Raw genomic sequence first — 67,752 nt, forward strand, 5'->3', positions numbered from 1 at the left:
CCTCTAGTCATTTCCACCCACCACACTGCAGTCAACTCTGTCACTCCTGTGTTCAGAACCCTTCCATGGCTCCTTATCACCCTAAGGTAAGAGCTCAGATTCTTACTGGCCTCCTTGACCTCTCTCTGTCCTCCCCAGTTGTATGGGCCCAACTGTTACACAAAGCACTATGTTCCTAGAATGTACCAGGCCTTTGTCCTGCTGTTTCCTCTGGCCAAAACACCTGCACTATCCTTCACCAAATCTTGGCTTACGCCTACTTATTGAGTCAGATTCTACTGAGGCGACGTTCCTGACTTTCTAGGCCTCCTCTGGCTCCCATGTACTGACCCTCCATCATATCTCCTTGGGTGTTTCCTGTCTTTATGTCTATTGACCCTCTTGGCAACAGGGACCTAGTCTGACTTTCCTCTGGATCCCCAGGAATCAGCCCAGTGCCTGGCATGCAGTAGGCACTCAACAAATGCATTTAAAATGTTAGGGTGGGGCCTGGGAGTATAACTCAGTGGTGGAGCATTTGCCTAGCATGCAGGAAGCCCTGGGTTCAATTCCCAACATTGCAAAATAATTTTTAAAAATTTATTCTGATTTGTTATATATGATGGCAGCATGCAATTTGCTTCATATTACACAAATAGAGCACAGTTTTTCATGTCTCTGGTTGTACACAAAATAGAGTCACACCATTTGTGTTTTCATACTTGTACTTAGGGTAATGATGCTCATCTCATTCCACCATCTTTCTTACCCCCATTCTCCCTCCCTTCCTCTCCCTCTCCCTTGCCCTATCTAAAGTTTATCTATTCCTCTCATGCTCTCCCCCATCCCCATTATGAATCAGCCCCCTTATATCAGTGAAAACATTCGGCATTTGGTTTTTTGGGATTGGCTTACTTCACTTAGTATGATATTCTCCAACTCCATCCGTTCACCTGCAAATGCCATGATTTTATTCTCTTTTAATGCTGAGTAATATCCATTGTGAATATATACCACATTTTCTTTATCCATTCATCTACTGAAGGGTATCTATGTTGGTTTCACAATTTAGCTATTGTGAATTGTGCTGCTATAAACATTGATGTGGCTGTTTTTAAGTCCTTTGGGTATAAATCAAGGAGTGGAATAGCTGGATCATGGTGGTTCCATTCCCAGTTTTCCAAGGAATCTTCATACTGCTTTGCAGATTGGTTGTACCAATTTACAGTCCCACCAGCAATATAAGAGTGTCTCCTTTTCCCCACCCACATCCTCACCAACTCTTATTGTTGTTTGTATTCTTAATAGCTGGCATTCTGACTGGAGTGAGATGAAATCTTAGAGTAGTTTTGATTTGCATTTCTCTAATTGCTAAAGATATTTAATATTTTTTTTCATATATTTGTTGATCGATTGTATATTATCTTCTAAGAAGCGTCTGTTCAGTTCCTTGGCCCACTTATTGATTGGGTTATTTGTTTTTTTGGTTGCATAAGAATTTTTAAAAAAATGTTAGGGAAGGAAGAGTGAGAAAAGAAAAAGGTCTTGATTTTCCCCCACAAATTGGAGTTTCCTCTTCCAACAGTTGGGCCAGCCTTTTAGTCATTCCTGGGGTGGAGTTTGGAATCCTCTTCCTTTTGTTTCTTCAGTTATGGGTTTAAGGATATCTCAGATTCTTTGACATTTCTTCCATCAAGCAGTGGGGTCGAATTCCCCTCCCCTTTAATCCGGGCTGACCTTAGCCACTTGCTTACAACCAAGAGAATATAGTAAAAATGACACTGGGGGTTGGTAAACTTAAAGTGTGGCATAGTCTTGATAATTGGTGACTCTGATACATGATTTAAGTAGCTTTATTATACTATGCACTCTATTTTTGATGTTGGAAGTTTATTTATTGTTTTGATGTTGGGGATCAACCCAGGGTCTTTCTCATGCTAATCATATCTCTATTACTGAGTTACATTCCCTAGAGCTCCTAGAAATTTTTTTATTAGGAAAAAAAAAAAAAAACTTCAGTGACATCCTCCCAACTCTGGCCCTTTCACCCTCTCTGGCTTCCAAAGAGTCCAAAATACCTCAGTCCCTTTCTTATACATCATGCAAGGTCAAGTGTGATCTGGCCCTGCCCACCTCACTTCCTATCTCTTCAGTTCTGTTCTTGGCCACTCTGATCTCCTTTCGGCCAGGGAGGAGCCATGTCAGGGACTTGGTTTATGATAATTTAAGATTATAAACTAGGCCACATTGAGTGAGCACATACTCTGGCCAAGTGCTGTGCCCAGGACTTTATGTGTATTATCTTATTTAATCCTCACACAATCATATAAGTATTACTAACCCACTTTACAAATGAAGAAACTGAGCCCAGAGAGGTAAAATGCTGTGCCTTAGGCTACAAAACCAGTAAATGCAGAGCTGAGTTTCAAATCTTGGTGTCTGACTCCAAAGCCGCGTCTTAGCACTCATGTAATTCTTTTGAATATTTATTCATTTGATTAAAAGAAAAGTTCCACTTGCTCCCCACTGGCTTGGCAGCAACTAGGAAGGAGTAAGCTATCAATCCATAGGAATGTTCTAGCAAAAACTGGAGGAGTAAGTGCCTGTCAAGATGTGAAGGGGATGGAATTGGGGGGGGGGTCCCTCTTGAGACTGGTACCAGTCTGTGTCGGGGGTGGGGACTGTGTGGACACAGCCTCCAGCTTAGGCTAGAGGAGACCATGTGTATGCCTTTTTCCCTGTGTTCCCTGTCAGCCTGATCTTTGTGGCTGGGAGGGCAACAGTTAGCAGAAGTTGGGGAATGTGAGTCTGGAACAAGCAGGAGGGAGGTCTGCTGGTCCCGCCCTACTCTGGGCCTGGCAGTTTGGGAAAGGGCCCACAACTCCTCAGGCCCACAATGAAGCCTACTCTCCCACCCAACACCTGTGAGTATTCATTGGAGGTTGAGGGTGTCAGGTGGGGATTTGAACAAAAATGGTCATGGCACTGGTGTTTGTAAGAAAGAGAAACTGTACACCATTGACACGTTCTCCTCCAAGATTGGACACATAGATTCTGTTACATCCATCCTGGCACACTTTAAAAAGTGACATGTGAAAAGAAAACATGGCGGAAGACCTTTATTGTTTATTTGACAGAAAACTGCTATTTGTAAATATTATAAATGGGAGGTGGGGGTGGGAAATCAACAGAATATACAGTGTGACCCCAAGTTGAAACACTTCCCCCCTAGCCTGCAGACACACTCCTTTACCGGCTCCCCCCTCGTGACTTACCCCATTGGCCAGGGCAGGCGGGTGGGGGAGGGGAGTGGAACTATCTTGGGAAGGGGATGAGATCACCAGAAGGCTGGCTGATTTAGAACAGGGTAACTTTTTCCACCCATATGGCTCTCAGAGACTTCTGCACTGGCTCATAAACCTTGGCGCCAGTCTCAGGAAGGAGTGGAGCCATGTGTCCCCTCCCCAGCATGAAGATGGTGGCCTATTGCAAGGGGGCCAGCACCTCCCCAGCGTAATTTTTCCTGCACAGGAGGGGATAAGCCACCTGAGAAAATAAAGTCTGAAATAGTAAAGAAATAAAAGACAAAGTCAGAATTATAATTTTAAGGGAGGACCTGATAGATTCTTCCAGTCCTGTAGGAGCTAGAACAGTACAATTAGAAAATGGCTCTGGTGGTTTTATTTAAGGGGGTACATCAAAGTCAGGGATAAGGTTTCAGGGGTGGAGTTTTGCTTCATGATATCTTGCAGTCAACTAACTGATTGGCATCTTGGTAGGTCACACCCATCTCTGAGAGGCTGTGTGGCTACAGCAGGTCACCCCATCTCTGGTGCTATGTGGGACCTGGCAGAGCTGAACAGGACTCACATGTACCTAAGCGATCTTACCAGCAAGATTGCCACTGGAAGTTCCCAAATACCAGATTTTCCTATTCAATGGGCTCCATGCTGATTTGGTCCACACGTAGTCCATGGATGGCTCTCGACAGTGGCTAAAACTTTGTTGGCCACCAGACAGGGCTGAAGTTCAGAGTGGCAAAGTGGGGGGGGGGGCATTTCCAGGTCTCAATTGGGTTTCAGTATGAACTTTGTTCCCAAAGGATCTGGGTGTCGTGTCACTCCCCAGAGACCAAGATGGACAGAAAGTGCATTTTTTGGGTATAAGACTATCCCAGACGTCAGCCACCTTGTGAAGTGCAGAGCTGGTGGCCTGGTACTTAACACCTGCCTCTAACACCTGGGGGGGTCTTGGGATTCCAATCAGCCAGTCTGGCCTTCCCTGGAGACCTGCCCAACCCAGCCGCCAATTTCTGGCCAAAACCCTGCTGCGGGTAGTTGTGAGGGAAAGAGAGTTGGAAAAGGAATCGGGATCTAATTTCTGACTGGTAGATGAAATTCAGTTCAATCTCCCCGGACCCTGTGTCTGCAGCTTCAGTGTCGATTAGCCTACCCTAAACCTGAGCTCCAGCCTCAAGGAAACTGCAGCGTGTCCCAATCCTTGAGCCTAGTCACATCTCTGAACCTTTGCCCAGGCACTTGTCCAAGCCCAGCTACCCTTCCCCTCTCCAGCTGCCTTTACCAAAACTCCCTACCCTGAGCTGAGTCAGATGCCATCTGTCCCCAAGTCAGTGTTCATCCTGCCAGCTTGTCCATGTTCATCTGAGGTCAGGGATTGGATCCAGGGAAAATTCCTGGACCTGTTAGATGAGGGAAAAGGCAGGCCCCTAGAAGGGATAGGGGGTCAGGAGAGGACCATCTGTGCGCTCAGCACTGCTCTGTGACAGGACCACAAGGGGTAGCTAGGAAACCCAAGCGCTTCAGACACCCTAGAACTCAGCCAGAAAACATGGTGTGGGCACCTTGGCTTAGGCTTAGTAGGCCAACGGCAGGAGCTGGACAGAACTGGAATAAGCCAGTGTCTCTTTCTTAGCCTAAGCTCTGGGCAGCAGGGCTAGGAATAGAAATCAGATAGAGTTGTTCTTGGAAAATCCCCACAAACCCTGCCAGAAGTGTGCTCTAGTGTCAGACTCTGGCTCCTTCAGAATTGGAGGGGAAAGGATTTTTCTTCTTCTGGGTGATAAGGTTCTTGCCCTCTCTGGACATGTAGGCCTGGCTCTGAGACAGCTAAAGTGGGGATTCACCCATCTATTAAGCCATCTCTCAAATTCTCCAAATTCTTAGCCTCATTGAACAGTAGGGACCCAGGTTCCAGCATTTGTGTAGGCTCGTCTGAGGTCACATGGCTGAGTCAGGATTGGACTATCGAGGGTCAGCTGGTATGCAGTTTCAGTCCCCCACCCCCATTCAGCATCCCCAAGAGGGCAGGGTGTCCACCCACAGGCCAAGGATGCCACTTCCAGCTGTCCCACCTGACCTGGCCCTGTGCCTGTCACTCTCAGAATAACCCTGGTAGTTCTGGGCATGGATTGCAAATCATCACCTGGGACCTATTTTTGTTCTTTGGGTAACAAGGAAGTCTCACCTTGTCCAGTAACCATTTGGGGGAAGGGTAAAACATGTGACCCCCTAACCCCAACTGACATTGCTGCCCTGCTGGGAAATGACCCTGACTGAGAAGGGGAAGGCCTGGCTCAGCCACACTCCTGTTCTCTTCCTAGCCACTTCCTAGAATCTTGTTCCCACATATGGTCCTCTCTGGCAGCCCACACCTCTATACACATGCACTCTCTGACCAGGAATCCCAGAGCATCTGCTTTTGTCCTTACGATCCATCATCGAATCTTATGCACCTGAACAACCAGACAATTCCTTCTCATGTCAGCTGTTGAATGAGCCCATTTCTTTGGGTTCTAATTGGAGCGTTCATTCTAGAATCCAGGTGCAGGGGCCATTTGGGGCTACAACATCTAGAAATTGACTTTCAGAATCTGTGGCTTTGGAATCCTGTGTGCATAGGAACGTTTGAGAAGATGACAGAAATTATGGGTACAACCACAGGTACTCTAAAGGTCAAGTACAATCTCAGGAATTATGGACCCTAAGTTTATAGAGTGGGTGATCCTTGAGGGCAGCCCGCAGATCTGTGGAGGGACACTCCAGCAGGTTTGGGTTCCTCCCTGCTGAAAACGGTTGTGTATGTGTATATGGGAGTGTGGGAGAAGGTCATGTCCTGAGCCCAGCAGCATGAGACAAATGCTCGGAAAAAAAGACTGGAAGGAAATCTAATTTTTTAAAAAAAGTTGCTAAAACAACAAACCAAGACTGACTGTGACAATAAGAGTCATGACAATAAGAGTTGTAGCTCTTGTTTTTCTTCTTCTTTCTTTGGTACTAGAAATGGAACTCAGGCCTCATACATGCTAGGCAAGTGCTCTGCCATTGAGCTACACCTGAGCCTCCTTTTCCATTTTTTAGAGATTTTTTTTAATATTTATTTTTTAGTTTTTCAGTGGACACAACATCTTTATTTTTATTTGTATGTGGTGCTGAGGATTGAACCCAGCGCCGGATGCATGCCAGGCAAGCGCTACCGCTTGAGCCACATCCCCAGTCCGCCCCTTTTCCGTTTTTTGAAGGCCAATTATGTGTTAGCCCCTGTGTTAAGTCAGGGCTTTGTTTGTATTATCTCAGTTAATCTCCACAGCCTGCTCTTCTCTGGGTGAGAGGGTGGAGAGTGGCCCATGGTTGGTTTTGCCAGGTTTGCTGCTTCCCTGGAGGTGGATGGTTGAGCCTCAGGGATGCTGTGCTCTCCCTGCCAGCCCCTGCCAGCCATGCTAGGAGAGAGAGGGCAGGGCTGACCCCCTTGGGGATGCCTTCAGGGAGCCAGCCAGACCCACTGAGTTAACCCCCCATTTGGCCCTACTCCTCTAGGCGTTGGGGCTTGAAATAGCAGTGGCTCAAGAGCTGACAATCAAAGGGCAGCTAAATAAAGGCCCCTCAGTCTGGGCTCTGTCGCGCACGGCTGGTAGGGCCTATTTTGAGGGAGAGAGTGCCGACGTGCCAATGGAAAATCCATGGGGTGGGAGTCTCCGAGGTGGGGGACCCGTGTGCCTCCCTCTTCCCATTCTGGCCCCTCACCCCTGAGTATGCATGTGTGTGCGCACATGCACACACACAAGTGAGTACACACACATAGATACAAGTTCCATCCCTTAGCCCACCTTTCTGAATGTTGGACCCTGGGATCCCTTCAATAGCCTGGGAAAGGGATGAGGAAACAAGCTCAGAGAAAAAAGGTGACTTGCCCAAGGTCACATGGCTAAGAAATGGGGAGGACCATGGCCAATCTGGGCTTCTGTGGCCCCTAGTCCAGTGCTGTTCACTGTCGCCAGGCAATGCATTGTCCTCTGGAGTGTCAGAGGCTCAGAGTGGGAACAATGGTGGTCTATTCTGGTTGGACTGGGTAGCACTGAGAAGGCTGCGTGGGAAGGAATCCCATTAGAATCCCCAGACCAGTTCCGACCAGACCTCGCCTGGCTGTAGCAGAGACAGCTGGAGCAGGGCTTCAACTGCAGTGAGCCCAGCCCCACCTGTGGCCACCTCACCCCCACCCTGCCCAGGCCCCCAGAGGCTGGCAGCCCCTGCCAAGTTTCCAGGGAATGTGTCAGATAAGGAGCTGGTGCTCATGACTCGTTCCCACCCTGCCACTATCTCTGACCCTACTGCCACCACCAAGTGAGTAAGAATAGCAACAGCTCGGGGGGTGGGGGGGGCACACACAGGGACACCACAATTTGGGACAACACAACAATGTCTTCAGGAGGGCAGTTTTGGCCCTCAGATGGAGGACAGGTCTCTGGGTCTCCCTGCCCAGTCCTGCCGAGCTCCCATTGTCCTCCTGGGCTGGAAGTGCCCCCACACTGTATGGTAAAGGGCAAGCCTTAGCCCTGCAGGGCAGCAGGGGATCTGGGGTAGACAACGCTGTAGCCTTCTGGATCTTGGCCAGGGGACTGCACCGTGACCTCCACTGAGGAGCTGTGTGACCTGGAGCTCCGTGCAGTCCCCCTCTGAGCCCCTAAGCAGGGGAAGCAGCTCACTGAAGCAAGGGAAACAGTCAGCTAAGGCCTCTCCAGGAGATGGGGCCCTCACTCTTCTGGCAACAGCACCTTTGCCTGGCTTCTTCATGGCCCTGAGAAGGTTGGTCAGTGGGCATGTGGATAGGGTGAGGGTCCCCATGTCCCATGCGTAGGGGTCTCCATGATATGACCACAGTGGAAAGGGTCATATCATGGCTGATTTCCCTGCACCAGTCTCTTTGTGACACAGCTGTGACTGTGAGAGGGTTGCCACGTCACTCAGGGAAGAGGTTGTTGTCATGGAACCCCCGGTGAGCATCACTCTGACACCGGAAGTGGGGAGATCCAGGGAGCCTTCTCTCCATGTTCCTGAGTCACTGCAACACCTGGGCATGATTCAGGGAGTCAAGTTCCCTGGTACCCACATCAGTGGCCCCTGCAGTTCTCACAGACTGACTCACATCATGAACAGGGACCCAGGCCCCCTCCCTGCCCTCGCCCCAGCCCCCTTGCCCTCCCCATCTGCCCCGATCTCAGGTGACTCTTTCCCTTGACCCTCACTGCTCTCTCTTTTCTCTCTAACTACAGGGCCCTGGGTAGGAGGTCAGGGTTGCTAGGGAAAGAGGTGGAGGGATGCAAACTCATGTTCCAACAGCGAAACTGTTGCTCACACTTACACACTCACGGGAACACACGTGTGTACACTCATGCCTGACATAGTGAAAGGCTGCCGAGGGAGTCTCCCAAATTGAGTCCCCCAACTAGCTTTCCAGGTGGGCTCCCACCATGCCTGCACCCTTGAAGCCTTCCACACCTTTGAGGTCTTCTCAGTAGGAAACATGTTATCCTACAGCAGTAGGACATCTGGAGGTGAGATCTCAGCAAGAATTTCTGCCCTGAGGCCCAAACTAGAATCCTTTGGTGGATATAGGTGTGGGTGGGGGGGTCTTTGGGGTCCCAAGACTGTTTCATTCTTTGGAGGTGAGGGCTGGACTGACCTCCAGGCCTCTTGCTTCAAGAGCTCTATCACTGGGGCTGGAAAAAGTTTAAAAATATCCTCATGTTTACATTCTTTCCCAGTACGCCTCCTGGCCCTCAGTGCTGAGTCTCTTTGATCTGGCCTTGTGCTTCTGGAAGGGGCCTGGGAGAAGGAGAGCATGAGCCCCACTCTGGGGCTGATCCCTCCACCCCTCCAGCTCCAGCCCAGTCAGAGATGCATGAGACCCCTTAGCAACAGAGCCAGAGAAAGCCTAGGGTCTGGAAAGGAGCCCAGGCAGGAAGCAGTGTCTTGGGTCGCCCAGCAAGGCCAGCTGGGGCTGGAGCAGGGACCCTTCTCCATATTCCCTCCCCAAAGCCTGGACCTCATGGGGCCTCTAGGGAGTGTGGGGATGCAGGCATTTTGGGGACTAGAGAAAGCCACATTTATTAAGCTCCTGCAGTGTTCCTGGACTCTGCTAAATGCATTTTGCAAGAATTTTTCTCATGCAATTCTCAAAACAGCCCCATGAATTGAGGCCCATTTACCAACAGGTAAACTGAGACTTGGAGAACTAAAGTGATTTACCTAGCAAGGATGAAATGGGGCACAGATTGCACGATGTTCTACCCAGAGGGTGCCTCTTGGTACTCCACCTTGCTCTGTTAGGATTTAAGTCTGCCTACAGCATGAGGCCTGCCTCACTAGTGTGAATGCCTACAAACACGCACTGCTCTATTGCTAAAGTGTTTCTCTCTCTTGGTGACCCTCACCTTCCTCTTTAGAATGAGGCTGAGAAATGTATGCCCACAGGTGCTCAGGGAAATTGAGCCTTGGCCCTTAGCACTGATGCAAACAGGGAGTGGCCTAGGGTCTGCAGGCTAAAGGAAGAAACCCTCAAACTGGGGCAGACGCTTCAATTTGCCCTGGCATCCTGTTATCTACCCTTTCCTTTGTTGGTTCCCATCCACCTCCTCATCAACCCCCCCCCCCACTAACCTATCCACCCACCCAGCTACCTACCCATGCAACTATTACTCACCCACCCACCTGACTCACTCATCCAGCCACCTACCCATGCATCCAGAACAAAGACCCAGAGAGCAGGGAGGTTCTAGCTCAGGTGCCAAATCTCACTGGTTGGATGAAACTGGGGTGATCCTTCCATCTCTTCGTGATCCAAATTTCTTTACCTGAAGAAGCTGCCAGGGTGTTCTATAAGGGTCTTCTAGGGGATCTGTGGAAGCAGAGACCAGCTGAAGGCTGTGGATACTTCTAGAGAGGTAATATGGACCTTGGCCACACAGTTTTGCACTGTGATCTGTTCCAAGACTCTGACTACAGCCCTTAACCTCCTTGACCTTCAAGATCCTCCACTGCAAATGGGAACAATAATCTACCCTAGCAAGTTGATGAGAAGATTAGATAAGCTACAACCTCCAAGGAACTTTGTCCCCTGAAGACTTCTGAGCCAAACAGACAATCCTCTGAGAGCAGCAGGAAAGCCTTGCTTGGGCTGGGGTGGGCAGTGTAACCTCCAATGGTGGGGTGGCATGGTCCCTGAGTACAGGGTGGTCTCTCTCTCTCTTTTTTTTTTTTTTTAGAGAGAGAGAATTTTAATATTTATTTTTTAGTTCTCTGCGGACACAACATCTTTGTTTGTATGTGGTGCTGAGGATCGAACCTGGGACGCACGCATGCCAGGCGAGCGCGCTACCGCTTGAGCCACATCCCCAGCCCCAAGGGGTGGTCTCTTAATACATCTTCAGGCTCCTGCAGGCCAGCCAGAATGCTGCTCTATTTCTCTTGGCTAGCCTTGGCCCCCATCCCACAGAATCTGCCAGCCATGGAGAGATTATCTCCTAAAAATAGGGCTGGGCCCCACCGAGGTTGTTTTTCTTCCTTCCCCGTGATTTACCATCATCAGCTCAGGGTGCCTGGGATGGCAAGTCCCACCCTGGCTCCCCAGAGACTATCAGGAAGGGGACATGTGGGATCAGCTTGTGTCTGGGTAGGTCAAGGGGCAGGGATTAGAGGGCACTCTGCAGGTGTGGGTTTAGCAGAGCACCAGGGCCATGGCTTAACTTGGGCCAGAGGCAGGGTTCACCTGGGGCAGTAGCAACTCCAGGATGATCCACAGGGATTCCTGTCCAATGCAATGGCATCCATCTGAGTGACTCCCCTTCCCTGAGTTTCTGCAGAGGCCCCGTGTGCTCATCAGCCTGCTTAGAAAAAACCTGAAGTGCCTTGGAGCCTGCACTGGGGCAGAAGGGCACCCATCACCTCATCTCTTTGGTTCCTGCTTACCGGGCCCTCAAGATTCCTGAACAGGAGCTGTAGCTGTGGCTCAGTGGCAGAGCACTCATCTAGCACATGTGAGGCACTGGGTTCGATCCTTAGCACCATATAAAAATAAAATAAAATAAAGCTATAGTGCCCATCTAAGAGAGAGAGAGAGAGAGAGAGAGAGAGAGAGAGAGAGAGAGAGAGAGAGAGAGAAAGAGACATTGGAGATTGAGAGATTCCTTAATAAGCTCCTTCTGAGACTGAGAGACCTCTGCCCACCTCTGGGTGCAGGTGACTCATGCACAGGGATAGAAGTGTTCTCGAATACGAGCATAGGACATAGACTCACAAGGTCATGTCCTGCCATAGCCAAAATGATGTCCTGAAAATACAAGAATGACACACTCCAGCACTGTCCTCTTCATCATCACCTGCACAGTTAACCCATCTGGGGTTAGTGACCCTTCTTGCTTTGGCCGCATTTTCACCAATAGCCCATATGATGCCCCATGTTCTTCCTTACAAGGGACCCCGGTCTTGTCCCTCAAGCCCCTAGACCCATTCTGTGCAGCAGGAGATGGGGAAGGCATGAAGGGATAGATGTGTTCACACTCACATATGCATGCACACATGCCTGTGGACACTCAGACATGGCATGGCCATCCTTTAGAGCTCAGCCCTGCTTGCTGAGGCTTTATTATTGGACAACAAGCTGCCATTTGGAGTACTCCCATGGATAACCCATTAAAGTCAGTGTCCGGGCTCTGGGGACTTGTCAGGTAACAGTGCCTCTGCCCAGGAGGGTGTAAGGGCTTTTACTCTGTCCTCATCTCCACTGGACCTTGGGTACTGGAACCTTTCCCAGTGGGTTCAGATGGAGTCAGAGGCCAAAACTTCCAGCTGGAGCTTCCTGGGTCCCTCAGACGGCTGGCTTCAGGGGCACACTGTCTGCTGGCTGATCCAGGTCCTTCTTCCTCGCCAGGGCCAGGTGGGTGAAGATGAGGATGAGGAAAAAGCCTGAGGGGCCCAAGAGGGATGGATCAACCCTCAGGAGAGGCTGTGGGACTTTTCCATTATTAGGGACCCATTGCTATTGGCATTGGTTTTAATAGAGAGGAAGTTTCCTAGACAGTGTCCCAGAAGATGGACTGGTATGACCTGAGTGCCTGACAGTTCAAATCACTTGGTCTCCTTGTACCTCACCAGGCCCTCACTGCACTGAGGCAGCCCTGGAACACTCAAGCCACCAAAGTCCCCTTCTCTGGGGGACAGTTTGGTTGGAGTTCATCTGAGAGACAGTAAGTTGCTCCTGTGTTCCTCCAGGAGAAAGGCACATCATAGCATTCTGCTAGAACCAGCAAAGAAAGCCAGCAAGGAAAAAATTTTAAGGAGCTAAATAAATACAGGGAATGGAGAGGATGGTTTGAACTGCAGGAACTAGGCTGGGAAGACCTGGGCTCTACCGTGTAATTTCAGGCAAGTTATTCACCTCTCTGATCTACAGGGACCTCATGTGCAAAATAGGAAGATACCAGTATCTACCTCGCAGAGTAAAGAGAGGATTCCATGTGACAATCCATGTAAAGTGTTTATCATAGGGCCTGACACAGTGCACAAATCGCATAATAGAAAATGCTGTTATAAGTAATGCCAGGGGCACGAGTATAATGAGCAGGGGTGTTGGTGGTTCCTTTTTCCAGACCTGGTGTCATTATAGGGACAAGGGGCACTGTTTATATGAAAGTTGTGGCCCCAACCAACCATCACTCTCCCCCATGCAGGAACCCATCCTCCATTACCTATTGCTGCTAGGGTGCCCACAAGGATGCCAACTGCCGACAGCTTCGTGGGCATGCCCTTCATGCGGCCCACCTTGCGCATGCACTGCCCCTCCACATTGCAGCGACACACAATCACTGGGGGACAGAGTGAGAAGGTGAGAGCGATGCAGGAGGGCTCTCTTGGCTGCTTAGAGACTCCTGCCTGGTCAGCTGGCTGACTTGTGTTTCTGTCACACACACATATGCATGGGTATGTGAATGTGTGTGCCTGGGTGCATGTAGGTATGTGGGCTCAATCACAAATATGTATGCTGTCCTTGTGAACCCACATGATGGGTACCAGCCCTTCCCCCCTGCATCCTGATGCTCCCTCAGTCTCCCTAACTTAAGCCCCAGCCTTACCTCGAACCAGGAGCTGCCACATCCGGGCATTGTGGCTGACAACCACAGGGACTATGTGTTCTCGTGGCTCTACCCAATGCAGGGCCAGGGTGAGGTAGGCATGGGAACCTGTCAGGTTGCAGGAAGTGACCAGGGTCATTAGCTTGACAGGTTCACTGGGGGCTACTTCCCCTAGGTGTGATGCCACCCCCATCTCACTTCCAGGTGACCCTCCCTGTCTTCCCCCATCACATACCATTGAGAGTCTGGAGGCGCCAATCTCGCTGCACTGTGGGATTGGGACCAAGGGCAAAGCTGTAGGGACCATGCCCACTGGCCAGGTCAGGGTCCTCACTGGTGATGAGCACACCATAATCCTGGCGTGGTGTGCAGAGGTGCCGAGCAGGTACAAGGGCCAGAGCCGGGGTGGGGGCAGGAGGGGCCTTTAGGAAGTGGACCACGAGGGTGGCAGAGGTACTCAGTCCTGGCTCATCTGCATTGTTGGGGGTAGGATTGAGCTCCAGAGTCCCTGGGCTGCTCTCTCCCCACATAACCCATCAGTTTCATCCTGCTGCTTCCCTGCCACTCTGCCTCCACTCCATCCACTCCTTCTCTCCATCCCACCATCATCCCCATGGCAGTCTCTTCCTCACAATGAGCTTCACTCCTTCACTATCTGAGCAGCTATTTGTCCACCTGTGCCTTTCTGAATGCCAAACCTGCCCCCATTGCCACCCCTGCTACTGATGCCAGCACCCAGCCACATGGCAGCACCCTCACCATAGAAAAGCCCACCCCTGTTGGTCTTCCCTGAGCCTTATGACTTACCCTCCCCAGGGCCAGCTGTTCATCCTGTAAAAGCTCCATTCACAGTCCTCCACACCTGGCCTCAGCAGGGTCCCATTTGGCTCATCTCCCAACACTCCTGCCCTAAAGGCAGCCCCATGGACCTCCTTCTACCTCTGTCCTGAGCTTGTTCCTGAAGCCAATACCCTAAGAGGCCATCCAGAAGTTAAGGGACTGGGTTGGGGGATTTCAAGTGGGAAGCTAGAGGGTAGTGGAAGAGGGGAGGCAGAGACCAGGTCTACCTGGCTCCCTCTTACTACCTGGGGGTAGACCCATTCTCAGAAAGAGACACTGGACTTAGCTCCTTGTCCCTCTCTCCTGCCTGGGGCTTGGTGGCTGTCCATAAATGTCCCAAGGAGGAAGCTCAGTCCTGCCTGTCTGTCCATCTGTCTGAGGTTTGCATATGGAGCTAGTAAGATTTGCATATGGAGCTACTTCAATATGTAGTCCCAGTGCCTACCTCACAGAGGCCCCCATATTGCCTGGCCATACCTGCAACCTGGGCTTCCACAAGCACTGTGTATGAGTCTCCAGGCCGGGCGCCATGCAGGGACTTGGCCGTGTGCACTTCCCCAGAGAATTCCTTGATGGATAGCCAGCCCTCTGAGTCATTGACCAGGGAGAACCTGAGGCCCAGAGAAGAGGGTAGAGGTAAGGAGGCACTGGGACTATGTATGAGGTCTTGCCCAGAAATCCCCAGGACAGTGTGACGTGCTCAAGGTCCACATTCTCTCTGTGATTCAAGGGAGACAGTAGGCTCTCTCCCCAGCTCAGGACCTGCTGGTGCTGGGGGAATTGAACAATGGATACTGTGGGTAGGGGAAGTCTACCACAGTAACGGGGGACCTAATTCACCTAGGTCCAGGGCACACTGCAAAGGGGTCTGGATGGGATCAGAGCCTGGGGAAAGCTTTGTCTGTGCTTCTACCTGGATGCAATGTGGAGGAACCCCCTCCAGGTGAGCTTCTATGGGGTCTGAACACTGCCTCCATACCCTGCCCAATCCATCCAGACTTGATTCCCCCAGGAATCACAATCACTATTCTAGGCCATAGATAATGTGAATCTCGTCTGAGGCCCTGGAGTCATCCTGGGGAGCAAGATAGATCCAGCCCAGGTAAGGGCTGGGCTTTTGGCTCACCTGAGGGCTCTGCTCCTAGGGTCTGAGGGCTGGATGGTCAGCAGTAGCGAGCCAGCTGGGGTGCTGACTGGGATCCTGGCCTCGTAGCTTTCCTGGTCCAACTTGGGGGGTGGTATCACTCTCTCCACCAGCACGGTCACTGTGGCTGTGGATCCAGGGCCTGGGCCTGGGCCCACCAGTTCTTCCACGTTCTGCACTACCACCACTACCTTGTGATGGGGAGCTGCCTCATAGCTGAGGTTCTGGAACCAGTGAGGCCCAGGTCACTGTGAGGGCTGGGGCGTGGCACACCTGTGCGTGTGTGCATGTGCCTGTGTGTATGTGCACATGCGCCCCTTTTACATCTACTCAGACCCTTACCTTGCGGAGTCTGAGTTGCACATGACCAGAGTCTGGCTCCCAATCCAGGCCGAATATCCCTTCCACGTTTCCTGCTTCAATGGCAAAGTCCATGAGGCGGAAGGCAGGCTCAAGGTCAGCATCAGTGGCCATGAGAGTGGCTACCAAAGTCTCAGGCTCGACATCCTCAGGGAGGCTTATAGGCCCAATCTGGAGAGAGGGCGAGGGGTGGTGAGCCCTACCAGCACCCTTCCCAAGGTCTCCTTCCTGCTTTTACTTACCTGGGAGGCGGTAAACTCAGGGGCGTGGTCATTGATGTCTGTGATTGTAACTGCAATCTCACACGTGCTGCTGAGGCCTGAGGCAGGAACGAGCTTCGTGTTGGTGAGACTCCAGTAGGAACAGAGTGGGTAGGAGACCCAGGTCACCATCAGGGCACTTACCACCCTCTGCTCCTGCTAGGTCAGTGGCTAGCACCTGAAGCAGAATGTTCTGGCCGGCTTGGAGTGGAGCAGTTCCCAGAGTCACAGAGCCTGAGGTAGGATCCAGCTCAAAGAGTCTCCCCTCAGCCCCCTCCACAGGTTCAGGACTGAGCAGCTGATACACAACGTAGGAATTGGGAGAGCCAGGGGCATCTGTGTCCTCTGCCGACAACCTAGTCACTTCAGTGCCTACAAGACAGGCCACACCTGGGTGGGACCATGGCCCAGACTGGAGGCCCTAAGCCTCCCACTCCATGCTTCTTTTTTGTGCTGAACTTAACTTGAGCTTGTGCGTGGAGGAGTGTTGGAGAGGGACATTAATATAGGGGCCTGAAGCTAGAGTCCCTTACCCCAGAGAAGCACAAGGGGATGGTTCTCAGAGACTGCACCTTTCCCTCACCCCTGACCAGACCCACAGCACACCTGGGGGGCTGAGTTCCGGGATGCTGACTGAGGGCCCATGTGGGAGGCAGACGGGCCCGTTGTCGTTCTCATCCATCACCACCACGTGTAACTCGAGAGGCGCCATGTAGTCCTCACCACGGGAATTCTGAGCCCGCACCTGGAGCACAAACTGCAGTGGGCAGTGGGAGGCTTCAGGTCAGGGCCAAGGGTGGTTCCAGTCCCTTCTGGTGGCCAGCTTCAGCTCTTCTGGGCTCTCTTCCACTGCCTCAGTGTTCTGTGGGGGATGTGACATCCCCAAAAGCCAACCAGTGACTAAGCACCCTCCCGCCTACCTCCCTGGCTTCCCTCTCACCTCACCTCAGCCTGGGCCTCTCGGTCCAGCTCCCTGGTCACGTAGAGTTTCCCCTCTGTGTCCACTTTGAAGGGCCCAGGGGGCTGGCTCTCCAGGTGATAGCGCACATCCCCTCCACTCCAATGTGCCTGAGAGGAGGGTACAGAGTGAAGACACCCATGCCAAGCGCAGGAATGTTCAGTGTCAGCACTTGTGTCCCAAAGAGATACCCAAGCAAGGGGCCGGACCCAATTACCATGTGACTTTAGGCAAATTGCTCTCCTCCCTAAGTCTTGAGGCCAGGTAGATTCCCCTGTAGGGGGCACTTGTCATTGTGACTTTGCCTTGATTCAAGCCTGGCCCTGTCCCACAGTGCCCTAATAACCAGGTTACTCTCTTTTCTGTCTTTTCAAGCTGGGCCTGACCCAAGGACATTCCTAGAGAAGGCCTGAGACATTCCTGTCCTGGGTGACAATCCCCATGGCAGCAAGAGGTAGCAGCTGTTCTCCCCAAGAAAGCCTTGGGCAAGCTGGAGAGGTCAGAACACAGAGCTACACCGGCCAGAGGATGGCAGGTTAGGAACTATGGGCTTGGTCCCAAAGCCTTATATACCCTCCTCTACAGTGAGAAGTAATGGGAAGAGTGGAAGGAGGAGTGGGGGTCAAGTTGGTTCCCAGACATACCTTCCAACAGTCCATGAGCCTCAGGTTCAACTGCACCATCTGGGATTGCTTTGGCCACTGAAAACCACTTACTTACCTGGGCAATGTAGTGTGGGTACAGGACTTCAAGATTCTCTGCCAGGTGTATAGGTTCTAGGGGCACCCAGGTGTTCTCTACTATGGAGATCTCTATGGTGGCTGTGGCCTGGTGGCCTGAGGCTTGGTCACCCATGTCCTTGACCTGTACCAACAGCTGGTAGGGCCCCTCCAGGGCATGGTCTAGACTGGTGCTCCCTAGAAGGGATAGGATGGTTATCCAAGCATGAGGCCAGGGAACAAGAACCATAGTAACCTTCTCAGCAGATACCAAACACAAAGCCAATCCAGTGGCAGAGGTTCAGAACACTCTCTTGCCCAAAGGATAAGAGGAGCGTTTAACACCATCATGAGATTCCAACTAGGATTTGATAGTTTGCAATGTCATTTCCATATCTACTCACACAGTGATGTGAGGGGTAGATGGATAGCCAGGTTGGAGATGTGGTAGACGTGGGCAGGGTGGGAGATGATCATTGGATGAATGAATAATTTATTGGGTTGATGGATAGGGATTTGGGTGAGTGCATGGAAGAGTATGTGGATATGTGAGTGTTGGACAGATGGGCTCTATGGGTGGTGTCAGGGTAAATGTGTGAAGCGGTGACTGGCTGGGTTGAGGTATAATTCACTTTTTTTTTTTTATCCTCAAGCAGTGCTTCTAGTCTGAACTCCCTGTCGAGGTCTCTTCTGCCTTCAGCTCTGAGGTTCCTGGACCACAGCCCCTTTGAGCCATTTCTACCTGGTTCCCTGGGTGTGGGCAGAGGCACACCACCCTGTTTCCTAGCTCTCCACGCACAGCCAGGCATGACCTCTGCCTTGCTCTCCATCCTTTTCTCCCCCTTCATCTCCAGCTCCAACTCATTTGCAGCTCAGAGCCCCTCTTCTTCAGTTTCCCTGACTCTCCTCAGGCTCACCCTCAGGACTGAGAGCCAGAGCCCCCAGTTGAGGCTCCAACTGGAACATGTTTGGCGAAGGCTGGGCTGGAGCCTGGTTCAGGATCCGGAATCGAAGATCTGAGTTCGCTGTTCCTGGTGCATCCCCATCTGAAGCTTCAAGGAAGAGGAAGGGGACACCTGGTGGGTGGGGAGAAGATACACTGTAAGAGATGGTGGGGGTGGGGAGTCTCCTGTGCCTCCCCTCTCTCTCCCTGGTTCTTCCTTCTATATCCATCCTTCTATCAATCAGGATTGTGGGGGTGAGACATGGCTTTTCATCCCACTTCACAGATGAGAAAACTGAAGCCAAGAATAGACATGACCCACAGCAAGGTGGGAAGGGCGCAGGATGGGACAGAGATGGGGGAGAAGCTTAGACTCTGGCTGCCCTGGTCCCTATACTGATTGTCTTTTTACTCTTGGCTGTTCCGTAAGTGTTCACCTGACTGCTGCAACTTGTCTTCCCTCATCACTCACCAGGCCTGGTACCCTGACTCAGTTGAGCTCTGTAGACGGTCTGAGAGAATCGGGGCACCTGGTCATTCTCATCCTTCACATGCACAATCACATGCTGTGGACCCCACAAGACATGTCCATCCTCAGTCTCCAGGGTGACCTGGCAAAGAAGAGTTGTGAGTACCTGGCCTTGCCCTGCCTACTCTCCCCTATACCTTGCCAACCATACCTGAAGCTGATATTCTGCCTGTTCTTCTCTGTCCAGGGCCCTGGTCACTGTCAGGAAGCCAGAATCTGGGTCCACAGCAAAGGGGTCCTCAGCTTCCATGTCTGAGTCCCCTGACAGTACAACCCGACCTTCAGCCTTCTCACGGGGCAGTGGCAGCTGGTAAGAATGGAACCAAAGGAAGTGGAGGCCAGGCCCCTGAAGAGTACCCCTTCACTTACTTTACATGTGGGGACACTGAGCTGGCACTTACCAGCTCTCAAGCTCACCTTGATAAGGTACAAAGGGAAATTTCCACCATAGTTTTCAGGGACTTCCACATGCAGATCTGCAGGCTGGGCCTCAGGGAAAACCTGTGAGTGAATGCTCACCTTGACCCATGGTCTATCTTCCTACAAAGGTGCTGGGATGTGATGGGAAGAGAAATTTCTGCCCCTTCTCTGGACCTGGCTTTACCTCAGTCCATCCATCTTCTGGCTTTTGACCTCCGGACCCCACATCAGCCCCACACCCCCAGCTCTGAGCCCCCACTTCCATACTCTTCCTATGGTGAGTAAATTGGTCCAGATGGAGTTGAGGGAAAAGGGTGCCAACCCCCAAGACCAGGGCCTGAAGGAGCGGGCAGGACCCAACTCACCTGGGTGACGCAGAGGCAAAGGAGCCACAGCCAGGCAGGGACCATGGTCAGGATGGGCCTGAGGGACATGGCAGTGAGAATCTGGCCCAGATGAGTGGGAAGGGACGTTCTATCCCATTCACACGAGTAGAGGAACCTCACTATGGACTAGCCTCCTCTTCCTTCCCTGTGGCTCACTGTTGCCTGCAGGGAGGTGTCTAGCTCCCCAGCAAGACCCAGCAAGACCCCAGACCCTCTTGGCTCTTGTTCCCACAAGGATCCCTCCAGACCTTTGTCTCTCTCAAGCCCTCACTTCCCCAGCTTGTAGATCCCAATGTAGTGATTTTCCGGCATCCCCGCATTCCCGGACACACAACAAATCACAAAAGTTTTAGATGGAAAGACTGTGTGAGGTCACTTCCTGTAGTTGCCTCATGTTGCAGGCAAGGTCTGAAGGTCAGGGCCTGGCCAAGGTCATAGAGGACTTGACCACAAGAACATTCTTCCTGGAACAAGGATTCATGGCTTGGGGTCTCAGGCACTGTCCTGCTTCCCACTGCCACACTCCAGACATGGAGTACCCCCAGGGTAAGAGCTCTGCCCTCATCTGGGCATTTTCCAGCACTTGGCCTATATCTAAGCACATAGAGCATCCACAACCACTCCAAGATGGATCCCTGGAAATTCTTCCCCAAAGGACAACAGAAAGAGAGGGTGGTGCCCCCAGACCCCACTTTCACACTCCCTCCCACTCCCATTCCCTTACCCTTGGTCCAGCTGCCAGGTAAGAGGGCTCCTTCTGCAGGGAGCTCTGGGCAGGCTGGGCTGGGTCCAGTAGGGCAAGGCGGGCACTTGAACAGGTAGGCGGGCCAGCCTTGCTTGCTCAGGAGTGGAAAATGCCACCAGGCCCATAGCAGCTGGCTTGGCCTGGCCTAGCCCCCCAAGTTACTCATTGACATTGGAAAGCTGGTTGCTGCTCAGCATCCGTGACTGCCAGCCCCAGGAGGTGGGCAAACCATGGCCTGGCCCTCCCCTTCTCCGACACAGCTCAGTAGACACTCCTTGGCCTTCTGGGCTTGGACACTACTTTTTCCGTGGCTTCAGACTGGGTCCCACTTCTCCCCTGTGTGCCGGCACCTGCAGCTGCACCTTTGCACACTCTGTGTTCCTTTTCCTTGGAATGCCCTTCCCACCGCTTCATCTATGTGGTAAGTACCATGCTTTAGTTCTCAGGGAAAACGGTCCCTTTACCAGGAAAGCCCCCAGTGCTCAGAGGCTGGTTCAGGAGCCTCCTCTGGGAATGACCCCACCCCACACCATAAACTTTCTCTATCAATGTGTAGAGGACACCAGCTTGTCGTCCATTCATTAGACTCGGAGCCCCTCCAAAGCAGGATTCAAATTTCCCGTCACAACCTGACCCTCGCCATGCCTGGCAGCTCCCAACTGGTTTATGAAACTAAGACAAGGACTGGACCTGAGGGCCGATGAGCAATGCATGACCTGAAGTGGGCATTAAGGGTTCTAGGTGGTTCACCAGTGCGACTAATGGGTGGGACAACAGCTGTGAGCTCCCTTGAGTGTCCCCATATCCTTGCATTGGCCCCTGATTGCTGATAGAGTTGGGACAATGAACTGTCTTATGCCTCTGAGAAGGAAAGAGAAGACTGAGCCAACTCAGGTGACCTTGAGAAACTACAAGGCTGACCAGAGCCCTTCCCCCAATAAGTGCTGCCAAGCAGATCCAGGAGAAGCTTCTGGGGCCTGGGAGTCTGAGATGAGGGGGAAGAGGGAGGGGGGGATATCCTGGTCTCCTGTCTCTCCCTGTCCTTGGAGTTTCCCATGGTCTCCCCTGAGGCCTTCCCACTGCATATCTGGTTAGACTCTCTCTCTCTCTCTTTTTTTTTTTTTTTGCAATTTATTTATTTATTTATTCGTTTTTTAAAAATTTTTATTGTTGGTTGTTCAAAACATTACATAGTTCTTGATATATCATATTTCACACTTTGATTCAAGTGGGTTATGAACTCCCATTTTTACCCCGTATACAGATTGCAGAATCACATCAGTTACACATCCATTGATTTACATATTGCCATACTAGTGTCTGTTGTATTCTGCAAGGTTAGACTCTCTTAAGCTGGCAGCTAGGCTAGCGCCTGTCAGCTGCCCCCAGTCTTGTCACAAGCTGAGTGCCTGCCTCTCAGTCACTTGGGCACCCAGTCTGGGTCAGTGATGTGTGGGGATGTTGAAAGGGTCTCACAGATGTTGAGCTCCCACTATGCCCAGCACCTCTCTGAGCACACACTGTTCTACCCACTCCATTCTGAAGGGGGCACTGTCTTCAAACCACACACTGGGGCACAGAGAAGCAAAGTGGTTCTTAGTACTCTGGATCATACAGCCAATAAATAGCAGAGCCAGGATTCCTCTTCAGGGCTGGGGACCCTCATCTGCTCTGAGAAAACCATGCCCTTCCCATGCCTCAAAGTATATTGGCAGCAGGCACAGGCAGCAGCAGCAGTTTTGAATAGTGAATATTGTCCTGGGGGGCATGTGGGTGAGACTCAGTGGAGACACACACACACACACACATACACACACACGAACACACCACACACACACACTGGACCAGCTTCAAACCTCCTTTTGCCATGGAACAAGTTGTAATTGGGGTTCTAACCAGGTCTTGGGAGCTTCCAGGGGTCAGTGAAATGAATAAATGGAACTAATGTAGAAATGGGAAATACATGGATCATATCCCAGACCCTTCTCAGAAGGTGTCCTTCACCTTGTCCTAGACTGCCTTCAGGCTTTGGAGATGAGGAGATTTGTATACCAGTCCCCATTTAGTCACTTTTCTATCCATTACCAAATGCAAATGCTCATTCCTGAAACCATGCACAGTAGCCTTCTGTCCATGGGGGATATATTCCAAGACCCCCCAGTGGATGCCTGAGACAGAGGACAGTATCCTTCCCCCACACACATTCTCCTCCCATATATGTGAATATATATGATGTAAACATATACATATATATGGATATATGTGTGTGTGTGTATATATGTATATATTTAGTCACGAACACTACATTTTTGCCTATATAAACCTATAATAAACTTTCTCCTTTTCTTAAAGGAAGCACTTTACAGCCTTTCTTTGGCATTTCTGAATTGCCGGTATCACTACTCTTGTGTTTTAGGGGCCATAAATAAGTAAACTAAAGATTACTTTATGACTAGCACTGTAATATACCAAGATAATTGATATGATAACTGAGATGCCCTAAGAGACTAACAGGTGGGTAGCACACACAGTGTGTAGCCTCTGGACAAAGAATGATTCATATCCTGAGTTGTACAGAACTGCATGGCTTAAGATTTCATCATGCTATTTAGAATATCATGCAATTTAAAACGTAGGAGCTGTTAATTTCTGGAATTTTCCATTTAATATTTTCAGACTGTAGTCAATGAAGGGTGACTAAAACTACAGAAAGTGAAACTATAGATAATGGGGGATGATTATAGTCAAACTCCTGCACAAGCACCTGTGTTGAGGATGAGGGAGTCACAGTCTCACATTCTTCCAAGAATGTATGATCTGGGGATGTAGCTCAGTGGGAGAGCACTTACTTTCCCAGCATGTACAAGAACCTGTGTTCAATCCCCAGTACTGTGGGTGGGCAGGGAGCATGCTCTTGCATTCCAGGTAGCCAGGGCTCCAGGGAGCTGTTTTTACCAAAATCAAATTAGCCAATGCCCAGCCAGAAAGAATTTTAAGAAAGAATTGTGTGGGCCCCCTCAGTAACCCAACCTCAGCATAGGAGATGAAGGAGCCACCTGGAGCCAAGAATGCTCAGGTACACCTTCCTCATTCCCACTCTTACAAACCATCCACCCTTCTGCCACCCAAGTCACTGAAGTTTCCCTCCCTCCATCTGCAGCTCAGTTGATTCCTGGCACCTCAGGAGGGAACAGGGTAGAAATACCTGGTGTAGAGCCAGACCCAGGGTTCTTGTCAGGCAGTGAAACCCAGGGGAAGGCGTGTTCTCTCAGGCAATGTTTCCTTTTATATATAGTGGGGTGATAAGACCCACAATCATCCAGGCAATGCCAGGCCCCAGTGCAGAGATAGATCTGGACAACAGAGGCTGGGAGGGGTTTATGTCTCCTCCTGCTCCCTGGACACTCCCAACCTTGCCTTGCCTGGACCTGCTTCCTCAGTCCATCTGGCTATATGCAGGCCCAAACATGAGAACCATCAAGGCCGCACACCAGAGTAGGGCAAGAAGTTCCTATCTCTCAACTTCAGATACCTTCCTGCTCCTGAAGCCCCCAGATAGGAGGAAACACAGTTCACAGCCCTGACATGTCAGGAAATAAGTCTTTATTACAAAAATCTCCATGTAAACAATAGCAACTGCACTGAACAGTCTCCTTCCAAGGCACGCACAAAGAAGAAAGGCAGGGTCCTGTCCCCTCACACGGGTCTGGCTGGGCTCAGGTTGCTGCTTGGTATATATGTGGGCCTGCACATGCACATCTGTGGGCCCAGCCCTCACCAGCCACTGGGAACTGCCTCCCGGGGCAGCACGGTCCTTCTGTCCATGACCCATGGTGGATGCCCAGCTGGCAGCTCCACAGGGTGTCGAAAGTGAGCTAGCCCTGAGGTACCAGTGGTGGTTGGCTGGGCCAGCCCACCAACCTATCCATCTGCCCACCTCAGTGAGAGCCTGCAGGGTCTCAGAGAACTGAGAGGTCATGGCAGGACTTGGACTTGGCACGAAAGGCCATCTTGCGGCTGTTGCGTGCTACAATGCGGCCCAGGAAGCGTTTTGCCTTCTTGCCAAGGCTCTCCCGCCGCCGGGTTCCAGCTTGCCGTCGTGCATTGGCCTCTTTGCTGTCCCTGCGCAGGCGTATCTGGCGAACAACACCCTCAAACAGTGCCTGGACATTGTGGTGTAGTGCTGCTGATGTCTCGATGAACTTACAGTCAAAGACCACAGCGCAGGCCCGGCCCTCTAGGTGGTGGGGATAAGAATGTACTAGTAAACAAAGGGTAGGGAACAGCATTCAAACCCTGATCACCCCTGGCAGCTACCATACAAGAATTCCCAGGTAAGGGAAAGGGGAGGCCTGGGTCTTCCTTAGAACTCCTGTTCTGAGGGTCCAGGACACTGCAGGGTTACCCCGCAGGCAGGATGTGCCTACATTTAAGGAGCCCCCAAAATGGTAGCCCACAAAAGAAATTCATTCATTCATTTATTTGAAGTCTGATATTTAAAGGGAAGTACTGCAGTAGTCAACCAAGAAAATAAGAACTATTTTGGACAGCTTTGCTGTCATATTATGATGAATGACCCAGTAGACTTGGGTGGTAGACTTGAAGAGTGGTGCAAGTCACTGCTGGGTTCCCCTGTGGGACTCAATGATGGAGGCCACAGAGGAGGATGCTGAGATTGCAAAGAAAGGGCCAAGCTTACTCTGAGATTGATCTCAGCCTGCAACCAGACTCTTACCTTCTGGTCTGGTTCCCTGAACTCTCTTCTACCTGTCAGGTCAGGGTCAGTGGGGCAGGAGAGTAGGGACCCATGGTGCCTTACTTTCCCTAGCAGATGTGATTCTTTTCCCAGGCCTCTTGAGCCATTGGGAGCCCTGTGGAGGACAGTGGGGGCAACAACTCTCTCTCCCTTCCTTTCCTCTAAGTTGTCTTCCTGAATATTTTTAGCCACTGGTGACCCCCAGGGATTCAAGCTGAGCCAAGACTAACTGGACCACAGCCCAGCCAGGATCTCCCTCCCTTTCCTGACCCTCTGCCTGCTTACCATCCACGGAAACCTCACGAGAGCGCACCAGGTCACTCTTGTTGCCCACAAGGATGATGGGCACATCGTCTGTCTGCCGTGCCCGTCGCAGCTGGACCCGAAGTTCTGAGGCCTTCTCAAAGCTGCCCTTATCAGTTATTGAGTACACGATGACATATGCATCCCCCATGGCCATGCAGTGGCCAGGCAGCCAGCAGCCACCATCCTAAAGAACACACACACACACACACATCAACCCAACAGTCTTCATGCCCCTGACATGAACCTGTCACTTCCAGCAGGACCCTACCCCAGCTCAACTTCCCACTCCTGCCACGGGTTCCAGTCTAAATCTTACCTGCTCCCAAATGTCATAGACCATGAGTGATGCCTCTTCTCCGTCTACCATGATGGAGCGATCATAAGTGTGTCCTAGGCAGGAGACCAGTAGCCAGGTTACTTGTTGGCTGTCAAAAGCCCCCATTTCCTTGTTTCCTGTAGTGGCCACATCCTCCCCTCTCTTCCCCAGAACCCTCCAACCCTCCTCTCCACTATGAGCAACAAAAATAAGAGCTAGGAGCTGGGGGATGGATAGCATGGTGTGCCTGACCTCCATCTACATCCCTCTAGGCTAGTAAAGTCTTGAGTGCTCCCTGCCCCACTGCTATCTGGTCCCATGGTGGCTCTGATCACAGTGCCTATAGAATAGTGACTGTCATACCCCTGGGGGCCAGCCTTGGCCATCCAGAGCTCCTCTCCTAGAACTCCCTCTGCTTGTGTTCCTGCCAGCCTTGGCAGGGAGGGATGTCCTGCTCCACACAGTAGTCACATCCAAGCCCTGGGTCTTCTATTTTGGGCATTTCTTTCCTACCAAGGTCTGACATGTGGGGTGGGGATGGGGGTGGAGTCCTTTCTTCCTTAAGTCTCTGCATCTTGAAATAGGAAAGTAGACTCTGAAATAGGTAGGGCTGTTTTTGAAACTGCCTTTAGAAGTCCATGGTATTTACTGTTTCTAATCCAGGTCTCCAGCCCCACAGCCCCCCAACCCCATCCCATTCCCACACCAGGGTGAATCTCCCCTCCCCTGAACAGTAGCATCACCTCACCTGCAGACTCTGCTTCAGGCCCGTCCTCTACACCACCGAAGATACGCGCCAGAGCACTCTTGCCCACGCCTGGAGCCCCTAGCAGCAGCACCTTGTAAACACTGTCGTCTGAACTGCTGCCCCCTGAGCTGAGCGAGTCGGAAGAGCCCTCTGGCCAGTCCAGCCTCCGATCCTGGGGCCCGGTTCCAGTCGCAGCAGCTACCAGGGCGCCAGGAGACAGCGCCGCCTGCAGGTCTCGCTCGTCCACTGGCATGCTACGGCGGTGAAGCGGAGGCGCCGGGCCCCAGGGGGTGCTGCCCCGACGGCGCTCGCGCTCCCGGACCCCACCGTGGCTCCCGCCAGCTCCGTTGCCACCGCCGTTCAGAGTCATCGCGTCCAACGCCGTCTGGGTCTGGGAGACCGGGAACCGGGATATCAGTGTAAGCCGCAGGGAAGGCGGGATGCGGAGTCAGGCAAGATGCTCGGATCTGCTGCCACCTACTCCCAGGCACTAGAGTCCTTGAGTCCTAACCTGTGATCCCGCCGGGCCTGGCCTATCCATCCCCAACCCAGACGGTGCGGCCCACCCCGCTCTGCCAGGGCACTCACCCACTCACACACAGACAGGGTCAGGACCAGGATCTGGGCTCCAATACAGATACAGCCCGCTGAGTCTAAGATTCAATCCACTCGCAGACCAGGGTTCAGTCACTCGGACCCTTGCTGATGCCGCAGACTCTGCCGCCTCTGCTGTCTCTTCAGCTCCTGCTGGTCTGGGCTCCGGAGCCGCCTATTTAAGCCCCCGCCCGCCCCCTCCGCCCCCTCCGCCCCCGTCCACGCTGCTGCGGGGGCTGACGTGTTCCGCCCGGGAATCCCCCACCCTCCCCCTGGGACCTCACCCCCACCCCAACACACACACACTCCCACTCATCAGGGGTGGGGCAGGTTGTGTGAGAGGTGGGAGGAGGAAGGAGAGGAAGCGATTGGGGGGTGTGAGAGGGAGGCAGGCAGCGGTAAACTGGACCAGTCAAGCAGTAGCTCCCCTCTGGGGAAGAATTAGGTCTGGCCCTTTAAGAGTGAATTCTCCCTTCCCTCTCCTAGTCCTGGCCTGTTGCCCAAGCAAGTAGACTAGTTGTGGACTGGACAGAGATTCACCCTTCTCCACCTATGACACCCACTCCCCACAGGCCCAGATACCAAACTAAATCCCTGCTTCTAGCCTCAACACCAAGTCCTATTCTCTTCTCTGTTCTGAAATATTGGAGATTCGCCCTAAGAAGTCTGCCCTTCAGGGTGAGGGTTGTTATCACTCATAAACCCCTGGAGGCCCTTAGAGGGCTTCTGGGGGAGAGACCAGGGGGACCCTCTGGCAGCACCAAGCAGATGCAGATGCTCTAATCCTGAGGAGGAAACACAGGCCCAGAGAAGGGAAAAGTTGAACTCAGTCCCCACTCCACCTCCTGGCACCTGCCAAACAGCTGCCAGCAACTCTGCTAAAAATATCAGTCCTCCTCCTGGCCCTCCCTGGTCGTTCTGCTCCTGGCCTGAAAGTTGCCAGAGCTGAGGAAATTCAGGCAGAGGCCAGCCACTTTAGAGTCTTCAAGCTTTACCAGTTTCATAGCCTCAGTCTGAGCCTGCTGTTTAGCACCCCCCCCCCCCCAGGAGGGGCATAGATGCAGAATAGGGGCAAGAGATGGGGAATGTCTTAACCACCCATTGGTGCCATCATTGTCCAGAGCTCACACCTTTCCTCAGATCTAGGGTGGTGGCTGGGGCACAGAGGGAAGGAGAGGCAATGGGGGACAGAGTGTCTAGTCCTGGCTCTGCCTCCAGCCTACTGACTCTTGCCCTTCTCCTAGTCTTAGGGTGCCCAGCTATATAAATCGGGCATCATGACCTATTCCCCCACCTTGCTCATCTCTGGGGTGCATGAGGGTTGGGGGTAGACAGGCTGTGACAGGAGCTTGCTATCAGACTCTGACGTTGGATTGTGACGTTTGAGTGTGGTGGGGGTGGAGAGTACCCATCTGTGACTCAGGTGACATCATGGATGAAACCTAGTGGGCTCTTGCAGGTTGTCATGGAGACCTGGGCCAGGCTCTCTGGCTGCTGTGTCAGTTTCCTTGGCAACATTTAAGAAGGCATTGAATTGAGGAGGGCCTGGCTAAGTAAGGTTAGCAGGTTCATGCAGGGCCCTCTTATTCCTGAGTTCCCAAAAGTAGGTAAGAGCTGGGCTAAGGGGAGGCCTGTCCATAGGAAGGAATTTCAGAGGCCTGGGTGGCCCCATGCTGGCTTTGGCTTCCTGGACAATGTCCAGTGCGAAGAGGGAGCCATGAGTCCAGCCTCTCATCAGAGGATAGAAGTCTCAAGAGCTACACACCACTTCCCATCAGGAATCCTGGATAGCTGCTTGTGATGCCTCCCCCCACCCCTGCCACCTGTAACACATACACAGTGTGGCTGGAAAGAGCCCATAGGTGCCTGGAAGATTCTGGCAGAAGTGGATGGGTGAGGGGGATGGGCGGGGGAGGGGGAGAGGAGGAGGTGGTAGCTACAGCCCTTCCCAGCAGGGGCCATGCAGGGAAACACTGCTGGCTTTCCCTTCTGGTAATCTGAGCTCTTGACCTCAGCTGTGTGTCTTCATTGCCAAGGGAACCACATCCACACAGGGCTACTCAGACCCCAGGCATTCTGGCAGCTGCCCCAACAGGCCAGAGACACTCATCACGAGCCTAGGTATGGCCAGGGGCCCTAGGACATGACCTTGAGACACCCCTGCCTGTTCAGAATTGAGGTTGGAGTCAGGCCTAGGGTCCTCTGTCCTTTGTTGTTTACCTCTGTCCATTTATCATGGCTGAGACTCAGTTTCCTCCTGTATAGACCAAGGATAATGTGTTCTTGGGGATTTTTCTCAGATAAATAACATGAACTGCAGAGGTAAGGTAGCTGGCTCATGTCTGGCACAGGGTAATATCTCAGAAAGAACACTTCTATTTTTATTACTCTTGGTTGGATGGGGCAGGTTGAGTTAATCTGTTGGCACTCTCTTGCTGCTGTACCATTCTCTCTAGGATGGTGATCTGCCCAGGAAAGGGGCAGAGATCTCAGGAATAATGCAAATACCACTCCCCTTTATAGGGTCTCATGCTCTCTCCTTTCTTCAGGTAACAAAATGATGCAAAGGGAACTTAGTTACAGTGTCCCCACCCTTTCTCACTCCTCAACCCAGTGCTCCAGGGCCTCTGCTGTGTTTTAAGACTCCATCCATTCATTCATTCCATTAACTTACAATAAGTATCTACTGTGTGCCAGGCGGTTATCCAGGGAGGCAGGATTATGAATGGAAATATAGCTACATATGTTCATGTGTGTCATCTAACCCCTGGGACAATCTCATTTAGCTATGATTGATTATTCCCATTTAAAAAATATGGTAACCAAGGCCTGAGGGGTCGTGGCCAGAAACACAGACCCAGATACACCTGGCAGAGGGTATCAAAAGACCTTAAACTCCACCACCTTCCACCACACCCCAGGTCCTCACACACCAGTTGGTGTTCCAGAAAGTTCCTTTGGCATTGGCTTAGTGTGCACAGATGGTGCCCTGCAGGCAGCCAGGGGCCAGGCACAGATGAGTCAAGACTGTCCAGGGGACTATATGAAATGCCAGATATGGCATGGGCAGCTTGGTATCCCTCACCCACCAAGGCCTGGCTGTCAAGAAGGCCAGCAGAATGACTCAGCAACACCTGCCTTCCCTGTGAGTCCCACTTTCAGCTGCACATAGACACCATGGCCACCTCAGACAATTGGGGGTATCAGGGCAGAGGTTTGCATGTGGTAAGGCCTACAGCTTGGGAAAACTGCTAGAATCTGATCACCTGGTATATCACCCTGCCTCTCGAGAGCACTCAGCTTCTTCATCTGTGAAATAGGGGATCTGACGTCTGGAAGGTCATCTGAGATAGGCCCAGAGCCACTTTAAATTTCCACAGAGCAGTCCTAAGTACTGCCATGACTGTCCCTACATCACAGGTAAAAACCAAACAACTGAGCAATGGCTGAGGACTTCACTTCTCTGATCTTAGGCAGCCACATTCAGAGCCTCTCCTTGGTCACTGGGTGACAATAGTACTCCTAAAAACTGATTGTGATGACAATAGGAGTTGGGGGTTTCAGGTAGGCCTAAGCCCTTCTCTAGAGGCAACAGTGTCCCCTGTCATCTAAGCAGCACCTATCAGGCTGCTCAGGTTCTCCTTTATTTCCTAGTTGGAAGTCTTAGAAGGAATTTTTTATTAAGCCCATTTCCTTATCTGCAAATTGGGGATAAGAAAAGCACAGGGTTAGATGGAGAACTATCCAACTAGACTGTAAGTGTAAAGCCCCTGGTCCAATGCCCACTCTTAGGACAGGCTTAAGGTTGTCGGTGGTGCTCAAGAACAGATTTACCAAGTGCCCAGGTTTCCTGTTGAGGCTTCTTTAGGTCTCAGCCCATAATCACTTCTGAGCCCCAGCGGGTATGGTGCGTTCCCATTTATCCTCAGAGAAAGAAACTGCGCCAGAGAATCCCAAGGCAGGGAGCCCTGGGAAAGAACTTCTAACTGGCAGAGCTAGTATCTAAGCCTGAGGTCTCTCCAAGTAACCAACTGCACTTAGGACCCAGAGCCAGGGGGAGGTGGAGGCGGAGGTCCCAGAACTGAAACATCACTTCATGGGATTGAGCTCCCCTTCTTACTCAACACCTGGGCTATCATTCATCTCTGGGAAGACTGATTGAAAGGGTTCCTCAGGATTCTTTCAGCAGAGAAAGCTGATGTCACTGCCTTGATGAGGAAACAAGACTGAGCATCACCATCAGCTGGACAAGCTATTATCACAAACTTATAAGAGGACAGGTTTATCTTGGCTCATAGTTTTGGAGATTTCGGTCCCTTGTTTGTTGGCTGTTGCTCTGGACCCATGGTGAGGCAGAACACTATGTTTGTGTGACAGAGCAAAGCCTCTCACCTCATGGCCAGGAAGCAAAAGAGAGTAAGAGGGGGTGTCCACTATCCTTCCTGGAGGGTACACCCTCAACAACATGAAGACCTCCCCCTCTGCCTTAGCATATGGACACAATATTTTATTTATTTTTTATGTTGTGCTGAGGATTGAACCCAGTGCCACATGTGTGTTAGGCAAGGGCTCCACCACTGAGCTACAACCCCAGCACCAACTGCTCAGTTCTTGACCAAACAAAAGTACTATAACTGCTGGGCATGGTTGTGCACACCTGTAACCTCAGCAACTCAGGAAGCTGAGGTAGGAGAATTGCAAGTTTGAGGCCATCCTCAACAGCTTAGTGAGGACCTAAGCAACTTAGCAAGGCCATAAGCAACTTAGTGAGACTCTGTTTCAAAAGGGCTGGGGATGTAGCTCTGGTAAAGTGCCCCTGGGTTCAATTCCCAGTACTGCAAAGAAAAAAAAAGTGCTGTGACTACACAGGTTTATCTTATATAGATGTCAAAATGAAAAGTCATGTCTCTGTAAATAACTCTCAAATATACTTACATTTATATGCACACATATAAATAAGGCCAGTGTTATAACAGGTCAACAATTGTTGGATCTACTGACGGTGTTTTGTTTTTTTTTTGTGATTAACTATGACTTATTGAGAAATTAACACACAGATTAGAACTCTCAGTCTTCACATTGTCTAACATTCTTCAAAAACTGGATGTGGTTATGGTAAGGCAGTTTATTCTATTTTATCTTATTTTTATTGATTTTTCTGATGGTGTTTGATATAAAGGTATATTCACATATTAATCTTTCAGTTTTTTTGTATAATTTTAACTTTAGTCCCTAATCAAAACACTGGGAGAGATTTTAAAAACAAGTAAAGAACCACAAATCTTTGATCCACCCTACATAGGCACCCATTATAACTACCCTCTCCCAAATCCCAAGCGACTCCGCCAAGATGAAAGATGCTAAGGCATGATGGGAAATGAATATAAATTAAGGGTTTATTACAAAATGCAAAATGTTAGTTTCTCATCATCTATGATTCAAGAAAACAAGCCATAAGCCTTGGGTGAAGCTGAGGCCAGGACACTGGTGTGCAGGCTGAGGGCCAAAGTCAGGCTCAGGAGCGGGCTGACAGGCACTGATTCACAACCTCCAGCAGGTGAGTGTTCTCTAGGGCAGCTGCAACTCGCTCCTTATCTGCAAGCTGTTTGTTCACTGGGTCGGGGAGGAGTGAGAAAGGCAGAATCAAAGCCATGCTCTCTGAGCTGGGGATATAACTCAGTGGTAGAGCACTTGCCTAGCATACGCAAAGTCCTGAGTTCAATCCCCAGTTTCTCTCTCTCACACACACAAAGCCAAGCTCTGACCAGGCTACTAGCCAGTCCACCTCTGAGCTTTAGAACAGTATGTCCCCACCAGTAAGGCTCTTCTGTCCCATCCTTCCCAGGACCCTTGATTAGGGTACCCCAATAACCTGAGTTGACACCTATCCTGCCTTCTTTAGGACCCTTCTCACCCGGCTGCTCATGTCTACCTCCAATATTGCTGAAACCTGACACACTGATCTTACATGCTTGAGGAGTGCAGGAGGGAAGTATATGGTAAGCAGGAGACTTGAGTCAGGCCAGCTTTGGTCTGGGTCACCACCTTCACTGAAAAGAATCTGGCAATTTCCCTCACTCAGTCCCCCACCCCCAATGTTGGCCTATAAACCTCTGTGGTGAGAGAAACTTCTGACAGCTTAGAGCCCTGGCACACCATCCTCACCCCCAGCCCACACTTACCTGCATGCTCCGAGGCATGGGTCCCTGGTGTGATGTGCACATCCATCTGGAAAGGAGATAACCTAGCCTGAGTGGGTACCCACCCATCAGTCCCCCTTCTGCCCCTTGAACAAAACCCTCAGGCACCACCTCCAACTGAGCCTTCCTCCCAATCCACCCCTGGATTCTGGCCCTTCCATTACACCTCTAACCAATCCACAACCACTCCAACTCTACCCAAAGAACTGGTCAACAACTGTTGATTTAAAGGCCTGTCTAAGCTGGGCATGATGGCATATGCCTGTAATCCCAAAGACTTGGGAGCCTGAGGCAGGATGATTCCAAGTTTGAGGTCAGCCTCCCCAGCTTAGTGAGATCCTGTCTCAAAATAAAACTAAAAAGAACTGGGGATGTGGCTCAGTGGTAATGCACTCCTAGGTTCAATCCCCAGGACATACATACATACATACATACATACATAAATAAATAAATAAATGTATGTCTGTGCCCTATCCTCAATCCAAATTCATGTGCAGCTCCTTATATCCCTTCTGCCACACTCTTCACTACTTTCTGCACTTTCTAGATCACAATTTTTGAAAAACCATGAGGCACATCCCCAGCCCTTGTTATTTTTCTTTTGAGCAGGGTCTCACTAAGTTGCTGAGGCTGGCCTTGAACTTGCAATCCCCCTGCCTCAGTCTCCTAAATCACTGGGATTATAGGCATGCTTCACTATGCCCGGCACCAGATCACAATTTTTAATTTTTGTCATATCAAGTTAGAAAGTTTCCTTTCAGTTCTCAACTAATTGGGATCCTTCCACACTCCACTCTGATGTTCTCTTCAAGTTCATTCTCTCCCTTTTCTTTTTCCCCAGTAGCAGACCAAGACATTTCACCCTCAAATCTCAAAATGAACTGACCTTGAAACGCTGGGGAAGTGAGCGCAGAAGCTTGACTTTGATGGACAAGCCAATCAGGGTGGCCATGCTGCAGTGTGGAATGGTGGGCGTGAAGGCCACTGCCACTGTGCTCTCGGGGTCGCTAACCTGGCAGTTGTGGGGAGATGTCAAGGATCATGGCCATACCCAGTCCAGAGGCCCTCTTCTTGGTTTGTTGCTTTGGACAAGTCACCTATACTTTATGGGCTTCAGTTTCAACATCTGTAAAAACAGGCAAGACAATCCTCCTCCCAAATATACCCCTAAATGTCCCTAAGCTGAAAGCCATTCCCTGATGCACAGAGGAGCCTTTCTGACTCTCCCGAACAAGTTGCTCCCCTCTGACACTGGGAGTGACTCACCTGAACCCGAACTTGCTCTACTACGTTCAATTCCTCTAGTGTCAGTGGATGCTCCGGGTCATTGATGGAGCGAATAAGATGTGTCAAGTGAAGGAAAACGGACTTGTGTGTTTTTGGCCACTCAGAACCCTCCGCCAGGAATACCTGGCCAGAATACTCCTCCATCCGCTGCTGGACATCACTTCTCCGCCTGCCCCAAGACCCCCCAACCCGCCCGCGCCCAGCAGCGGCGGATATCAAAGATCTCCCGCGCGTCGATGCTGTCGGGAACCTGCTCGTCTTCCTCGCCCGCCGTCACCGGCCGCTCCCCAGAGCGCTCATAGATGAGGGGGTTAGCGTTTTCCAAGAGGCCACCGCCCACTCCACTGCCGCCGCCCACCATGCCGGAACCGCTGTCGACCCGAGTCAGTAAGCTCTTCCGCTCCTACTGGCGCACTTCCTGGGAACGGGAAGAGGGCGGGGCGTCTTTACGGGGTCATGCGAGGGACAAGCGGCGCTGCGGGTTCTCAGCCCCGGGTTTCAGAGAACTGTTGGCTGCTCCGCGGCTCGCCTCTTATCCTCGATTCTGGGAGTTGATCCCAGGGGTGCTCCACCACTAAGCTACATCCCTTTTTATATTTTATTTTTAAACAGGGTATAGCTAGGTTGCCCAGGCTGGCCTCAAGTTTGGTATCCTCTGCCTCAGCCTCGGGATTACAGGAGCCGCTGTCTAGCTAAGAACTAGGCTTTGGCGTACTGGTTACTCGGACCAGGAAATAACTGACATTTATCGCAAACGGGCTGAGAAGGGACCCGGCGACGCTGCACACTGCGAGCCGGTTGGGAGCTGGAACGCGGAGGCCACGGCCCAATTGTCGGAGGGCACTGACAGCTGAGGTTGAGCCCCGCACCAGTTTTCCTCCGGGATGTCCGGCTGGGCGGGCGCTCTGGTGCCCAGGCTAGCTCTCTCTATCCCTGCAGTGTTCTCGGTGTTTCAGAATCTTCCAGTGATGAACCTGCCTTCCCCGCAGAATCGGACCTGGGATTGACCTGCCGGGCCCCAAGAGCTGGGACCAGCAGGCACTCTTTAATGTTAAATGTTTCTCAGGTGGATAAGGGGCACTGAAATCGACTCTCCATGGAGTGGGGAGAGTGAAAGCCCTGCTGATGGGGAGGTCAATGAGAAGTGCACATTCACGTGTGCATTTCAAAAGATGAGCCATGATTGAATAGGGAGGGGCCCGTGCAGACCCCTCAGACCGCGAAGCGGAACCAATAAACTCTGCTCCAGAAGATGATGAGCTTTCAGGGTTAATGGCTCAGCCACACCTCCCTGCCTTTGTTTAAACTGATCCCTTCACCAAATGGAAGGTCCATTCTGTTCATGTGAGGATTCCTTGGCTTCTCCAGTTACAGTTCTGAATCATTAAACCCCGTATCCCTGAATGCCTCTCTTCTGTTCCCAAAAATCTAACCAAGTTAAGTGAACAATGAGAGCAAGCCTGGGCTGGAAAGTCCAGGTACATACTGAAGGACACTGGCTTTCTCTTATGCACTCTGGGAGCATGTTACTTTATCTGTAAAAAGCTACTTTCTTGCAGGCACACCAGGACTGTTGCTCCTTGGGATACTGGCCATACAAGCAAGCTAATGCTGATGATGTCACTACTTCTTCAGTCGAACATATAAGACCCCTTTCTGAATGGGGATAGGCATGGAACTGAGGGCACTGTGGAAGGGATGCATGTCCTTGTCCAGCCAGCTACCAATGGACAAAATGCTCTGAGAGTCAAGGAGGCACTTTTTGGCAAAGCACCTTGAGGGACAGAGGGACAAAGGTGCTATCTGTTTGGCTTGTCCACACTGAACTCTTGTTGGTGCAGTCACTGATCTGCTGTAAGCTTTACCCTGGAAATCATGTCTCATTTGCTGTCTCTGAGCACTTTCTTTGTCCTTACTGCAGCTTACCCTATTGCCCTGGCACAACTGGCCTGTGAAAATGACAAACTTTCTGCTTCCTTCTTTCTCAACACTTCCTACTTTCTCAACACGTTTCTTTCTTTGGGCCACTACTGCAAAGATAGTGAATCAATGAATCCAGGTGTGAGGAGAGGGTTCCTAAGGTTCTCAGAAGGGCTGGCACAGTGCCTTGGAAGGTGGACAAAGCGGGTAGGCAAAGGGGAGATGGCCCAGCTCCCCCCACTGCCCACTAGTTCCATGACCTCTGCCCAGTCAGGGTGGCTCTCCAACAGCACCCACCTCTCCCAGTGGTACCCATTGCCTCAACTTTTCCCTGCTGGTTCCAAACTCTATCTGAGCCTGGACAGGTCCTGCTCCACAGTGGCCTGTGGGTGAGCATGGTGCCCACAGCAGCAGAAGAGAAGGTGCCAGGAAGTAGAGAGGTGGTGGAGATGACGAAGGAGAAATGTGACCATCCCATAAACCCCCAAATCCCAGGGTGACTCCCCTGAAATCAGAGAGAGAGAGGATTAGGCCTGCCTAAGGACACCTAACATAAAGGATTGAGTCCACTGTTAGACCTCTGAAAGCCCTGGAGGGGCAGGTCAGAAGAGAAGCAGGGATTGGGACATTTCTCTCCAATATATGTGGCTGTGGCTGTATCTGCTACTGACCTTCAGGTATTACTATTACTACTATTACTACTACTAGTACTACTAATACCTTTCCAGTTATGTTTGGCTCTAAGTATTTTGTCCCCTCTGGCCAGAGAAGCACCTGGAATCCTCTAAAATGTCCCCAGGCAAGGTTACTGGCTTTCTGGGACACAACAGCCCTTCTCACCACATCACCCCCCATCATACCACATCCCAAAGCAAAACAGGGAGGCTGTAGGTTCCCCTCACCCATGGACTTGAGCTGAGCCACAGACATGGCTTGGGTTTCAGGACAAAGGTGATAGTGATCTGCACATGTCAGAAGGCTCCAGGCCCTTATCAGGAATAGTTGCCAGGAGGGTACCATGCCCAGGGTGTCTGAAGCCCTTGATCTCTCTCACCTCAAAGGTTTCTAGTGTGGAACCTGACCAGATCCTCAACACTTTCCCAGTGTAATCTTCCCAGGGGAATCCATGCTCACCTCACCCCCATGGCCCGCCCCTGCCAGGCTTCCTTCCTTACCTGCAGTTGATCAGGCTCTTGGAGGACACCAGGACCTTCCAGACAGGAAAATCTACCCAGCCTCACTGATGGATCCTCTTCAGGTTGGCTCAATCAACCTATAAAAGACCCTGACTCCAGCAACAGATACTGCAGGTTCCTGAGGAGGGGAGTAGTGATGGCTTCTTGGGGACTCAGCCCTCCACAGTCACTGTGGCAATCCACAGGGCCAGGTACCAGTAGCCAAGGAACAGGTGTATGTGCTTATAGCTGGAGACTCTGTGGGAGAGATGATGTTCCCTGAGAGTCTCGACTTGGGCTGTGGGATGCCCCATTACTCTTCTATGGGAAACTAACTTCTATCCACTCAAGCACCGCCAGTGTGCTTCTATGGGAAACTAACTTCTATCCACTCAAGCACTGCCACCTATGCTATTTCAGGCCTGAATGGGTACACGGATAAATGATGAATGTCAACACAGGCCCCAAAAGGTTCCAAAACAGGCCCTTAGAGACACGATTTCCCAGCTTCAGGAAGAGTGAGATCTTAGGCCCTCAACAATCATTAGTCCTCCCCGGAAGTCTGGGCTCCATCCCAGCTTCCACAGAGCCTCTGACCTCTACCTTGTTAGGAAATGACTTTAAAGAAAGGCAGAGCATCAGGTGGAGCAGGGACTGAGAGTGTCTGGGAGCAAATCAGGACCAGAGGTCCAGTGTTGACCATTGCACAGCTTCTGGAATACCTTAATCCATTGTTACTAAGTATTTTAGTCAGTTTTTTGTCACTGGGACCAAAAGACCTGGCAAAAACAGGAGGAAAAGTTTATGTGGCTCACAGTTTCAGAGGTCTCAGCCCATAGAAAGCTGACTACATACCTCTGGGCATGAACTAAAGCAGAACATCATAACAGAAGAGTATGGTAAAGAAAAGCAGCTCAGGACATGGCAATTAGGAAGGAGAAAGATAAAGTGTAAGTCCCAAAGACAGGTCCCCAGTGACCCACCTCTTCCAGACACTCCGTACCTATCTACAGTTACCTCCCAGTTAATCCATATCAGTGGATTAATGAATCAATTAGGTCAAAGCTCTCATAACCCAATCATTTCACCTCTGAACTTCCTTGCATTATTTTACACATGAGCTTTTGGGGGACACCTCATATCTAAATCAGAACACCAGATGTCTGCACAATGCTTAAGTCACAGAGACTCTGAACCTATTAACTCTGACTCTGCTTCCCATGCTGTATAAGAGGACTTCCTACATCTCAGCATCTACACAGCCACCCACACCAATGAGGGCTCTAACCTGCCTGTAAGTGTCAGACCATGGCCCATTGCAGTGTGGATCCTGATGAGAAGTCTCTCACTATCAAGTCCAAGAAGGCCTCTTACACAGGGTGGGCAGCTAACCCCTGTGTATGGGTTCACATAGCTCTGGTTGCTTTCAGGGGTCAGAAACTGTAGCCCTTTCATAAGTTCAGGGTATTCAATCAACTCATTCCTGGGAGACCCACTCAAGGACTACACTTTGAGGTCACCCAGGCCCCCAGCCATGGGTTATCTTTTGGGACAAAGAGATTAAAAGACAATTTAATTAATATTCAGACAGAATAATCAGGGAAACTTTCCTGTTTACTACTTTATTTCCATAGCTGAATGTGAAATGGAGACAAAGTTATGCAAAGTCAGGTTTGGGATATATGTGAGCATACTGGGATTAATAAGGAAGGGGAAAAAGTAACTCAGTGGGCATCAGAAAATGTCTGAGCTCTGACTTTGTTTCCTGACCTTGAATGTCCCCTTAGGCCTTCAAGGTTATGTGTTATGTGGTGGATGAGATCTTCCTGTCCAGGCAATCCCAGGAGCTGCTGACCTCTACTGATTTTCTACATATTCCTAGCATCACTGGTGTCAATTATGATGAGTATGGCTGGATCTTCCACATGGCAAGGCCCAGTTCCAAGTCCTTAAAATCCTGAAGATCTCATTGTGTGTGTGTGTGTGTGTGTGTTGTGTGTATGTGTGTGTGTAAGTATAGCTCAGGATTTCAAGGCTTACTACCCCAAATTTAAGACTTTCCTTCCACCTCCCAGCTCATAGGTACTGATGATACCCAGATGGAAACAGAGCTCAGAGTACTTCAACACTGATGGTGAGGTTCCTGGGGTCCTGCCCCAATGGGGAGAACACCTCTACATTCCTGCTTATGTAGGAACCCCAGGAACAAAGGCTAAACTATGTACATATTTTTGGATAAAGTCTTCCCAGAGTTTGGCCCTCTCCTCCATTCTCAGTCCCATGGCAAGCCCCATCTCTGGACCCTGAGGCTGCTGACTCACTGTCCTTGAGCCTGCCTAACCTAACACTCCCTGATCTCCTGCCAAATGCAATGACCTGTTGATGGAGGAGACAATGAAGACCTTCACACCCTCCAAGTCCAATTACAGAAGATAATGGACTTCTTGTTCATGATCTCTGAACACCAAATAGTACATTATCATTGTGAGTATATCTGTACCTAAATCCTGGCTGCCTAGGGGGCAGTTCAGAGCTGTGAGTCTCATAAGAGTTCTGGTATCCAGGTCCTGAAACAAGTCTTTATCAGGTTCCTGGTCCCAAGCACCTGATGATCCTCATCTCAATAAATCCTCATGGCTAGTGTAAGAAGCAACCATTTCCTTTACTTTACAGGTGATAAAACTGAGTTATTAACACTTAGTGACTTTCCCAAGACCACACAGCTAGAAGTCCAAGACCTGATTTAACCAAGGTCCTTCCTGCTGCCTCTGCTCCAGCCTGGGACTCCCCATTCCACTGTCCAGATTCAAGCCAGCTTTGGACCTACGTATCTTATTGCCAAGGGTACGGCAGGAGAGGGGTACGGCAGGAGAGGGCCACCACATGAGATGAGGAGCCACCCACACATATCCTGTCAACCCCCCAGTTCCCATCCTCTACTTCTTTGAGTTCCAGCATTAGTTCAGTTTCTTCAAGGATATAAAGCCACCTCACACGAAGGCCAACCATGGCAAAGAAATTATCGTTGTCTTTGGATCCTACATCAAGGGCAGCAGAGGTGTCTTCTTTATTTCCTAGGAGCCAGGATGGCATTCTAGTGGGCAGGAGTAGCAATTTATCCCATTGTACAGATGAGGAAATTGTGGCTTAGAGAGAGGATGGGATCTGGTGTCTACCATCTTACAACTCTAAAGTTCATAACAGAGTTAGAATCTAAGCCCTTTACCACTTCAATCTGTTTTCCTTCCATTTGTTCCCACCCTAACCATGGTGGTTAGAGTCATAATTGTTTCTTTTTTTTTCAAAAAAGGCATAGTAATGCTTTCTTAAATGACTTCCCAGTTTTAGAAGGAATAAGGAGGCTTCTGAGCCAAAGACAAATTCAGGGTAGATTCAGTTAGAAGCTGAGATGAGTAAGGGCAGGTTGGGCAAGCAGAGGGCCTGGCTCCAGGACTGTTGGGGTAGGGAAGGGACACAGGCCTGGGGTCCAGGGACAGGCTACAGCTAGGGTGCTGAGTGTGGCACAGGAGTGGACAGCTGGATGGGCTTCGCCAGACCTGGATCCTTGATTTCTTCTTCCCCATAGTTGAGAGTTGAGCTCACTGAGGAGGAGGAGCTGCTGAGTAGGAGGATGATGAGGTACTGGGCCAAAATTACTGGAAATGAGTGAAAGAATGCACCACCCATCTTAGCCTCCTTCGAGACTTGTACTCATCCAGCGTTCCCTTTGTTTGAGGTGACTTCATTAACACACATGTCCTTAATCACAACGTAGCCCCCTCGCTTCAACCCAAAGACCCACTCTAACAGAGGGCATCTTGTGTGTGCCATTACCTGGTCCCTTTCCAATGACCAGGAGGGTGGGCCCTAATGCAGAGCTTCCATCAGAAGCCCTGACAGGGAAGGACAAAACAGGCCAGGCTCTGTCCCATGTGGAAAGTCTACAAGTAGAAAGTCATTGCTCTCCTAAATTAGGAAACCTATCCTCATTGCCCATGCTTCCTGCCTGTCTGGATGCCTGGCATGACTAAAATCAGGGGCTCAGGGCCCTGAAGGCCCACAGGTTGAAGTTCTGGACCAAGACTCTGCCCCAGAAGATCCAGGAACTTAAGGGGGCTGACAACAAGCCCAGAGCTGTAGCTCCATGTCAGGGAGGGCTGGGTGGGTGGAGTGCAGGTGAGGTCTGCCTGTGGTACCCACACACGCCCACCTAGGAGCCAGTGTTGACCCCCTCATTTCATGTAGCCATTCATTCATCCATTGAGCCAACACCTACAAATAACTTACCTCACAATGTTCATTGCCCAGGCTGCTGTGGGTCCTCTCTCGTTAGACACACTCAGTCAATCCCCCCAGGAAGCTGTGGATGGGTAAGCCAGTGGATGCCCACCTTCTTGCACACCCCACTGGTCCTGTGTCCCTTCCCAGCTTTTTTATCTCTCCTTCCCTGAACCCTCTTTCTCCTCTCCTCCCAACTCTCGTACCCTCCCCACTTCAAGAGAGGTGCTAGGGGAATGTTGCCCTCTCCTAGATAACAAAAGCCCAGTTTCATTTCTCAGCATGTCTCCCATGTTTTCTTACATGGAAGAGGCCAATACAATACCTTTACTCCAAATGTGCCAGTATCTTAATTTATTCGGGCTGATGTTATGAAAGTATAATTTGGGTATCTTATATACAACAAAAGCTTATTGTTCACAGTTCTGGAGGCTGGGAAGTCTAAGATCAAGGTGCCAGATAACTTGGTATCTGATGATGACGGCCCTTGAATGGCACCTTTTCACTGTGTCCTCAAGTGACAGAAGAAACAAACAAACTCTCACAGGCTTAATTTATAATGGTGTTGTAGTAACCTATCTCCTGTTGCTATAATAAAATACCTGAAGTGAGTACATATAAAGATAAGAGTTTCATTTGGCTCACAGTTTTAAAAGTCCCAGTTTGGTGCTGCCATTTCTTCAGCCACTCACAAAGGCTCCCTTCAGCCTCACAATATTTTGGGGAAGTGGGGAGGGAGATGGCTAAATGTGGAAGGGGATAGTATATGGGGTGACCTTGATGTATAAAAATCTGCACCTGTAGGACTCACAAGAACTGTATTAATCTCTACCTAAAGCAATGATCCCAATGACCTAATTACCTTCCAATAGGCCCCATCCCTTAAAGATTCCACCACTGTCATGACCTGCATGGTGTTTACTCAGTTGCCTGAACTAGGGTGGTGAGTCAGATTAGAAATATTAACGGTATGAGAAATTTTAGAAATAAAGACAAGACATGGAAATAAATAAAAAGCAGGTGGCACGGTGAGATGCTCTAGCTCTGATGGAGACTGGATCTAACCACAAAATGGAACCCATGCCCTTTATTTATATGGATAGGAACACCAGTGGGATTCAGTATGAAGAACCTTCCAAGGAAAACAGGATGAAGATGGCAAAAACAACTTGGTTGGGGCTTAGCAGGTTATGCCCACCTCCTCTACTTCTGGGCTGCTACATTTGAGCCTAGAGCTGTCTGAGACAATGGGCAGGGTGTCTGCATAAACGGAGTGGTCTTGTATCAGTGGGATTTCACAAAAAGTTCTCAGAAGAGCAACACCCTACCTTGAGATGGCTCAAACAAATTCACAATTCATTCATGGCCCCCGACACACTACCTGTCACCACTCTGGACCTTCCAGCATATGAATCTTTGGGGGGACAAATATGATCCAAAGCATAGAGGGCATCAATCTTATACTTGAGAACTCCACCTCATATGTCACCTCTCAAGCATTCACCTGCTAATACCATCATATTTGGGATTTGATTTTAACATATAAATCTAAGAGGGGGGAAAAACTTTCAAACTATAGCACATAAGTTCCCATACTTCAGCCACCAAGGTTACCAATACTAAAAATATAAAGGTCCCTGACATTACCTATTGTCCCCCTATATTGTTATATTGTCATCTATTGTTGACATTTATTTTTGTCTCAGAGATGTGATTGGCCCCATTTTTGTGAGAAGAAGGACAGGGCATGACCATTGGCTCCTGGCTTCTGGCTGGCAATGGGATGTTGAAGGGAGTCAGGTGGGTTCCTTAGGATCCTCACTTGTGAAGTTTGCTCCTATATTTTTTGATCTGCAGACTCTGAGGACCATATTGACATCAATCATTGCACAAGTGCAAGGAGGTTTAACTCCCAACCTTTCTTGAGGTCTTTCTTGAGAATGGAACTAGAAGACAGAGGGTCAGTCTAGCAGAAGAAATTCTTCGTATCTAGATAGATAGATAGATAGAAAGAAAGAATAGATACAATCACATACACAGATATGCACCTGGGACTTTTCTTAATTTCACATTTTTACTGTTATTGTAGCTACCGTCAATGCAGGGGCCTCTGAATGATTGTGCAATAAGTGGCAAAGTTTATGAGGACCTTCACCCTAGCAGTGGTAGACAGCAGGAAGAAGCACTTATGTTATCCAGTTGACATAAAGAAGCTTGTAACATGACTCTGAGTGGGAGGATCCTCACAACTCAGCTGTGAATTAGATCAAGAAAATCAGGGCAGAGAAAGCATCTGCCCAGGCAGGAGCTAGGGCGATGGCTTGGAGCAGAGTGCCCTGAAAGGGAAACTGAATCCACAGCAGCCTTGCTGATTGGGTGGAGGTCAAGGAGAAGTGGTGCTATCAGTATGCTGGCTATTCAGATTCGAATAAATGCTTATTGGTTCCCAAAGATGCTAAGAAGGAACATAGATGGTGCTGGGCTGTGAGTTTTCCTCTAGGAAATCAAGCTGTGTTGAGGTACTGGGTTCGATTCTCAGCACCACGTAAATGTAAAAATAAAAATATTGTGTGTCCACCTAAAACTAAAAAAAAAAAAAAAAAAAAAAGGAAATCAAGCTGTGGGCTCTCTAAGCCCAGATTGGCTTCCATTCACCCATGCAGGGCTCAGGATAATTCAGAATCTCCTAGAGGCACCTAAGACCTAGGTGTTCCCTGGATCAGCCAGCCCTAATTTCACATCTTTCCAGTGAATAAGTAAAGGTGAACTTGACCTTGGCTATTGGGTAATGGGGTACCTACAGAGAAGTGCCTTCCAAAAGAAGGGCCAGACTGACTAGGGAGGGGCCCTCAGGGGCTCTGAGAACACAGTCTTGAGATGAGGGACTGTTGAAGGGGACTCAGTCAGCAATAAAGGTCACAGTCACACCTCCCTGCCACTGTGCAAGCAGTTCCCCTCACTCCAGCAAGGTCATCTGTATTTCTCCATCTCTGGAAATCTTCATTTTGCTCCCTCAGAGAAGCCCTCCAGGTTCCTCCAGTTACATCCAGCTCTCTGCTCCTTCCTCTACTCCTCAACACCCTCATGGGACAGGGTGACAGCAAGGACAGGGAATTAGTGACTCCAGGTGTGAGGAGAGGGGTCCTGGCATCTCAGAGGGGCTGCCAAGGCTGTGTGGCACCTTGGGAGGTGCCCAAGGGAAGAAGAGGGGTAGGGCCCTGCCCGCTGCACACTGGCTCCATGACCTCTGAGAGTTCAGAGTGACTCTCCTGAAGCATACACCTTGCAGGGCACCACCCATTTCCCTGCCTCCTCCCTGCCAGGTCCAAATTCCACCTGGACAGAGGTCCTCCTGCCATGCAGTGCCCTGTGAAGCCCAGTGGATGCAGAAACAGTCCTGGGAACTGACCATGTGGCTTCACCAACTTGGTGTGCAGCTCACCATCGTGACCTATGGGCTCCTGCTGCTCCTCCTCCAGGGCCAGGGTGAGGATCCCATGGGGGATGGCAGAGACCCGGGTTGGATCTTCCAAAGTGCACAGAGACAGAACCTGAGCCTGGAGGGAAGGCACCAAGGGTGGGGGGAGTTGGTGGAGAAGACACATGAAGGGGATGAGGGGCAGGAAGGTGAGCTCCCTCAAAATTCAGAGTGGCTCTCTTGAAGCCAAAGAGGGTCAGAGCTGCCTGAGGACACCCCCATGGAGGAGTAAGCTAGTGTGAGGGGATTCTGAGGAGCACAGTTTGGGCAAGGGAGAAGCCTCCTGGCCGAGGAACCGGAATAGGAGACACTTCTCTCCCATGTGTGGCTGTGGCTATAGCTTCTCACCCTTGAATAATAACAACAGCAATAAGAAGAGCTGGCTGGTTACATTTTGCTCTGAGTGTTTTGATCCCTTGGACACAGAAGTGCCTAGCACCTTCCAAAGGGTCCCTAGGCAAGGTTATTGGTCTGGTGGGATACAGAAGTCCCTGGTAACACTTCTCAAAGCTGATCTGAAAGATTGCTGGGTTCCCTTCACTCATGGGCCTGAGCTGGGGCACAGTCATGGCTTGGCTTCCAGGACAAAGGTAGATATGCTCTGTACCTGCTAGAAATCTCTAGGCCCTTATCAGAAGTTGTTGCCAGGGTGTGTCTGCAGCCCTGGATCACTCTCATATCGAAGCCTCCTAGTATGGGTTCTGGTCATAACTCTAAGACTTTCCCACTCTAATCTTCCCAGAGGATTCCAGGCTCACCTTACCCCCTTGGACCATCGTGCCAGGCTTCCTCCCTTACCTGAGATCTTAGAAAACCAGAACTTTCTCATCAGGAAGATCTTTACAGCTTCACTGAGGTCTTTTAAAACAGTCTTTCTTCTTGGACTCACATTAAAAAAAAACAAGACATATAGGAGGGTATAGAGTTGGGTTCCACTGTCTTCTTCCCACCCAGTCCTGGCTCCTCCACAGGCCCATATAGGTCTTAAATAGGGTCCAGGTTTTACACAGTGCTTGTCCTTGTCTCTCACCTAAGCATAAGCTTTTCATATCCTGACCCGGGGACACTTCATACCACTGCAGGGTAGATATTCCTTCTGCTGTTTCATGGAGGACTTGTTCTCAATGAGGCAGCTGCAACAATACTTATCAGGCTTTTTCTTTTATTATAACAAATATCAGGCACTAGTGGCCAGTGGCCATGTGAGTTACATGGGCTGAGATCCCATCTGGCAAGGCATTGTGTGGAGACAGCATGTTGGTAGGGACAGGAGTGTGTCTTATGGACTTGGAGAGATGCTGGCCAATTTCCTTCTCTGGTCCTGTGAGTGGCTGTTGCCCTGGCCTGACCTGTACCAGGTAGCATCAAACATGCAGATCTTAGGGGATCTGGTGGGACAGAAGAGGAGATTTGGAGTTTTTAACTTTTTCTTATGGAAACCAGCTCAGATCTATACCATATTCTAGAGTGAGAACTTGAACCTGGGGGAGGGAAGGCTCCAGTGATGTGGGAGCTGTGGAGATGTCAACAATAGCAGGAGAACTGTGGACCTGACTACCAACTTTCTGCACCCTGAAGCACAGAGAGGATTAAGGCAGCCTGAGGGCTGCACAGCACCCAAGAGTGGGCCCATTCTGGAGTAGAGAGAAGAGTTAAAACCAACATACCCAACATCAACCTTTAACAAATATCATGACTTGGACAAGCCATGTATATCTAGGTTGATTTTCCATTGCTTTCTTGCCCTGATCCCCAACCCCAGGAAAGACAGAAGTTTTGAACTCATAGCTCTCCTCCCACAGTCTGTTTCTCCTTACATGAATGATGCTTCTTTATGTCATTTCTTGTCTTCTCAAGCATGAGATCCTTGAGGATGGGAAACTTTAGTTCCATTCTCACAGTCCTCCTAGTGCGTGACATGACCTGGCACAGTGAGTGCAATGGACACTCTTGCCCCATCAGCCCAAAAGACATTCTGCTGGCAGATGTGAGGTATGAAGGATGGTGGCAAGTCACAGGAGCCTGGTGAGCCTGGAGGGATAGGCTGTGACCTGGTCGAGTGATAGCAGTGGTGGGGATAGGGACAGGGATGAGCAGAAAGATTCTGAAGCGAATGTTGACAGATCAGGGTTCCTCCACAGGGCAGAGCTGAGGAGGGCAAACCAGGCCCAGTGCTGCAGGTCAGCAGCTGAGTGGGCAGACCAAAGTCTGAAGTGCATCTCTCTGCCCACAGGCCAGGAGTCAGTCAGCCCCATCCGGATCACCCACACCGGGCAGGTGAGGGGCAGCCTCGTCCACGTGAAGGGCACCGATGCAGGGGTCCACACCTTCCTGGGAATTCCCTTTGCCAAGCCACCTGTAGGACCACTGCGCTTTGCAGCCCCTGAGCCCCCTGAACCTTGGAGTGGTGTGAGGGATGGGACCTCCCACCCGGCCATGTAAGTTCTCCTGGGGTCTGGGAAACCTCAGGCCTGGGTGGGGGTGAGTATTCTGAGCTGTGGGCCAGGCTTCGGTAACTTCTTCATCTACACTGTCCAGGGAACTTCCCTCTGCATTGAGAAGATTCTCACATGCGTGTTTCCAAAGAGAGAGGATCACAGAGTACCAGTTGCTAACTTCCCCAGGCTCCCATCTAAGGCCTTGGCACCCGAGAGCATAAGTTGCAGAGACATGTTTGTCCCAGCTTATGTTATGCCAGATGTTCTCTGCAACCAGGGGACTGACGTGTGTCTGGGAGAGGTTCATGTTAGTTCTAAGAAACTATAAAAGACCCACCAGTACATTCTGTAGATTCCTGAGGATGGAAGCAATGGTGGCTCCTTGGCGACTCCCACCTTCTATAGTCACTATCCCAGCCCACAGGTTCAGGAGACAGTGTCCAAGAAACAGGTGAATGTGCTTATAGCTGATGACCCTGTGGGAGGGATGTGGTTCCCTCAAAGTCTCGAATTGGTCTGTGAGTTGTCCTAGTATGTTCTATGGGAAACTAACCTCTACCCATTCATGTACCACCTGTGTGGGGACACCCTATGACAGGGATTATTTGATCAATACCTGCAGCCAATATTTCCCAGACAGGCCCCTAGAGTCATGATTGCCCAGCCTCAGGGGGAGTGGGACGCAAGTGCTCAACAACCTTGAGACCTCCTGGAGGTCTGGGCTCCATCCCAGCTTCCCCCGAGCCTGTGGCCTGGAACTTGGTGGGAAGAGTCTCTGGAGAAGGATCAAGTGTGAGCAGGGTTGAGGGGGAGTGGGGACTGAGGGTGACTGAGAGCACCCAGACTCACTCTGGACCCACAGTCTGGTTTTGCCCACGGCACAGCTCCTGGAATAACTGCTATTCTCACCAGGTGTCTGCAGGATGTGGCTAGGAATACACTGGTTGTGAACCTCTTGAATCTGACCCTCCCTCCCATCCCCATGTCAGAGGACTGCCTGTACCTCAGCATCTACTCACCTGCCCATGCCCGTGAGGGCTCTAACCTGCCTGTGAGTGTCAAACCTTGGTCAGCTGCTAGGTGGGAAAACAGCTGTTCTGCAAGAAGATTTTTGTAAAGATGAGAATAGTCTGAGCCCCACTGCAGTGTGGACCCTGATAAGAAGACTCTTACTAAAGGTTCAAAAAGTCTTCTTACTCAGGATGGGTAACTGAACCCTGGGCACAGGATTATAGAAACCTGCTTGTCCCCAGAGGTTTTAGGCTGTGGCCCTAGGGTGGATCCAGGACACCGACAACCAATTCATGCCCGGGAGAGACAATCAGGTGCTCAAGGACTGCATTTTGAGGTCATCTGCATTTCCAAACATCGATTACCTGTTGAGCTATTAAAAATGTTGAGCTAATAAAACTGGTTAATGTTTATGTGGGACGTTCAGGGAGACACCCCTTTTATTTTCGTCTCAAAGGGGTTCTGGGAATAATAGAGCCAGAATCTGATACATGGGCAGATTCAAAAGCATAATGGGCCCGGTGCAGTGGTGTATGCCTATAATCCCAGCAGCAGTTTGGGAGGCTTAGGCAGGAGGATCATGAGTTCAAAGCCAGATTCAGCAAAAGTGAGGTGCTAGCTAAGCAACTCAATAAGACCCTGACTCTAATAAACAAAAAATATAAAAAGGGGCTGGGGATGTGGCTCAGTGGTCGAATTCAATACTGAGTTCAATCCCCAGTATACCCCCCAAAAATAGCATAAGTGGTCTTGAAACTGAGTCCCTTGCTCATGAGAAATACCATGTCACCTGCTGGGGTTCTGTCCATGTAGTAGCTACACAGAGAATATCCAAGTCTAGAGAGCAGTCCAGGAGGGGTTTGGGTTGGGTGAGAGATACATGGCATCTGTCTTGATTTCCCAGGTGATGGTCTGGATCCATGGTGGTGCCTTGGTAGTGGGCTCAGCTTCCATGTATGATGGTTCTATTCTGTCAGCCATTGAAAATGTCCTGGTGGTCACTATCCAGTACCGCCTGGGAGTTCTGGGCTTCTTCAGGTGAGCTTGGGACAGGGATGGTCAATGGGGCTGAGTAAACAGAAGACCATCTATTGATCATCATGCTTTCCATTTCTCAGCACTGGAGACCAGCATGCCACTGGCAACTGGGGCTTCCTGGACCAAGTGGCCGCCCTACGCTGGGTCCAGCAGAATATCGCCCAATTTGGAGGCAACCCTGATCGCGTCACCATTTTTGGCCAGTCTGCAGGTGGCACTAGTGTGTCCTCACATGTGGTGTCTCCAATGTCCCAAGGACTTTTCCATGGTGCCATCATGGAGAGTGGGGTGGCTCTCTTACCCAAAATTATTGACATCTCATCTGAGGTGGTTTCCATGGTGAGTGCCCTCAACCACGAAAGCCAAGACACACTGTCTCGCCCCTCACCGTCAAGCCATTTCTACTCTGTCTGTTCAGTGGGGACAACAAAAACAGTTGAAGTGTCTTCAGAATTGATGTTTATCCAAAGATTGCTCAGGGGTTTGAGGGTCAGAATCTGCTTGGCTCTACCTCACAGTGGTTGATTTTGCTCTATGTTCTGCAAAGCTGCACCCTGGGGCTCTCATCCTAAGAAGAACCATCTAAGCAGATGTAATGGCTCCTCTGGCTGACACCTGAACTTCAGGGAAAAGTTTCACACCTGTGACAATCCACACACAGCACCCTTGAGAATTAGGGTCACCTGCACCCAGCTGGGATCTTAGGCAACACTTTCCTTCCAGCCTGGAGGGATGATCCAGCCCCTACCTGGTCTCTTTGTAGATGGTGGCCAACCTGTCTGCCTGTGGGCAAGTAGAGTCAGAGGCCCTGGTGAGCTGCCTGCGGGGCAAGAGTGAACAGGAAATGCTGGCTATTACCAAGGTAGGCTAAATGATCATGGGTATGGAGGAAGGGCATGGAGAGTAAGAGGGGCAGAAGGTCTGAGTGCCCTTCATCTTGTGGGACAGTTAACTCATCTCCATGCCATTGTCTGTGTTTGAATTGGTGGAACAGGTCATGAGGAACCAGTGCCTTTTAGGGTGGGCATTTGGGGAGAGTCAGTAAAAGGTGGAAACCACTCCGAGGACATCAGAAATTTTCTGTTCCCTGACCTTGCTTCCTGTCATTGAGTGTCCCCTCAGGCTTTCAAGACCATATCTGGTGTGGTAGACGGGACCTTCCTGCCCAGGCATCCTGAGGAACTGCTGGCTTTAGCTGATTTTCAACCTGTCCCCAGCATCATTGGTGTCAATAATGATGAGTTTGGTTGGCTTCTTTCCACAGTGAGGTCCATTCCCATACCCCTGGTGTCTGGGAAACCCTGGGGAGATTGTATAGATTTGTAGCTCCAAGTTCATCCATCCCTAAATCAAGACTTTCTGCCACCCAGGGCTTAAACATTGCTGACACCCAGAAAGAAATGGACAGAAGGACTGCACAGGCTATTCTTCAGAGAATGTCGACATATTTGGTGAGTTTCCTGGGGTTCTGAAAAAATTCAAGAGGACACCAGATCAGTGATGCATATCTGTAATCCTAGTGACTCAGCAGGCTGAGGCAGGAGGATCACAAGATCAAGGACATCTGCTGCAAGTTAGCAAGGCCCTGTCTCAAAATTATAAAGGGCTGGGGATATAGCTCAATGGTAGAGTGTCCCTGGGTTCAATCCCCAGTACTGCCAAAAAAAAAAAATTGAGGGCACATCAGATATCCTGCTCATGCAACAACCTCTAGCAAAAAAGATTGACCTAAAATGGTAATGTATGTGGTCACCCACCCCAAAACTTAGTCTTTTCATCCATTCCTGTTCATCCCCCAACCCAGAGGCCAGAGCCTGCTTAACAGGACTCTCAATGTTCTCCTGTGCTAGATGTTGCCTGCTGAATTTGGTGACCTGTTAATGGAGGAGTATATGGGGGATAATGAGGACCCACAAACCCTCAGACTCCAGCTCCAGGAGGTGATGGCAGACATCCTGTTTGTGAATCCTGCTCTCCAAGTAGCACATTATCAGCGTGAGTATATCTTCACTGAATTCTGGCTGCATACGGATGCAGCTCACAAGTGTGAGTCCCAGGTGAGGTCTCTGGTGTCCTGGTCCCCACAGATGTCTTTATCAGACTCTGGAGGCAATATACTTGGTAGCTCCCATACAGAAAACCCTCATGGTTAGTGTAAGAGACAGACATCACCTTCATTTGACAAATGAGGACACTGATTGAATGGCATTTAGTGATATGCCCATGAGAACACAGCAAGGAAGTCCAGGGTTATGATTTCACCAAGAGACATTTCAACCGCCCCTGCCCAGCCTGGGGCTCCCCTTTCCGCTGTTCAGATTGCAGTCAACTTTGGACCCAGACATCTTGATAAGATGGGTAAAGCAGAAGAGCTCAAGGTGAGGGGCCATCATATCATGGCCTGTCCATGCCCCCAGGTTCCCATGCCCCTGTCTACTTCTATGAGTTCCAGCATCGGCCCAACATCTTCAATGACATCAGACCACTCCACGTGAAGGCTGACCATAGCGACGAGATCATCTTTGTCTTTGGATCCTTCAAGGGCAGTGAAGGTGAGTCTTCTTAATTCTCCAGGAGCTGAGATAGGGCCCTGGCTGGAGCCCTGAGGGACTTCATGGTAAACATGAGGAAACTGTGGCTCAGAGAGGATGGAATCAGGAATCCACCATATTATAGCTCAAAAACCTGCTCTATGATTAGAATCTCAGCTTTTCCCATCCCAGTCTTTGATCCTCCATCTATTTCTACCCCAATCATGGTGTCTAGCATAGGAGAAAAGGGACTTAAGGCATAATCATTTCTAAAATGACACACCAGTGTCCAAAATTAAAAGGGAATTACTGGGCCAGGGATGAGGCAAAGGTGGATTCAGCTAGAGACTGGGATGGATAACGGCAGGTTGGGCAAGCAGAGGGCCTGGCCCCAGGACTGTTGGGGTAGGGAAAGGACACAAATCTGGGGCCCAAGGATGGGTTACAGCTGGGGTAGTGAGTGTGGCATTTTAGTGGACAGCTGGATAGAGTTGGCCAGACCTGGACCCTTGTCTTCCTCCTTCCACAGTTGAGTTCACTGAGGAGGAGGAGCTGCTGAGCAGGAGGATGATGAAGTACTGGGCCAACTTTGCTCGAAATGGGTGAGGACACCTGCACACTCAGCCTGGGGGCATGGGCCCTCCACTGCTCCCCTTGTCTGAGATGACTCATTAGCACATGTGTGTCCTTAATCATATCCTAGACCCTCTCCAACCTGAAGACCCGCTGAAAGAGGGTGCTTTGTGGGTGTTGGTCACTCACTGGTCTCTACACATGGTGGCTGGGAGGGTAAGCTATGGTGGTGGGCTACCATGAGAGCCAGCCTCTCACAGGAAAGAGAAAAACAGACCAGATTGCCCTGCCCTGTGTGGAACAAGACGAGTGAGAGGTCATTGCTTTCCAACGTCAGGAAAACTTGACCCAATCTCAATACACTTGCCAGCCTGGTAACCTGGCCTGTCCCAAATGGGGTGGGTAGGAAGGGTCAGGTCTGAGTTTAGCAGGATTCAGAGTGACCCTTGCCCCACCCTCCTGGGAGGGCATGTGCACAGGAACCCCAATGGAGAGCGCCTACCCCACTGGCCACTGTTCGACCAGGACCAACAGTACCTGCAGCTGGACATCCAGCCTGCTGTGGGCCAGGCCCTGAAGGCACATAGGTTTCAGTTCTGGACCAAGACCCTTCCTCAGAAGATCCAGGAGCAAGGCACACAAGTCAAGCACACAGAGCTCTAGCTCCCTGTTCATGGAGGGAGGGAAGGGCTATGTGCAGGTAGGCTCTGCCTGTGGTGCCCACTCTTGCCCACTCAGGAGCCAGGGTTGGCCTCTCATTCACAGAGCCATTCATCCACTCTTTATCTATCCATTCAGCCAATACTGGTAAAGAATTCACCTCATGATGTTCATTTCCCAGGCTGCTATGGGTCCTCTTTTTTTAGACACACTCAGTAAATCCCCCCCAGGAAGCTGTGATTGGGTAAGCCCAGTGGATGCTCAACTTCCTCCACACCCACTGGGCCATTAGTATATTCTTCCCTTCCTCAACTAACCTTCCCAGGACTTTCTGTCTCCTGAAAGAATCTAGACACTCTACAAAGGAGGGCTATGCTTTGAGGAATGTCCCCACACCTGAGTGTTAAAATCCCACATCTACTTCTCAGCCAAGTCCCATGTATTCTCATATCTGTCTTTGACCACTAGACAGACTAGACTAGAAACCATGATTACCTAAAGCCGTAGTATCACAGTACATTCAGACTGCTGTAAAAAAAAATACCATCACAATGTGGTTAGCTTATGAACAACAGAAAATTATTCAGAGTTTGCAAGGTTATGTCCAAGGTCAAGATGCCAGCCTGGTATGGTTGTAATCTCAGCAACTCAGGAGACCGAGGAAGGAGGATTACAACTATGAAGCCAGCCTGAGCAACTTAGTGAAACCCTGCCTCAAAATTAAAAAGGAATAGGACTTGGGATGTAGCTCAGTAGTAAAGTTCTCCTGGTTTCAATACTGAAAATAAAAATCAAAATAAAAAAAGAAAGAAAGATGCCTACATATTTGGAGTTTATTAGAACTTGCTTTTTGGCTCATGGATGGCACCTTAATGCTGTGTCACTACATGGTATAAGGGACAAATAATGCCTGTGATGTTATAAAATCTGCTAAGGACCCCAAATCTCAATACCATTATATTGAAGATTAGGTTTCAATGTGTGAACTGGGGGGACACAAGTTCTTAGACCCCAGCACCTACAGCCTCCAGATTTCAGCAACTAAGGTTGCAAACTACTGGAAAATGTCTCTGCCTGTTTTAAACACCTGCCCACGCATCTCTTTCTATCCCAGAGAGGCGACTGGCCCATACTTGTGAGAAGCAGGACTGGGCTTTTCCATTGGTCCTGGAGTCTGGGACAGCTGAAGTCCTGTCTCCTAAGGTGGCTCTTATTCTCTGTGGATCTGCAGACACTGTGAGCCCCACACTGACATGATCACAACACATCTCACATCTGAGAAAATATTTATCTGTGTGGTGTGTCCTAGAAGAGGCCTTGAAGGCTCAGGAGGTCCAGACATGAAGCAGAAGAGGTTCTTATCCCTGGTTCCCTGAGAACTTCTCCATCCAGTAAGGTGTCCTTCTGCCTTGCAGAATTCCCCCTGCAGCCTCCTGACCATCCCCCACTCACTATGGCATCCACATCATTGATTTTCCTTCTCCCCTCATTGCTGTCTCTAAACTCTTCTGACTCCTCCTATAAAAACCCTCTCATCTTTTCTCATTGTACAAAGGTAGCAAATAATGCTCAATGTGTCTCTGGGTTCTCTCAAATCTTTTTCGCTCAGACATTAAGAGGTTGGATTTCTCATCCCAAAGACCTTGGGAGTCCCCCACTCCCCAACCTCTGACTGACATGCCCTCCTGGGGCACCAATTTTTCCAGGGGAGATGACCCTCTTGTTTCCATTGACTATATTTAAACCCAAACCAAGACCTTCATGAATTTCGTGCAAAAGATGACAATTCCATTTTGCCATTTGGGCCACCAGGGGACAGACAAAGTTAACATTAAGCCTGCAGGGATCCAGCACAGGAAAGACTTTCCTTTTGGTGAAGACTGATGGGTGCATCCTTATGGCATTTACTGAGTTCCAACAAGCATGCCTCTATGTTTCAGTTCTGCAGAAGCACACTGTATTATCCAAAGGGTCTCCATTATATTTTGTAGATTTTTAATAGCTTTTTAAATTGCTTTAGTGTGGCGATTGTGTGTGTGTATGTGTGTGTGTGTGTGTGTGTCTGTGTGTGTGTGTGTCTGTGAGTGTGTACAGTGCTAGGGACCATATCTACCTCCTTGGCCTGCTAGGCAAGCACTATATTACTGAGCTACATCCATTCACAGCCCAGTGTGGAATAACTTATATGCAATTAAATTAATCTCTTGAGTATACGATTTTCTTACTCTGAGGTTATATGTAAGATAGGCAAACACCACCACCACAAGTTTTACCAGTTTCTTTCACTTTCTAAACTTCCTCACGCCCCTTTGTAGTCCTTCCTTGCCCTGAATCCTGCTCTAAGGCAGTCACCTAATTGCTTGGGTTCCTCTAGTTGGCCTTGCCCCAAATATGATGCAAATGGACACTTTTAGGAATGGCTCTGTCACTTCTCATACTGTTTCTGAGATCCAGGCAGACCTCAGATTCCTTTTCCTGGGGTGTGGCATTCCTTGTAGGCACACAACACAATTTATTCATTGACCAGTTACTATACATCTGAGTGACTTGCAATTTTTGACCAATTTGACAATAAAACTCTTAGGGACATTGTCAGAAATTATTTATATGGACCCATGCTGTCATTTCTGTTGAGGAAAGACCTCAGAGGAGAATTGCTGAGTCACATGGCAAGTGTGTGTGGAACCTTTAAGGGAAATACCAAACTCGTCTCCAAAAAGACTCTGTCACTTTGCATCCCTACCAGCCATTTATGAAGGTACCAGTTGTTCCATATCCTCTTCAACATTTGGTCTGATGGGTCCCTGCAGGCTTAATGTTAACCTTGTCTTCCATTCTTTCTCTCTCTCTCCTCTCCCCCCCACTCTCTCTCTCCCCTCTCTCTCTTTCTCTCTCCCCACCTCCGCTCTCTCTCTCTCATCTCTATATATGTATAAGGTATAATATATACAAACATATACACAGATATGCTCCTGAAACTCTTCATCATTTCAAATTATTACTATTATCTTGGTCATTGTCAAAGCCAAGGCCTCTGTAAGATGGTGCCATAAATGGCACACTACCTGGGGACCTTCACCCTAGCAGACTCCAGATTAGGAAGAAGCACTATGTTGTCCAGTCGACACGAAGGTGCTTAAAATAGGACTTAACTGGGAGGATGACCAAGCCCAGATATGAATTAGATCAGGAGACTCAGGGCAGAGTAAGCATCTGCCAGGCAGGGCCTGGGGCAATGGCTTAGAGCAGAGAATACTGCAGAGGAACTGAATCCACAGCAGCCTTGCTGATTGGGTGGAGGTCGAGGAGAAGCAGTGCTCCCAGCATGCTGTCTCCAGACATCTGGATAAGGCTGATTGCTCCCCAAAGTGGCTGAGAAGGACAAAACACGGGGCTATAAGAGCCTATGGGGGGTGGGGAGAATCTAGCCAAAGATGGTTTGCAGGGGAACCTCTAGGTTGACTGAAGTTGAGCCCCCCACACCCCTTCATCAGGGATGTCAGGTTGAGCAGGTTCTCCTAACCCACACTGGCTTCCATTCACCCCTGCAGGGCTCAGGATGATTCAGAATCTCCCAGAGGCATTTAATCCCTGGAAGTTCCCTGGACAGGCAGGCACTCATTTCATATCTTTCCAGTGGATAAGTGACTGTAAACTGGACCTTGGTTTTGTGTTGATGGGGTATCTACAGAAATGCCTTCACAAAGAAGGGTCAGACTGAGAACGGAGGGCCCTCAGAGGTTCTCAGATTATGGTATTTAGAAGATTAGGGACAACTGAAGGGCACCCATTCAGCTTTGAAGGTCAGTCACATCTCCCTGCCACTGGGCAAGCAGTTCCCCTCACTCCAGCAAGGTCATATGTATTTCTCCATCTCTGGAAATCTTCATTCTGCCCCCTCAGAGAAGCCCCCCAGGTTCCTCCAGTTACATCCAGCTCTCTGCTCCCTCCTCTCCTCCCCAACACCCTCATGGGCCTGTGACTCAAGGACAGGGAGTTAGTGACTCCAGGTGTGAGGAGAGGGGTCCTGGCATCTCAGAGGGGCTGCAGAGGCTGTGTGACACCTTGGGAGGTGCCCAAGGGAAGAAGAGGGGTAGGGCCCTGCCCGCTGCACACTGGCTCCATGACCTCTGAGAGTTCAGAGTGACTCTCCTGCAGCACACACCTTGCAGGGCACCACCCATTTCCCGGCCTCCTCACTGTCAGGTTCAAATTCCCCCTGGGCAGAATGCTGCTCTGCATTTCCAGGTGAAGCCAAAGGAATACAGAAGCAGCCCTGGGAGCTGACCATGTCCCTGCATCGTCTTCCTGCCTGGCTCATCATCGTGGCCTATGGGCTCCTGATGCTCCTCATCCAGGGCCAGGGTGAGGCTGCCATGGGGAGGGTGGTAGAGACCTGGGTTGGATCTTCCAAAGTGCACAGAGACAGAGCCTGAGCCTGGAGGGAAGGCACCAGGGCAGGGGAGTTGGTAGAGGAGCCAGATGAAGGGAATGAGGGGCTGGAGGGCGAGCCAGAGAGGGTCAGAGCTGCCTGGGGACACCTCCATGGAGGAGTGAGCTAATGTGAGAGGATTCTGATGGGTTTGTGACCATTTAGGTGAGAGACAAAGATGAGTAGTATGTAAGACCTGGACCGTATTTAAGACCTAGATGGGCCTGTGGAGGAGCCAGGACTGGGTGGGCAGAAGACTGTGGGAATGGAATCCAGGGAATGGGCAAGTCAGAAGCCTCCTGGCAAAGGAACAGGGACAGGGTCCTTCCCCTCCTGTGTGTGGCTGTGGCTGTAGCTACTACTCCCCCTTGGATAATAACAACAGCAATAAAAAGAGCTGGCTGGTTACATTTGGCTCTGAGTGTTTTGACCCCTTGGACAGAGAAGTGCTGGCACCTTCCGTAGGGGCCTCAGGCAAGATTAGTGGCCCTGGGGGTTACAGAAGCCCCGGGAACCACTTCTCAAAGCTGATATGAATGATTGGTGAATTCTCTTCACTGGTGAACCTGAACTGGCATGGCTTGGATTGTTCTAGGACAAAAGCAATGTGCTCTGTACCTGCTAGAAGTCTCTAGGCCCTTATCAGAAGGTGTTGGCAGGAGAGTACCATGCCCACGGAGTGTCAGCAGCCCTGGATCCCTCCCACCCCAAAGGCTCCTAGTGTGAGCATTGGACATAGCCCCAACTTTCCCAATCTAATCTGCACAGAGGAATCCATGCTCACCTGTCCCCTTGGATCACCGTTGACAGGCTTCCTCCCTTATGTGGTGTCTTAGAGAACCACAACTTTCTCAAGAGGAAGATTTTTTTCTAGCTCCACTGAAAGATTCTATCTTCAACAGTCTTTTTTCTTTAACTCACATCCAAAAATTAAAAAAAAAAAAAAAAAAAACAAACTGAGTCATGAAAGGGTATAGAATTGAGTGCCACCTCTTCTGCCCACCAAATCCTGGCTCCCCACAGCCCATCTAGGTCTTGAATAGAGTCCAGGTCTTACACACTACTCATCTTTGTCTCTCACCTAAATGGTCACAAACCCATCTTTTCTGATGTGAGCTTTTCCACATCTGGACAAACGAGGAAACTTCACACTGCTACATATATACATGGGTGAGATTCCTGCTGCTGTTTCATGCAGGGCTTGTCCTTAAGGAAGCAGCTACATAATGTAACCAGATTCCAAGCAGGAATATTTTGCAGGCTTTGTCCTTTGTAGTAACTAATATCAGGCATTAGTGGCCAGTGGCCACATGAGTTACATGGACCGAGATCCCATCTGGCAAGACACTGTGTGGAGACAGCATGTTGGTAGGGACAAGAGTGTGTCTTTGGACTTGGAGGGATGCTGGCCAGTTTCCTTCTCTGGTCCTGTGAGTGGATGCCTCCCTGGCCTGTCTTGTACTAGGTAGCATCAAACATCAGATCCTAGCGCATCTCGTGGGAGAGAGGAGGAGATTTGAAGTTTTAACATTTTCTTATGGAAACCAGCTCACATCTGCCAAACTCTAGAGTGAGAACTGGAGCCTGGGGGAGGGAAGGCCCCAGTGATGTGGGAGCTGTGGTGATGTCAACAATAGCAGGAGAACTGTGGGCCTGACTGCGTAACTCTCTGCACCCTGAAGCACAGAGAGAGGACTGGGGCATTCTGAGGGCTGCACGGCACCCAAGTGTGGACCTATTCTGGGAAGAGAGAAGAGTTAAACACAATGTGCCCACCATTAACTTTTAACAAATATCATGACTTGGACAAGCCACATATATCTAGCTTGACTTTCCATTGCCTCCTTGCCCTGATGCCCAACCCCAGGAGGGACAAGAGGTTTATGGCCTGAACTCATAGCTCTCCTCCCACCGTTCATATATCCTTACATGAATGATGCTTCTTTATGTCATTTCTTGTCCCAAGTATGAGTTCCTTAAGGATAGAAATCTTTAGTTCCATTCCCACAGTCCTCCTAGTGCGTGACATGACTTGGCACAGTTAGTGCAATGGACACTCTTGACCCATCAGCCCAAAAGACATTCTGTTGTCAGTTGCTAGGGCTAAAGGATGGTGGCAAGTCACAAGAGCCTGGTGAGCCTGGAGGGATAGGCCTTGACCGCGTCGAGTGATAGTTGTGGTGGGGATAGGAATTACGGATGGGCAGAAAGATTCTGAAGTGAATGTTGACAGATCAGGCTCCTTCCACAAGGCTGAGCTGAGGAGGGCCAACCAGGCCAAGGTGCTGCAGGTCAGCAGCTGAGTGGGCAGACCTGAGCCTGAAGTGCATCTCTGCCCACAGGCCAGGACTCAGTCAGCCCCATCCGGATCACCCACACCGGGCAGGTGCGGGGCAGCCTCGTCCATGTGAAGGAAACCGATGTGGGGGTCCACACCTTCCTGGGAATTCCCTTTGCCAAGCCACCTGTAGGACCACTGCGCTTTGCAGCCCCTGAACCCCCTGAACCTTGGAGTGGTGTGAGGGATGGGACCTCCCACCCGGCCATGTAAGCTCTCCTGGGGTCTGGGAAACCTCAGGACTGGGGTGAGGGTGGGTACTCGGAGTCCTGGGCCAGGCTACTGTGGCTTCTTTATCTACTCTGTACTGTAAGGCCTGGGGCTGTAGACCAGTGCTAATGTGTTTTTAGCAACCTAATGCACCGGCTTTGAAACCCAGGCCCTAAATGAACAAATGTATAGAAATATATACCTCTGCATTGGGGCAATTCCCACACTCATTCTTCCAATGCAGCAGTAACTTTGCCAGGCCCCTGCCTCAGGGCGTGGAACCCAACAGGCATTAGCTCCAGGTGTTGAACACAAGAGCAGAAACACAAGTCCCTGGATTTGACTTACTCCAGGTGTTCTCTCCCACCAGGGGAGACGAGTCTGGGAGAGGGTCGGCTTGGCTCTCTGAACCTATAAAAGACCTTGACTCCAGCAGTCGATGCTGCAGATCCCTGAGGAGGGCAACAGTGGTGGCTCCTTGGGGACCCCACCCACAGGGCCAAGGGAAAGGGGCATGTGCTTACAGCTTGAGACTCAGTGGAGGGGTGAGGTTTTCTGAGAGCCTCAAGTTGGGCTGTGGGATGCCCCATTACCCTTCTGTGAGAACTAACCTCCATCCACTCAGGCACCACCTGTGTGGGGACACCCATGCTGTTCCAGGCCTGAGTGGGGACAGGGTTAAGAAGTGAATGTCAATACATGTAGCCAGTGTTTCCCTGGAGGTCTGGGAAAATCCCTGCTTCCCGGAGCCTGTGGCCTGGAACTCAGTGGGAAATGACTTGAAAGAAGGATCATGTGAGGCCAGGCATCAGTTAAGGCAGGGAGTGAGGTTGTCTGGGATGGAGTCAGGACCTGAGGTCTGAATTGACCACTGCTCAGCCCCTGGAGTAACTGTATTCCATTGTCACCAGGTGTCTGCAAAATGCAGATGCATTGAATCTAGAGGTTCTGAACCTAGGGAGGAAAAACTTGCCTCCCATCCCCATGTCAGAGGACTGCCTGTACCTCAGCATCTACGCGCCTGCACATGCCTGTGAGGGCTCTAACCTGCCTGTGAGTGTTAAGTCATGGTCAGTGGAAGGGTGGGAGAACATTTCTTTTAGAAGATATTTAGAAACAGGCTTGGGACATGGTTCAAGGTAGAGAGCTAGCACAATGCTGTGAAGGCCTGGGATTGACCCCAAGTACTACATAACAATACCAATGACACTGGAAGTACAGGTTCAGCTGGCCACCACTGTGGTGTGAACTACCATGAAAAGTTTCTCACTATTAAGTCCAAGAATGCCTCTTATGCAGGCAGGAAGCTGACCTAGGCATGGAGTCAAAGAGCCCTGGATGCTCTCAGAGGCCAAATGTTCTGATCAACTCACCAGCTTGTACCCAGGAGATCCCATTCAGGTGCCCAAATCTGCAATTTTGCAATCACTACATTCCATGACCATCTATTTTTTTGGGGCCAGAGATTAGATGACACTTTAAATTAATGTTCAAGTGGGGTAATCACAGAAACATCACTTTTCTTTTCCTTTCAGAGTAGTTCTGAGAGAAATAGATCTAGGTTATAATTCGTGATTAGACCCAAAGTATGGGAGGCCTGATCTTCCAAATTGAAGATATTCTTTCACCAGTGCACCCTAGGTCATAAAGTCCTTTTTTTTTTGTGGTACTGGGGATTGAACCCAGGGCCTTGTGCATGTGAGGCAAGCACTCTACCAACTGAGCTATATCCCCAGCCCGAAGTCATGAAGTCCTACTAGAGTTCTGTGTGGGTAGCTACACAAGCCAAGGTACTTTTCAGACAAGAGATTCAGCCAGGACGGGATTGAGCATGGTCGCTACCACATGGTATATCTCCTGATTTCCCAGGTGATGGTCTGGATCCATGGTGGTGCCTTGGTGGTGGGCTCAGCTTCCATGTGTGATGGTTCTACTCTGGCAGCCATTGAAAATGTACTGGTGGTCAGTATCCAGTACCGCCTAGGAGTTCTGGGCTTCTTCAGGTGAGCCTGGGACAGGGATGGTCAATGAGGGCTGAGTAGACAGAAGACCATCTATTGATCATCATCCTTCCATTTCTCAGCACTGGAGACCAGCATGCCACTGGCAACTGGGGCTACCTGGACCAAGTGGCTGCCCTACGCTGGGTCCAGCAGAATATTGCCCACTTTGGAGGCAGCCCTGATCGGGTCACCCTTATTGGCGGGTCTGCAGGTGGCAGTAGTGTGTCCTCACATGTGGTGTCTCCAATGTCCCAAGGACTCTTCCATGGTGCCATCATGGAGAACGGTGTGGCCCTGCTGCCTGACCTCATCACCAGCTCATCTAAAGATGTCTCCACAGTGAGTATCCTTTAGTGCCCACAGCCATGTCTGTAGCCTCACCATTCAACTTCAGAGCCTCTGCCACTCTGTCTTCTCCATGAGAATAAAGACCATGCAGGTGTCTTCGGGACTGGCCACCACCCCAGGGTTCCTGAGGAGCTCAAAGGTCAGAATCCACACACCTCTGCCTCAAGTGGTTGATTTTGCTCTAGAGTCTGCAAAGGTACACTTTGGGTGCCTCATCCTCAGAAGACCCATGTAAAGCAGGTGTGATGGCTCCTCTGGCTAACACCTGAGCTTCAGGAAAGGTGGAAGGATTTCATACTTGCTGGAATACACAAATGGCTCCCTTTGAGAATTATGGGTAACCTGCACACAGCTGAGACCTTAGGCAGCAATCCCCTCCCTGTCTGGAGAGATGATTCAGCCTCTTTTTGTATGCCTTTACAGATGGTGGCCAACCTGTCTGCCTGTGGGCACGTAGAGTCAGAGGCCCTGGTGAGCTGCCTGCGGGGCAAGAGTGAACAGAAAATGCTGGCTATTACCAAGGTAGGGCTGAATGGACGTTAGTGAGGATACAGAGGTCATGGTATAAGGAAAATACAGTGCTTTATACTATGATCTCATTTCCAGGGCTTGGTCTTCTTGTATCCTCATAGCTCTGGATGGGAAATGAGATAAAAATATGCTTAACCAGTTGTAGAATCTCTGAATGTTGGTGTGAGAATCATGGGATGAGTAGGATGCGTTGGAGGTAACTCAGGTGTCATTAGAAAAGAGACTTTGCTTCCCATAATCATGGACTTTGAATGCCCCCTTAGGCCTTCAAGATCATTCCTGCTGTGGTGGATGGGGCCTTCCTACCCAGGCACCCCCAAGAGCTTCTGGCCTCTGCTGATTTTCAACCTGTTCCGAGCATCATTGGTGTCACCAATGATGAGTATGGCTGGCTCCTTCCCATAGTGAGTCCCCTCTTCAAACCCCCATGATAGTGTCAGGTGGGAGTGGGTTTGGACTTTGTACCTCCTTGTCATCTCACCCCCAACTCTATACTATCTTTTCACCACACAGTACTTGGGCCCCCCTGAAATCCAGAAAGACATAGACAGAGAGACCACGCAAGCTGTTCTACAGAGAATATCAACACAGAGGGTGAGACTCCTGGGGTCCTGATCCAGGCACGAGTGCAGCCAGACACTCTTCCTTTTCAGGAATCCACAGGAACAAAAATTGATCTATGTAAATTTGTGGGTGGGGCCACTGCACACCTTGACACCATTGCCCTCTTCCTTGACACATCCCAAACACCAATCCCTACCCTCAAGTTCCTGCCTCCCTGCCCCAGAGATTGCCTAACCTGACTCTCCCTGATCCCTTGGACTAGATGAAGTTGCCTACTGAATGTGCTGACCTATTGATGGAGGAGTACATGGGAGACTACGAGGACCCCCACACCCTCCGACTCCAGTTCCAGGAGATGATGGCAGACTTCATGTTTGTGATGCCTGCACTCCAAGTAGCACATTATCAGAGTGAGTGTATCTGAACCTGAATCCTGGCTTCCTAGGAGACAGCTCAGAGCTATGGGTCCCAGGTGAGGTCTGGTGTCAGGTCCTGACACATGTCTTTATCTAGACCCTGTTCCCAGGTACCTGAAGGCCCTCATCTCAGTAAATCCTTATGGCTAGAGTAAGACATAGACATCACACACATTTTACAGAGGAGGGAACTAAGGTAGTGTCACTGAAGGACTTGCCTGTCACCACACAGCCAGGAAGTCCAAGACATGACTTAACAAAGAGCCTTGCAACTGCCTCTGTACCATTCTGGGCTTCCAAGCCACTGTGAATATTCAAGCCAGCTTGGACCTAGCAATCTTGTCACCAAGAGTGACACATCCTGTCCACCCTCCAGGTTCCCATGCTCCTGTCTACTTCTATGAGTTCCAGCATCCGCCCAGCTTCATTAAGGACCTGAGGCCTCCACACGTGAAGGCTGACCATGGTGATGATGAGTTCGTCTTTGTCTTTGGATCCTACATCAATGGCATCAGAGGTGAGTTCTCCTTGTTCCACAGGAGCATTCTCATGGGTACAGGGTGGCAATCACTCTCATGGTACAACGAGAAACTGGGGTAAGAGAGAACATGGGATCCAGTGTCTAACATCTTACAACTAAATGGGTCATTCCAGGGTTAGACCTTTCCCAGTCCAATCTATGCTCATTTCTACCTGTTCCCAATCCAACCATGGTGTCTAGAATAGGAGAAGAGAGGGTTGGGTAAAAGCCTAATCATTTCTTAAATGACTTTACAGTGTCCAAAAGAAGGAAGTTTCTACGCCAAGGAGGAGCCCAGTGTTGATTCAGTTAAAGGCTGGGAGTAGTAAAGGCAGGTTGGGCAAGCAGAGGGCCTGGCCCCAGGACTGTTGTGATACAGAAGGGACACAAGCCTGGGGCTGGGGTGGTGAGTTGGCACAGGAGTGGACAGCTGGATGGGGTTGGCCAGGACCTGGACCCTTGCCTTCCTCCTCCCATAGTTGAGCTCACTGAGGAGGAGGAGCTGCTGAAAAGAAGGATGATGAAGTACTGGGCCAACTTTGCTCGAAATGGGTGAGAAAACCTGCCAGGGGGCACGGGTCCTCCACTGCTCCCCTTATCTGAAGTGACCCCATTAGCTATTGTGTGTCCTCCATCACATCCTAGCCCCCTACCCAACGGGAAGACCCACACTAAAAGAGGGTGCTATTTGGTTACAGGTCACTGGTCTCTTCTCACAGTGGTCCATAGTGTTGGACTACCATGGGAGCCAGCCTCTCACAGCAAGGGCAACACAGGCCAGGCTAGTGACACTAGTGAGAGGTCATTACTTTCCTACATCAGGACACCTCCCCCCATTCTCAACACCCCTCTCTGCCTGGATGGCTACCCTGTCCATAATTGGGGTTGAAGGTCAGGTCTGAGTTCAACAGAGCTCAGACTGACCATCTCCCTGCCTTGCTGGGAGGGCATGTGCACAGGAACCCCAACGGAGAAGGCCTACCCCACTGGCCACTGTTCGACCAGGACCAGCAGTACCTGCAGCTGGACATCCAGCCTGCTGTGGGCCAGGCCCTGAAGGCCCACAGGCTGCAGTTCTGGACCAAGACCCTGCCTCAGAAGATCCAGGAGCTAAAGGGGGCTGAGGACAAGCACACAGAGCTCTAGTTTCCTTGTCATCAAGGGAGGGGTGTGCTAGGTGTGATATGGTCTTCCTGTGGTGCCCACACATGCCCACCGAAGAACCAAGGTTGAACCACTCATTCACATAGCTATTCATCCATCCACTCTGCCATGGATCCTCTCCTGTTAGACACACTTAGTAATTCCCAATGCATGCCTACCTTCCTCCTCATCCCACTGTGCCTGAGTCCCTTCCACCCCTCTCCTTCCCTACAACCCCATCTATCCCTTCCTCCCAGTAGCCACACCCTCCCATGTTGACAGAGAAGTTTTAGAAAGTGGTGCTGGTACTTTTCTAAACCCCTCGCCCATCTCTCAGCACTTACCCCAAGTTTTCATACTGGTGGGACCTCTGTAGAAAACCTGGACACCACAAGCCCCAGTGTTTTACTCCATCAGGCTCCTGTAACAACAACAGCAACAGCAACAACAACAACAATTCCAATAATAACCTAGCTTGGCATGGTGGCACCTGCCCATAACCCAAGCCACTCAGCAGGCTGAGGGAAAAGAATTACATATGTAGCACAGGCTAGCCACTTGGGGAGACACAAACTCAAAGTAAAACAACAAGTCCTGGGAGAGTAGCTCAGTGGTTGAGAACTTGCCAAGCCTGCACAAGGTTCTGGGTTTGATCTCAGTGCTAACAACAAAATATCAACAAATAAACACAATAAACTGGTTAGCTCATAAACAATGCAAATGTGTTGTCTTCTGTGTTGGACGTGACAAGTCCAGAATCAAGGTGTTAGCCGATTTGTTGTCTGGGGAGGTCTTGCTTTGGTTTCTAGATGGCATCTTCCCATTATGTCCTCACTTGGCAGAAGGGGTGATCAAGTTCTCTTTGGACTATTTGACAGTTCCTAAACACTGTCCCCTCCCAATGATTCATCATTTCAGACTGGCTTTTTAAATTTTCTTTCTTTTTCAATCAAAGCTCAAGAAGTAGACTGATTTTATTAGTTATGCATTGTGTTTGTGTTGTTGTTGTTGGGGTTGAGCCTAGTGCATTAGAACTTAATGCACTAGAGCTTAGTGCAAGCTAGGCAAGCACTCTACTACCTGAGCTCTATCCCCAGCCCATGGAGACTGGCTTTCAATGTATAATCTGCAGCACAAAAACTTTCAGGCCAAACACTTAGAGTTCCCACATCTAACACACCTAGGCTACAAACAAAACCAAAGTTCCATATCCCTGAGTCCACCTGGAGACT

At 50.3% G+C, this 67,752-nt stretch overlaps 5 protein-coding genes, 1 long non-coding RNA gene and 1 other non-coding gene across 12 annotated transcripts; 3 read left to right on the forward strand and 4 right to left on the reverse strand.

Moving 5' to 3' along the window:
* Positions 1–11,881: 11,881 nt before the first annotated feature.
* On the reverse strand, positions 11,882–20,807 carry Cdh16 (cadherin 16). Of its 2 annotated transcripts, XM_046434502.2 has the most exons (18): positions 20,686–20,802; positions 19,941–19,998; positions 19,573–19,656; positions 19,307–19,462; positions 19,099–19,237; positions 18,601–18,759; positions 17,685–17,881; positions 16,952–17,074; positions 16,613–16,763; positions 16,151–16,378; positions 15,989–16,065; positions 15,729–15,917; positions 15,369–15,610; positions 14,720–14,853; positions 13,638–13,874; positions 13,403–13,510; positions 13,019–13,135; positions 11,882–12,236 (listed from the first exon to the last, which is right to left on the reverse strand). In XM_046434502.2, the coding sequence occupies exons 2-18, from the start codon at positions 19,983–19,985 to the stop codon at positions 12,139–12,141; spliced, it is 2,484 nt and encodes an 827-aa protein (XP_046290458.1). In that variant the 5' UTR covers positions 19,986–19,998; positions 20,686–20,802; the 3' UTR covers positions 11,882–12,138. The 2 variants fall into 2 exon arrangements, with proteins under 2 accessions (XP_046290458.1, XP_046290459.1); XM_046434503.2 differs by lacking the exons at positions 11,882–12,236; positions 13,019–13,135; positions 13,403–13,510; positions 13,638–13,874 and adding an exon at positions 13,955–14,374 and having other exon boundaries at positions 20,686–20,807.
* Positions 20,808–20,814: 7 nt separating this feature from the next.
* On the forward strand, positions 20,815–34,990 carry LOC124086358 (uncharacterized). 3 transcript variants are annotated; one of them, XR_006849783.2, is made up of 4 exons: positions 20,932–21,127; positions 25,651–27,251; positions 33,329–33,425; positions 34,468–34,990. It is a non-coding gene; the product is annotated as an uncharacterized LOC124086358 (long non-coding RNA). The 3 variants fall into 3 exon arrangements; XR_006849784.2 differs by having other exon boundaries at positions 34,471–34,990; XR_006849782.2 differs by lacking the exons at positions 33,329–33,425; positions 34,468–34,990 and having other exon boundaries at positions 20,815–21,127; positions 25,651–32,622.
* Positions 24,288–27,561, reverse strand: Rrad (RRAD, Ras related glycolysis inhibitor and calcium channel regulator). The gene is made up of 5 exons (XM_046434504.2): positions 27,421–27,561; positions 26,833–27,223; positions 26,085–26,158; positions 25,748–25,952; positions 24,288–24,943 (listed from the first exon to the last, which is right to left on the reverse strand). The coding sequence occupies exons 2-5, from the start codon at positions 27,200–27,202 to the stop codon at positions 24,666–24,668; spliced, it is 927 nt and encodes a 308-aa protein (XP_046290460.1). The 5' UTR covers positions 27,203–27,223; positions 27,421–27,561; the 3' UTR covers positions 24,288–24,665.
* On the reverse strand, positions 32,805–35,274 carry Ciao2b (cytosolic iron-sulfur assembly component 2B). Its single transcript, XM_058576049.1, has 5 exons — positions 35,128–35,274; positions 34,893–34,970; positions 34,513–34,638; positions 33,609–33,654; positions 32,805–33,039 (listed from the first exon to the last, which is right to left on the reverse strand). Exons 1-5 carry the CDS (start codon positions 35,272–35,274, stop codon positions 32,942–32,944), a joined length of 495 nt encoding a protein of 164 aa, XP_058432032.1. The 3' UTR covers positions 32,805–32,941.
* Positions 35,275–45,615: 10,341 nt separating this feature from the next.
* LOC124086507 (cocaine esterase) lies at positions 45,616–54,836 on the forward strand. 3 transcript variants are annotated; one of them, XM_046434785.2, is made up of 12 exons: positions 45,616–45,772; positions 47,998–48,202; positions 49,115–49,253; positions 50,118–50,251; positions 50,332–50,590; positions 51,015–51,113; positions 51,374–51,514; positions 51,622–51,702; positions 52,102–52,246; positions 52,669–52,803; positions 53,312–53,384; positions 53,835–54,836. In XM_046434785.2, the coding sequence occupies exons 1-12, from the start codon at positions 45,670–45,672 to the stop codon at positions 54,016–54,018; spliced, it is 1,698 nt and encodes a 565-aa protein (XP_046290741.1). In that variant the 5' UTR covers positions 45,616–45,669; the 3' UTR covers positions 54,019–54,836. The 3 variants fall into 3 exon arrangements, with proteins under 3 accessions (XP_046290741.1, XP_046290744.1, XP_046290743.1); XM_046434788.2 differs by lacking the exon at positions 53,835–54,836 and adding an exon at positions 53,486–53,825; XM_046434787.2 differs by lacking the exon at positions 51,374–51,514.
* Positions 54,837–56,654: 1,818 nt separating this feature from the next.
* Positions 56,655–67,240, forward strand: LOC124086509 (pyrethroid hydrolase Ces2e-like). The gene is made up of 13 exons (XM_046434791.2): positions 56,655–56,773; positions 58,264–58,380; positions 60,790–60,994; positions 61,907–62,048; positions 62,865–62,998; positions 63,079–63,337; positions 63,770–63,868; positions 64,141–64,281; positions 64,391–64,471; positions 64,704–64,851; positions 65,234–65,374; positions 65,857–65,929; positions 66,337–67,240. Exons 2-13 carry the CDS (start codon positions 58,305–58,307, stop codon positions 66,521–66,523), a joined length of 1,686 nt encoding a protein of 561 aa, XP_046290747.1. The 5' UTR covers positions 56,655–56,773; positions 58,264–58,304; the 3' UTR covers positions 66,524–67,240.
* Trnav-cac (transfer RNA valine (anticodon CAC)) lies at positions 62,657–62,730 on the reverse strand. The gene has a single exon. It is a non-coding gene; the product is annotated as a tRNA-Val (tRNA).
* Positions 67,241–67,752: the final 512 nt, after the last annotated feature.

Source organism: Marmota monax, unplaced genomic scaffold (genome assembly GCF_021218885.2).
Source record: "Marmota monax isolate L192 unplaced genomic scaffold, Marmota_monax_Labrador192_F-V1.1 WCK01_AAM20220418_F8-fsc00024, whole genome shotgun sequence".
Classification (NCBI taxonomy): domain Eukaryota; kingdom Metazoa; phylum Chordata; class Mammalia; order Rodentia; family Sciuridae; genus Marmota; species Marmota monax.

Excerpts from the sequence above, each read along its gene's own strand:
- LOC124086509 (XM_046434791.2), top strand. The coding sequence starts at position 58,305 with ATGTCCCTGCATCGTCTTCCTGCCTGGCTCATCATCGTGGCCTATGGG. Across the intron at positions 62,049-62,864 it reads GTGAGGGCTCTAACCTGCCT|GTGATGGTCTGGATCCATGG; the intron begins GTGAGTGTTAAG and ends CTGATTTCCCAG. Across the intron at positions 64,472-64,703 it reads AGAGAATATCAACACAGAGG|ATGAAGTTGCCTACTGAATG; the intron begins GTGAGACTCCTG and ends CCCTTGGACTAG.
- LOC124086507 (XM_046434785.2), top strand. The coding sequence starts at position 45,670 with ATGCAGAAACAGTCCTGGGAACTGACCATGTGGCTTCACCAACTTGGT. Across the intron at positions 49,254-50,117 it reads GTGAGGGCTCTAACCTGCCT|GTGATGGTCTGGATCCATGG; the intron begins GTGAGTGTCAAA and ends TTGATTTCCCAG. Across the intron at positions 52,247-52,668 it reads CCAAGTAGCACATTATCAGC|GTTCCCATGCCCCTGTCTAC; the intron begins GTGAGTATATCT and ends CCATGCCCCCAG.
- Rrad (XM_046434504.2), bottom strand. The coding sequence starts at position 27,202 with ATGACTCTGAACGGCGGTGGCAACGGAGCTGGCGGGAGCCACGGTGGG. Across the intron at positions 25,953-26,084 it reads TCTATGACATTTGGGAGCAG|GATGGTGGCTGCTGGCTGCC; the intron begins GTAAGATTTAGA and ends TGTGTTCTTTAG. Across the intron at positions 24,944-25,747 it reads TCGTGAGGTTTCCGTGGATG|AGGGCCGGGCCTGCGCTGTG; the intron begins GTAAGCAGGCAG and ends CCCACCACCTAG.
- Cdh16 (XM_046434502.2), bottom strand. The coding sequence starts at position 19,985 with ATGGTCCCTGCCTGGCTGTGGCTCCTTTGCCTCTGCGTCACCCAG. Across the intron at positions 15,611-15,728 it reads TGCAACTCAGACTCCGCAAG|AACCTCAGCTATGAGGCAGC; the intron begins GTAAGGGTCTGA and ends CACTGGTTCCAG. Across the intron at positions 13,136-13,402 it reads GTGGCAGCTCCTGGTTCGAG|TGATTGTGTGTCGCTGCAAT; the intron begins GTAAGGCTGGGG and ends TCTGTCCCCCAG.
- Ciao2b (XM_058576049.1), bottom strand. The coding sequence starts at position 35,274 with ATGGTGGGCGGCGGCAGTGGAGTGGGCGGTGGCCTCTTGGAAAACGCT. Across the intron at positions 34,639-34,892 it reads TAGAGCAAGTTCGGGTTCAG|GTTAGCGACCCCGAGAGCAC; the intron begins GTGAGTCACTCC and ends CACAACTGCCAG. Across the intron at positions 33,040-33,608 it reads CCATGCCTCGGAGCATGCAG|TGAACAAACAGCTTGCAGAT; the intron begins GTAAGTGTGGGC and ends TCCCCGACCCAG.